Source organism: Cinclus cinclus, chromosome 16 (assembly GCF_963662255.1).
Source record: "Cinclus cinclus chromosome 16, bCinCin1.1, whole genome shotgun sequence".
Taxonomy (NCBI): Eukaryota; Metazoa; Chordata; class Aves; order Passeriformes; family Cinclidae; genus Cinclus; species Cinclus cinclus.
The window spans coordinates 6945591-7015007 of NC_085061.1; the positions used below are offsets into that span (position 1 = coordinate 6945591).

General features: G+C 39.9%; 6 protein-coding genes across 12 annotated transcripts in view; 3 read left to right on the forward strand and 3 right to left on the reverse strand.

Moving 5' to 3' along the window:
• Positions 1-305: 305 nt before the first annotated feature.
• On the forward strand, positions 306-12596 carry CCZ1 (CCZ1 homolog, vacuolar protein trafficking and biogenesis associated). Of its 6 annotated transcripts, none has more exons than XM_062503404.1 (15): positions 306-488; positions 2078-2175; positions 2297-2390; positions 2488-2562; positions 3579-3626; positions 3883-3966; positions 5927-6102; positions 6336-6417; positions 6572-6633; positions 7127-7238; positions 7827-7860; positions 8205-8322; positions 9849-10007; positions 11051-11178; positions 12250-12596. In XM_062503404.1, exons 1-15 carry the CDS (start codon positions 387-389, stop codon positions 12303-12305), a joined length of 1428 nt encoding a protein of 475 aa, XP_062359388.1. In that variant the 5' UTR covers positions 306-386; the 3' UTR covers positions 12306-12596. The 6 variants fall into 6 exon arrangements, with proteins under 6 accessions (XP_062359388.1, XP_062359391.1, XP_062359389.1 ...); XM_062503407.1 differs by having other exon boundaries at positions 6026-6102; XM_062503405.1 differs by having other exon boundaries at positions 3585-3626.
• Positions 12597-12733: 137 nt separating this feature from the next.
• Positions 12734-26198, reverse strand: LOC134050379 (radial spoke head 10 homolog B-like). Its single transcript, XM_062503403.1, has 19 exons — positions 25856-26198; positions 25045-25120; positions 24760-24828; positions 24388-24561; positions 23734-23819; positions 23005-23125; positions 22058-22234; positions 21245-21392; positions 20673-20794; positions 20028-20214; positions 19217-19325; positions 19053-19132; positions 18805-18953; positions 17904-18011; positions 16672-16842; positions 15429-15480; positions 14804-14914; positions 13539-13728; positions 12734-13121 (listed from the first exon to the last, which is right to left on the reverse strand). The coding sequence occupies exons 1-19, from the start codon at positions 26122-26124 to the stop codon at positions 13043-13045; spliced, it is 2478 nt and encodes an 825-aa protein (XP_062359387.1). The 5' UTR covers positions 26125-26198; the 3' UTR covers positions 12734-13042.
• A 1848-nt stretch (positions 26199-28046) lies between these two features.
• On the reverse strand, positions 28047-39559 carry PMS2 (PMS1 homolog 2, mismatch repair system component). The gene is made up of 15 exons (XM_062503330.1): positions 39540-39559; positions 39172-39311; positions 38520-38606; positions 37361-37463; positions 36505-36688; positions 35967-36134; positions 34598-34695; positions 34194-34293; positions 33863-33947; positions 33305-33457; positions 31406-32300; positions 30451-30618; positions 29868-29968; positions 28841-29010; positions 28047-28461 (listed from the first exon to the last, which is right to left on the reverse strand). The coding sequence occupies exons 1-15, from the start codon at positions 39557-39559 to the stop codon at positions 28318-28320; spliced, it is 2616 nt and encodes an 871-aa protein (XP_062359314.1). The 3' UTR covers positions 28047-28317.
• A 271-nt stretch (positions 39560-39830) lies between these two features.
• AIMP2 (aminoacyl tRNA synthetase complex interacting multifunctional protein 2) lies at positions 39831-43410 on the forward strand. Of its 2 annotated transcripts, XM_062503609.1 has the most exons (4): positions 39831-39959; positions 41502-41708; positions 42215-42446; positions 42928-43410. In XM_062503609.1, exons 1-4 carry the CDS (start codon positions 39837-39839, stop codon positions 43311-43313), a joined length of 948 nt encoding a protein of 315 aa, XP_062359593.1. In that variant the 5' UTR covers positions 39831-39836; the 3' UTR covers positions 43314-43410. The 2 variants fall into 2 exon arrangements, with proteins under 2 accessions (XP_062359593.1, XP_062359594.1); XM_062503610.1 differs by lacking the exon at positions 41502-41708 and having other exon boundaries at positions 39837-39959.
• A 240-nt stretch (positions 43411-43650) lies between these two features.
• Positions 43651-57093, reverse strand: EIF2AK1 (eukaryotic translation initiation factor 2 alpha kinase 1). Its single transcript, XM_062503399.1, is given in 16 exon segments — positions 43651-43859; positions 44326-44559; positions 44928-45007; positions 45108-45240; positions 46951-47057; positions 48513-48624; positions 49737-50124; positions 50399-50453; positions 52082-52181; positions 52549-52629; positions 53299-53398; positions 53851-53882; positions 54574-54710; positions 55944-56102; positions 56542-56628; positions 56631-57093. Coding segments are annotated over 16 exon segments (2391 nt in total). The 3' UTR covers positions 43651-43736.
• Positions 57094-60612: 3519 nt separating this feature from the next.
• Positions 60613-69417, forward strand: part of USP42 (ubiquitin specific peptidase 42) — a 13933-nt gene continuing 5128 nt past the window's right edge. The window contains exons 1-13 of the mRNA XM_062503300.1: positions 60613-60988; positions 61767-61967; positions 63137-63247; positions 63396-63498; positions 63657-63724; positions 63888-63958; positions 64495-64577; positions 65905-66016; positions 66385-66525; positions 66729-66829; positions 67276-67414; positions 68095-68820; positions 69190-69275. Of these exons, the coding sequence (XP_062359284.1) occupies positions 60760-60988; positions 61767-61967; positions 63137-63247; positions 63396-63498; positions 63657-63724; positions 63888-63958; positions 64495-64577; positions 65905-66016; positions 66385-66525; positions 66729-66829; positions 67276-67414; positions 68095-68820; positions 69190-69275 (2171 nt within the window). The 5' untranslated portion in view covers positions 60613-60759. The remainder of the gene's footprint in view (positions 60989-61766; positions 61968-63136; positions 63248-63395; positions 63499-63656; positions 63725-63887; positions 63959-64494; positions 64578-65904; positions 66017-66384; positions 66526-66728; positions 66830-67275; positions 67415-68094; positions 68821-69189; positions 69276-69417) is intronic.

Sequence of the window (69417 nt, forward strand, 5' to 3'; positions counted from 1 at the left end):
GGAACGCCGGGCTCGGCTCTGGTTGAGGGAAGGCCGGGCACGGCTCTGGATGAGGGAACGCCGGGCACGGCTCTGGATGAGGGAACGCCGGGCACGACTCTGGATGAGGGAACGCCGGGCTCGGCTCTGGTTGAGGGAAGGCCGGGCACGGCTCTGGATGAGGGAACGCCGGGCTCGGCTCCCCTTCCCGCCGTTCCCGTGCCCGCCGTTGGGGGCGCTGCGGGGCGCCCGGGCCGGGAGCTCTTCCCGGCCGCTGCTGCGCTTCCGGGGCGCGGAGGCGGAACCGCGGTCGGGCCGGGGCCGCTCGAAGCGCGGTGGGGCCGGTGCCGCAGCGGCCTCGGGCCGATCCCCGATGGTGTCTGGCGGCTGCCGGCCCCAGGCTCAGGATGGCGGCGGCGGCGGGGGCGGCCGGCCAGGAGAAGCAGCTCGCTCCGACCCTCCTCAGTTTCTTCATCTACAACCCCAAGCTGGGGCCCAAAGAGGGAGAGGTACCGGGGGAATGTCACGCCCAGGGATGCGGGGAAGGCGCGGCGATCCCTCTGGGCCCGAGGCCGGGCCGCAGCGTGTGCGGGCTCGGCGCTGTCCCTGCGGAGCGGCTCCGCACAAAGGCGGTCGCAGCTGCGGCTTTCCCGGCCCGCGGCCGCCGCATCCCTACCGGGTATTTGGGTACCCGCGGGGCCGGGGACGACTGCCGCTCCCGCTGGGGTCCGTCACCGCTTCTGACCGAAAGAAACACTAACCGGAGGTGTTGTCAGCAGCAGGGCGTATGTTGTAGATGGAGAGACTGAGAGAGAGAGAGCTGGACTGTCAGCAACTGTTTTACTGATGCTTTAACTTTGTCTAAAAATAAGTTTCTCGACGTAGATACAATATGGTAGAAAGATTACTATTTAGCTTAGTTACAGTCACGTTACTGCTAGTGTTTATTCGCCATTTCCTTAGTAAGGAAAGTCAAGAAGCTCTAGTCACTAGCTTTAGTTAACAGCGTATTGTGTGGTTCATGCTCAGCTTTAATAGTTTTTGAACAGAGCAGTGTACTTACATACTGAGCAGTGGCAGGATGGGGAGGATGAGCGTGCCTTCAGCTCGCCCCTGGGTCACTCCAGGCCGGGGGAAGCTGCTGTTCCGCTGTTGGGAGGGACCCTCAGCGAGCTGGGGACTGGGCCGGCACACACCCCGTGGAGCTCAGCAGGGCCCCGTGTGTGGGGTGGAGTAATCTGGCTCACCGCGGAGGGTCGGGGGGACTGGTTGGGAGCAGCTCTGCAGAACAGGACCAGGGAGTCTGTGAACAACAGGTCCTACGTGAATCAGCAGCGAGCGCTTGTGGCTGTGGGAGGGAGGGTGGCTCAGCAGGTCCAGCCAAGCCAGTGCTTCCCCTCTGTCCAGCACATGTGAGGTTGCTGTGATCCTCCAGGGATTCCCAGAGTAGGAAAAGTACTGGCAAACTGAAATCGTCTGGTGGAGAGGCCCTGAGTCAGGCAGGGGGATGCAGTCTGTGGCTTACCATAACTGCATTTGTGTAGCCTGGAAGAGAGACAATGTGCAAAGGGGGCAGAGGGCAGTCTCACCTGCCTGAAGGATAGTGGTAGATGACGGAGTCGGGTTCTTGAAGTGAAAGAATGAGGATGGATGAAGGGAAATTCTGATGAGGTAGAAAAAAATTTCTCCACAGAGAAATGGTCTAACATCAGAGCAGGGCTGGAAAGTTGTGGGATTCCCATCTCTGTAGGTATTGAACACATGACTGGACAAGGCCTGGAGCAATCTGAGCTGCCTTTGAAGCTTGCCATGCTTTGAGCTGGCTTTGAAGCTCGCCTTGCTTTGAACAGGCTGAGAAGTGACTGGGGCCTGTGATTTCAATAGCCTTCAATTTACAAAGTACTTTGACATATCATGGGATGATTGACTGCTTAAGTGTGCTTAATATGCCTTTTATCCATTATTACAGATGCCCTTTTTGGTACAAAATAAAATTTTGCCTAGGTTATTAAGGAATTAAAAAACAAGCAAACCATGAACTCAATCGTCTTTAATTTTGTTAAAATGCATTTGCTTGGATTCTTTTTTTTAATTTTAGGAAGAAAAGAAGATTCTCTTCTATCACCCAAATGAAGTAGAAAAGAATGAAAAAATTAGAAATGTGGGGCTATGTGAAGCTATAGTGCAGTTCACGAGGTAGGAAGTCTGATTGCATGGGTGATTGTTTTGGCACAAGCATTGTATTTTAAATATCTCAGTTATGTGTCTTCATGTTGTGAGTGGGTATAAATATCTACATATATGTTTTCTTTTCCAGGACCTTTAGTCCAACAAAACCTGCAAAATCCCTACATACACAGAAGAATAGACAGTTTTTCCATGAACCTGAAGAAAACTTCTGGATGGTCATGGTACTTATGCATGTGATATGCATATTTCTAAAACACCATCCTGCAATGTTCTCAATGCATTCTGCATTGTCTAATACCAGCCTGTTCCACTTTCTAGGTTGTACGGAATCCCATAATAGAAAAACACAAAGATGGAAAGCCAGTGTATGAATATCAGGAAGAAGAATTGCTGGTAATAATGAACTTTTTTTTTTTTTAAATGAGTTGTATTTTTAAGAGTACTTCCAGAAATATCTTAGTTTAATTCTTCTTAAACTGCTGTAAAATTGTTTATATATATTTCTATACCTGTCTCCATAAATGGAAAAAGGGCAAAGTACTATTCAGTAAATTTTAAAGAAGAGCTCAAGATAGAGAATTATCCAGAGAACAGTTCAAGATCATTCAATAAACACTGGTGAAATATACAGCTGTGAGACTTAGAGTTTGGAATGAGTGGGTAAATATTTCTTAGGATCTGTTTATTTAAGTTCTTAAAGCTATGTATTTTTATTAGTTGCCAGTATACACGTTACTGCTTTCTGAAGACTGCTAGTAATATTTACTAATAATCTGAAAAACCAGAAAAGCTCATAACTATGATGGGATTTCTTGTCCAAGCTGCAGAATCATTAGGTCTGTTCAGTTGTGTACTGGAAGGGTATTTGGCAGGGTGGGATAATAATTAAAAAGCTGGTTGGTTATCCTGCCCCTGTTCATTATAGTGTGCATTACTTTTGTTCCACACTGTGTCCTAAGAAAAGGATTGGAGTCATAGGGACTCTATTTTGCCAGATAAAATATTTTTTAATCTGGGTTCAAGATCTCAGCCCCATAAAACTGCTGTAGTGTCCCACATTCTTCAGCCTTTGATTTGGATGACGAGAGAGCTGTCAGAAATAGGTTCATTTTCATTGACCACTGGCCTCAGGAAAAGGCACTGTTTGTAACTGGAATCCTTGGCATGAGTTCTTATGGTGCTTTTGGTACTAGATGTGAGGGGGGAAGGGACTCCCTTTATTGAAATCATACTTTATAAGTACAGAGACATTTCTAGATGCTGACTGAAAATGCCATTTAACTTTTCAGAGACTGACTTCTCTGATTTGTGTCTTTGCTGGCTCTTTGAAAACACGTGTTATATGTAACAGCCAAAATACTTGTAATTCTGCCTCTCCTCCTACTGATGTGCTGCTCTCTTTCCTGCAGGACAAGGTTTATAGTTCAGTCCTCCAGCAGTGCTACAGCATGTACAAGGTAGGCTTAACACGGGAGGCTCAATGCCTTTTACAAAACAAGAGCATGAGACACTCCAATGACACATAAATACTTGCCTCTGGTCTGGACTCAGCAAATCTAGATGTTTTTTCAATAAAGAAGGGATACATTTGGATTGATGTGGAGTGTGTTAGAGAATAGGAGCTCTGTTGTAATCTACATTCATAGTCAAGTTACAAAAAATTACTGTAAATGATTACCCAACTAACTGATATTTTTCCCCTTAAACTGCTAGCTTTTCAATGGCACATTCCTGAAAGCCATGGAAGATGGGGGTGTCAAAGTGCTAAAGGAGAGACTAGAGAAATTCTTCCATCGGGTAAGACCTTCTTTTCCAGGCACATACAGTGTGATTCTGAACTGGAATAAAATGAAAAAAAAAAACAAAAACAAAAAGTGGAAAGCACAGAGGAGGTGGAAAAGACGTAGAGTCAACACAAAGTATGTGGTTGCTCATTTTGTCAAATACTTCCTGCTTTTTCTGACAGAGTAGGTTCTTCAAGTGGAGTTGAACCACAAGCGTGGTTATGGCTTGATGGAACAACTGACTGTTGGATCTTTTTTCTGATGGAATTGTATTCTTTCTTTCAAAGTTCTCCTTTAATGTTTGAATTGGTTACTGGGATAACAATTTGTACAGACCTACTTGAGTGAGTGTTGTAGATTCATTGAGATTAGAAGGAATTTCGGGGGGTCATCCAGTTCAGCCTCCTACTCAAAGCAGGGTAACTCTGAATTTAAACTCCCCTGCCCAGAGCTTTAGGTGGTTGAGACTTGAAAACATCCACGGTTGGAGATTCCATGACCTGCATGCACAGACCTCACTATGTGAAATAGTGAATAGATGAATTTTTTTATCTTCTCCCCCCTACTCCAGCCCCTATGTGGAATTAGTAGCCAATCCTGAGAAGGTTTCAGGAAATACTGCATGCATTATAAGTAGTCTTCAGAATGTAATTTCATTCATAGCTGATGTTTTAGTGATGAAAGGATGAAAAGCAAAACCTGTTTTTCACATAAAGTAACTGACTTGGTAGTCTCATATGGCAGAATTTTGAGTTCCTAGATGAGAAGTTTCATCACACTTGAAAAGTGCCTGCCTGCCCCCATTTTTCTTGTTTGCAAGCAAGGAAACAGGACTGCTATCAGCAGTTTGTGCTTAGGTGGTTTTAAGATCTCTGATAATGATGGAGTGTAGACATTGCCTAATGGTGTTTAAAATTTTGTTCTTTTAACAGATTTTTAGAATGACATGGTGTTGTGACAGTTGTAAACAAAAGGACAGGCTTTGCTTGTGGATTTGTAGGGGGTCTTGTTTGTTTTTTGTAGGACTCATGGTGGACTCCAAAATAAACACCATTGGTACAAGGAATACCATGATGAGCTGGTGTGTGCTACTGTCCAGACTAAATTAAAGTAGACCTTTGCAAAAAAGACAGTAATATTTTTTTTATTGCTCAAACAGAGAGACTTTAAAGCTGTGACAGAGATCTGTCACCCTGTTGGTCTGTATTACTTGAGAGAATTTGGTAATGAGAAGTGACTGTAGAGGGAGCCATTGGATAAAGCATCTTCCACAGACCACTTGACAGTGTATTTGAAATCTCTGGCTAAAGTTACAGTCCATCAATAAAGTGAATAATGGAAATTATTTATTCCATTATACATTGAAAGCATCTGTTGATATTTCTACAGCTGAATCTGAAATTAAATATCAGCAAAATAAGCTTTGCTTGCTTATACTCTCAAAAGACCTTGAAGTTTCCGTAAAAGCTGTTTTCATAATGATTAAATAAAAGCAAAGTGACACCTGGAATCACGTTCTTGCTCTCGCACATGGAATCACAGAATGGTTTGGGTTGGAAGATACCCTTAAAGATCATCTAGGCCAACCCCCTGCTATGAGCAGAGACATCTTCAACTAGATCAAATTACTCAGAGCTTTGTCCAACCTGGCTGTGAATGTTTCCAGAGATGGGGCACTCACCACCTCTCTGACAAACTCTACCAGTGTGTGAGCACCCTGGTTGAAAAAACTGCTTTCTTGTATCTAACCTAAACTGAGCCTCCTTCAGCCTGAAGCCCTTGTCCTATCACCACAAACCTTTATAAAAAGTCTGTTGCCACATAAAGAAGTGTATCAGACAAGCAGCACTGGAAGGACTTTTTTTCTTTGTTTTTTAGTCCAGATTGTTAAGGATTAGACTCAGATTTGTCATTTAAATCTATACCTTGGCAGTTCTCTGAATTCTAAAAGCCAGCTGTCGTTGTTCTCTCAGTACTTGCAGACACTGCACTTACAGTCTTGTGATCTGCTGGATGTGTTTTGTGGAATCAGCTTCTTTCCACTGGATAAAATGACTTACTTGAAAATTCAGTCATTTATTAATAGGATGGAAGAAAGCCTGAACATAGTCAAGTACACTGCATTTCTCTACAACGACCAGCTTATCTGGTAGGTACTTCAGTAATTCTTTTGTGTGTCTTCAATCTCTAATCCCATGAGTAAGTGTCATAATAGAGAAGCTTTTTTAAATTAGTGACAGAGTTGGATGAAAATGAGAAAACAGAAGTCAGGCTACCATTCATTCAGTAAGAAAGGCCTTGGTCTGAGCTAGTTAGAGGAAAATGTGTGATCTAAACTGCAGCAGAAACATAATTTGTTTCTTTTCCCCCACAATGTTCCAGGAGTGGACTGGAGCAAGATGACATGAGAATTTTGTACAAATATCTCACGACATCTCTGTTTCCAAGGCACATGGAGCCTGAGGTAGTTGGGCTGGGGGTTTTGAGGTGGAAGGTGGTTGGTTGTGTTTGGTTTTGTCTTCCTATTTATTTGGTACTAAAGGCTAAAGTACCAAAGAGAAATCTTTCTTCTCTCTGCCTCTGAGCTGGCTTTTCCTGTATGTTCTTTTCCCCCTCAGTTAGCAGGAAGAGATTCTCCAATACGTGCAGAAATGCCAGGAAATCTCCAACACTATGGAAGGTAGGTCTTGTTTTATTGTCACCATCTACTGCTTCTTCCCCCAGGGCAAAACATCTGGGAGGAGTGTGTATTTTGAGTACATATTCCACACAGAGCTCATTCCAGAGGGTCGCTCAATAGCTGGAGCAATGTAAAACTTGACCCTTGGAAAAAAGAGAAAATGCTTCATTAACATTACTTCATAATTATTTGTCTTCCCAATTGTTCTTAATGCACTGCATGACAAATCTGGGAATTGTTCCAGTAATTTCTTTTCAGTCAAGCACTCCAGACAAAGGTTTAGATTTAATCTAGGATTTACCTATTTGTTCTTCCTCTGTACCCAGCATATCAGTGAGGAATTCTGTACTTAAGCAAGCAGGCAACATTTTTTTTCAATAACTGGGCAATAATGTGGGCTTGGACATCCTTAATCACAAGAACTCCTAATTGCAAGTTTGGAGAACATCTGTTGAATTCAAGAATCCATCTGACCTGTTGAATTATTTTCTAGGTTTCTTACTGGACCTTTAAACCTTAATGATCCAGAGTCAAAATGCCGTTTTCCCAAAATATTTGTTAACACTGATGACACTTACGAAGAGCTTCACTTAATTGTTTATAAGGTATTACAGTTTCCTCTGCAATTACTCCACAGAATTAGGAATCTCTATGCAATGAAGGTGACAGTGATGTGAAGTACTTAGGAATTGTATAGAAAGGTGCAAGAATAAGGCCAGGTTAAAGCAAAGAGACAGAAAACTGGCATTTCTAGTAACAAGGTTTAATGCCTGAATTCTCTTTTCCCCTCTCCTGTGCCCTATCCAAAACAAATAATTGTTTTATTTACACAAAATACTAGCTTTCTGTTGCTTTAAGTGATTTCATGCCTGGCTTTATATGGGGTTAATCAATCAAACAAAAAATATTTTGTTCTTAGGTTAAATGGGAGTTTCTTGCAGATATCTTTCTATAAAGTACATTTTTACCAAGTTTTATCTTCCACCTACATTTTAAACTGTTAACTGGGCTGAATTTTAAAACCATAGCTAACCTGTGTTGTGCAGGACTGCAGAAAGGTTATCCTAATGAAGTGTTACCTCTTTAAAAAAATTTTTAAATCTCTTCTCACCTGTGTCTGACCTCACTGAAGTACTGTCATGAGTTAAAGTAATCTCTTATAAATGGTTTTTTTTGCTTTTGTTTTGTTCCAGGCCATGAGTGCAGCTGTCTGCTTTATGATTGATGGTAAGAACCTATTAGCATCAACTATTCGCCAAGACTTTTATATGTAAAATATGCAGCTTTTTTTACTCTTGAAAAATATGTTAATTTGTTATTGGAGTCACTTTTTCATGAGTGCTTTTATCAGTCTTTTATCTTTGTTCCAGTGGTACAAGCAACTCATTTGACACAATAAAATGGCTAAATACTGCTTCAGTTAGCCACATTCAAAATCACCCCTGAGATTTTAATTATGGGAGAACTTTGTCCTTGGAATCTGGCAGATGTTTAAAGAAAACAACTACAGAAACTTTACCTTCAGCTGTGGGAAGAGAATCTCATGTCTCCCTTTTCTCTGCCTGACACAGCTTCAGTTCCACCCACACTGGAGTTTTGCAGAAAACTGGACAGCATTGTTGGGCCTCAGCTCACGGTGTTGGCATCAGACATATGTGAACAATACAACATCAACAAGAGAATATCAGGGTTTGTACCACGCTTCTTTTCCTGCTGCATTCCCTCATAAGTTGGTGAAAAGCTAGGTTAAATGAACTGCTTAAATAATGGTAGCATGAGCCCAAATTTTGAAAGCGTTAATGATGTACTTAAAATAATACTTACCTACTTTTCTGCATCTTAAGTGTTTATAAAGTGCATGTTATTGCATATTTGGGTCTCCCTGAAGTAACAATAGATGTTACTAATTTAGGAACAGATGTTTGTTGTCTGGCTGAGATGGGAAAGTTATTTGGTTACAGCGGAAGCTTTACGGTTGAGGACTTTGCCAGAATTACTGCTTCTTGAAATGTTGCCATGTATAGTAGGTGAGGAAAAAACACTCTTTTATTTGTCCATTTTGCAGGACTAAGGTAATTACTTGAGGGGCAAAAAACAGTCAAAAGAAAAAGGATGCTAATGATTTGGAAAATACACTTCACTTAGAACTACAGTTTACTTGCAATAAAATTGCATTTATTTTTTGATAGATTTATTAGTTGAGGAAGAAAGAACAGTATCCTATATGGTAAAATAAAAGGAATTCAACCAAAGATAGGTGCGTGAGTAAACTCAGTCAGTGGTACCATCCCAAATCAGCAAAATCACACAGAATAGAATAAGATGTGCTTGAAATTGTGCCAATCTACTAAATCATTAAACTTGGGGTTTTTAAATGTCATCTGGGACTGGCTTTGGCAGCTTTAACTCTTTAAAAGTTTAATGTCGTGGTGTCCTGAAAACATGATACAGTTCCTTGACACTAATGCATGTGGGTGACAGAGCAGGGGTATCTGGTTGTTTGCTAAGGTGAGTGGTGTCATCACAGTATCTTCTGGTTCTAAATAATGCATTGCCTCAAGTACCAATTGCTGCAGCCAGTTTTTGGTCAGTCTGAATGTGTTGTGACTTCTACAAAAAATTACAACTCTAGGTTTTTAAATTAACTTCATAAAAGAGGAAATGGAGGAAAGCTGCCAAGGCAGGAGTTTGAAAATAGTCTCTTGCTTGGCGTACAAATGATGGGGAAGAAATCTAATTGCCTGGATCAAGGAAGACTTTGTTCTCTTGGTTGTAACAAATAACAAAGACATGAATAGAAGACGAATTATTGCTCAAATTAAAGACCCAGGATCCATTCAAATAAGCTTGGACTGGCATAGGGGAGAGCAGCAGGAACAAAATGGGCCAGAAAAAAACCAGCTCATTAGAAAAATGCAAATTAATTACTATTGTGAAGTGGGACAAGGCCTTCAGACTCCCCCGTGTGTGTTTACTGGCAGCCTGAGTGGCAGAAGGGGAAACACTGGCTGGTTCTGCAGGCTTGGTTATCTTTTGTTTGTTTTTTTTTTAAGTGTGTTAAAATGAATTTCAGTCCCACAAGTCTCATCAATGTGAAGTCCAGGCTGTCTAGGTTAGCTTTGCACTGGCTCACTGCCCAGTCTCTGGGAAACCTGTGCTTAAAAAGCATGTTGGTATTACAAATCACTTGTTTTTTTCTTTTTAAATCTTCCTAGGGCTGAGAAGGAACCTCAGTTTAAGTTTATCTATTTCAATCACATGAACCTGGCAGAGAAAAGTACCATTCACATGAGGAAAACACCCAGCGTATCACTTGCGTCTGTTCACCCTGACCTCATGAAGATTCTTGGTGACATCAACAGTGACTTCTCCAGGTAATGCTGAACTATTAAATAGTCTGTAACTCCTACTACCAAGCGGACTCTTTTTAAATTTTTTTTCTTTTTTCTTTTTTCTTTTTTTTTTTTTGCAAAGGAGTGGCACTTTCCAGTCTTTTTTGTTGATGGCCGGTTGTTCGTGTTTGGTATTTTGTGTTGGTTTAGAAGTAGTCAATCTTAAAAAAAACTTCTAGCGTCCTTTTAAACAAAAAATAAAAGAAGGCCAGAGCCTCTGTCAAAGAAAATATCACATCTATTGTAGCCTTCAGAGTAGTCATAGCAAATGGGATGGGAAGCACGAGATTCTGGGGAAGTAGTGTAAAGGACAGGTACACCTGCTTCTGCCTGTGTCACACATGCCCAACACAGCTGGTGGCTTCTAGGGGTGAGACAATGGATGAAATGCAAACCTTGCAGTTACTGCAGTCCTGCTGATAGAGAAGCTAAGAGGCTTCTTGTCAATGGGTATTATGCTACAAGGGGGGAGAGATCCTCTGTCATGACACAAATTAAGACAAAACATTTTTAACTCTAATTAGCAACAAGCTGTTTTCACTCTGCTTAAGGACAAGGTTTCAATTTTTCTATAAATGAAAAAAGTGTGTTTCATCATATTATGGAAGTACTGGGTTAGTTACAGCTTTATAGAATATATTCAGTTGTTGAGCATTGTGTAGGTCTGGGCTTAACAGTCCTGTGAAAGCTTGGTATCACCAACCCATCTCCAGCTTTCAGTATTTGGTCACTGTGTAGTAAATCCTCATTCTGTGAAGTGTATCCTTACCAGAATGGAGGTGTTTTCCTCAGAGCACTGCAGTGTTTGGCTAATGAAAAGATTACAGACTGAACACCTGGGCATGTCCTAAGCAGCCATTTTTGAAGCCTTTGACCTGGACTGAATGATGGGCAAGTTAGGACTGGTGTTTTTTTTGATACTACACAACAACAATTTCTGACATTGAACTGTCCTAATGATTACAGATGAAGTTGTTGAAGATGTACTTGCTGCCACCTTCTTTACTTTTTAAAACTTCTTTCAGAGCTGATGAAGATGAGGAAATTATTGTGAAGGCAATGAGTGATTACTGGGTAGTTGGGAAAAAGTCTGACCAGCGCGAACTATATGTTATTTTGAATCAAAAAAATGTAAATCTGATTGAAGTTAATGGTAAGCATTGTTTCTTATTAACTTTAAATACAAATACTCCTAAAATATGTCCCTAGAGAAGTAATAAAACCCATCTCATGATCAGGTGAGTTTGCCTAAGGTTTTAGTCTGCTTACTACTAGCTGTGAAAGAACAGCATAAATATTCAGCAGGCATTTTTAGTTATTAATCAGTCATTCTTCCTCTTTCAAATAATAGAGGAGAGCATGGTGAGCTTAGTTTAGGAGTAATTTCAAAAGAGTATTACAGATGAGAGATTAATATATTTACATCTGAGTTTTTATTTGTCAGTGATCCAGGGTTAGTTACTTACACATTGTGGCTGTCCTGCCAGTCCCTCATCCATTGCTGTCTTGTTTCTAATGTGGTTTTGAGAATGATTTACTATGACTAAGAGTGAGAATTAACATTAAAATGCAATAAGCTTTCACATTGCTGTTTCTCTGAAAATCTGTTTGAATCTTGCAGCAATTCTAGGGCTCTCTGTTTTAACAGGAGGCAATGTGCTTGCTTACACGATGGGAAAGAATTAATACTTCGCCAGGACCAAAGCCTAGCAACCTACATTTTAACAAGAGGAATGAGTTGTGTAACTTGGCAATCTTTCTGTAACTGTCTTTCAGCATCAAACCTACCATACAGAAACAGTAAATGAATGTTTCTGTGCCTGACAAACTTAGGAAGTGTAGTCTACCAAATAACACAAAGCAAAAGTTTTGCAGGCTTCATTTCTGTCACAGAATATCCTAATTCCTCCTTTCTCTGAAAAAGGGGTTATAATATACTTATATATACAATGTTAAGCCAAGTCTGCTGCCGAGGTGCTTGATGAGAGGCCCATCAATTACACTTAAACCACTTAGACACAACTCACCTTTCAGACACTGGGAGACATCAGACTTGACTTTCTCCCATTGAAGACAGAGTAATAGTAAGTGTATTTCTACATTAGAAACTCTTAAGGCTTTTTCTGTTTGAATTTAATTATATTCTCCATGACAATCTCCAGGGTTTTTCTTTTATTTTCTCTGTAAAATACAATACCGATGTAGCTTTTTTTTTTTTTAACAGAAGAAGTGAAGAAGCTTTGTGCAACACAGTTTAATAATATTTTCTTCTTGGATTGATCTGCAAAGGGCTGATTTATTGAAGATGTCAGTGTCAGGCACTTGTTCAACATGAGAAGTTATTAGTCATATTATTGACTGGAATAATGACAATAGTAAAGCAATACTTGCTTTGTAAGAAATCAAAATTTCTACTAAAATCTGTAAACTCTGACCATAAAATTTTTAAATTTTAAAAATGTTTATGTGCAAGCTAATTAAAAGCCAGTCTGAATTCACCTGTACCATTCCATTCTGATATGTTATGTGAATATTTTGCTGAAAAATAAAACTAATAATTGTTACACTTTAGGAGCATCTGTGTTCATTTGCATAATGTAAATTCCTGCTAGTTTACCCAAAACCCAGTAAAAGACTGTTCCCTCTGAAACCAGCAAGTCTTGTGCATACAGTTGAACCATTCTTACAGCTTCCTAGGAATTTGGGTCTTCTGGGTTTGTTTGGGTTTGGGGTTATTTTTTCTTATTTGAAGGGTACTTGCTTGAAGCTTCGGCAGTTGCCAGCAGAGGAGGTATTTTTTTGAGGTTTGTTTGTTTGGTTTTGTTTGTTTTCTTTTTCATCAGCAGGTGCCTTGCTACCTGTGGGTGCTGCCTCTCTTCTCAGGCTCTGTGCTGAGGGTTCTCTCTTGGGGGCCTCTTTTTTCAGCTACAGACCTCTCCAAGAGAGAACATTCTCCCAAGATGCATCTTTCTTTGACAAGGCTTCTCTCCTGGGCTTGACACTCTTAACACTGCACTCTACAAGGCAAGTGCCTTTTTTGCAGCAGCTGCTTCTTGCCTTTTTGCTTCTTCTTTTACTTCTTTTTCAGCAATAAGTCTGCATGAATAAAATTTGAATTTAGGGTACTGTAAGAGGAGGGAGGCAGATTTCTACTGGCTAAGAAAATCCAGCTCTAGTCATAGTATGAGGAGTATAAACTGCCACAGCATAGAGAAGCAGAAGGTCTCTAATTACCCCCTCAAGTCCAAATATGTCTTAACTGTCTTTACACAGAACAGGACCCAAGTGCCAGGAAATACCAGAGCTAAGAGTCTGTAACCTGAAAGTAGCCTGTATTTGTTACTCCAGCCAGTAGCAGAAAGCACAGGAGTTGCATTCTGTAGGTTACTAATGAAACCTGTAAGAGTTTGTTTTCCAGGTACAGTATGCTGTACAACTTTCTTAAGCACACTTATTTTCAGTAATTTTCTTAGTAGAAGATAACAGTACTGCCAGACAAAATTCAACACTCACCTTTTCAGCTCCTCAGCCTGGATCTTTCTCAGCCCAGCTAATTCAGCATCCTGCTTTTTTATTTCTTTTCTTTTTTCCCTCAGCACTATTTCATGCTCAAAAGCAGGGAAGAGCTTAGTTGTGAAAAAGGTTTCCACTTGACATATCCAGAGACTAAATAGCTCCTTTTGTTCATCTTCTTCTGCTTCATCTGCAACATGTAAATTAAACATTTATTTAGCAGGGCATTTCTATTTCAAATGTGTTTTGGACTACGATATTTCAGCTCTGATATTCTGCAAAGGGAAAGTTTGGCTTCTGCATGGTACAGAAGATGAAAGGTGTGAGACAGTTCAAACTGAAAGGGGGTGGCCCTTTTGTGAGGCTTCAGTGACTTGGGCCTGGGAGTGGCACAAAAAATGAACTCTCCCTTTTAATCCTGTGGTAAGAGTTCTGCAGTAACCTGATGACAGTTCAGTATCTGTGACTCCTGTGCATGGGGGAAGGAAGGAAGGAACAAACTTTACCACCTGAAAGAACACAGGTGTGTGCCAGTGTCCCTTGTCATGTCAGGAAAAAGGCCAGGCCCAGGTGATGGAACAGTTTTTAAGACCTATAACTTTTCAGCCATCAGATTTCAGCCAAGGAGCTGATGCCTGCACAAAGATCCTCATCAACTTATTTCCTTGGATTTGAGTTCTGTAGCAGCAGAAAACACTTAACAAACACAAAATCCAACCCAGATGAGATCTGCTAATCAGCTGGAAGGAAGATGGTACAAAAAACTATGATCCTCAACGTACCAAAGTGCTCTTACTGAGATCCCTTTTGCCTGAATGTTGGCCTGTCCCAACATAAGGCATCTCATCCCAGCTAGTGGTGGCACATCACTAATAGTAATTCTTATTTTAAGTAGAAGAAGCAGGACATGGCAGTAATACATTTTATTTGTCCAAGACATTCCATGGACAGGCTCACAGCTTGAGCTTCTCACAGAGTAAATACAGATTACAGCTTACAGATGTCCTAGAAATAAAATGTAGCTTTTTAAAATTAGGGAAACTATGTAAGTCAGTCCTTAAATGTCTCATTTAATCACAAAGTTTTATTTTCTTTTAAATAATATTTCCAGCTTTAAAAAAAAAATCTTCTTCCAGAATTAATGCTCATTTACTGCCCTCTTGTGACAACCTGAAATCTGCCCACACAATTAAAACTCCACAGTTCAAGAGCTACAAGAGATTTGTATGTGTGTGTTAAGTCCTAAAACAGTGGGACTGTTCTACCTGTCAATTCCTTTTCTGGACAGGAATCCTGTTCTTCTTTTACATCCTCGTTGAGCAATGACACATCATCTTTGCTTTCTCCAGGAGTTATGGGAAACGAAAGAAGAGTTTCTGATATTGCAGAGAAAGAAAATTAAAATTACTCAGCCTTTAATCCTTTTCATGAAATTCCAAGTTTGATCTTCAGCACAAACAAATATAGATTGTCATCTGACCTGAAAGCCAGACCGGTGGTTAAAATACTTCTGAAATGATGAAAAGTTTGTTTCTAATGAAGGCACAATGCAGAGTTCAAGTTCCTGTTTGCATGCCCACATAAGTGGGACAGAACAGGAAGAATTAAGGTTTAAAGAGGGTATAAAGTTATTTTTAAGGAAAAAGTGATAGCTTCCAATTAAAAAGCACAGAAAATTCAGAGGTTCCAACTTGCCCAGCTATCCATGTACAGCATGTATGGAAGGCTAAACTTTGTCATAATTGCCCAGCTGAATGGAACTGCCCTCTGTAACTGCAATACATCACCTGTTTCCATGATCAGCTCCTCTTTAATTGTTTTGAAAGCTGCAAAAAAGTGACTCTGCTCTAGCCACTTCATAGTTTCACAGCCACTTTTTACAGTACTCACCCAGTAGAGAAGGGTGATGAGAAGGCTCTGTGTCTTCATGAGGTCTTGGTGGCTGGCAAGAAGTTTTAAATTCAGTTACTAAATGTCTGGGCTTGTGTTCAAATCACAAAGTGAAATCCCAAGTCCCTTTGAGTCATGCAAATTCCCATCTCCAAAGCATTCTGCCAGCCAAATGCAACCTGCAATCATGACTATCTCAAAATATTTAAATTGCATGAGTGTTTCACCTTTTCAAGTATCACCAGGTAACACTTTACCTTCAATACCAGCCAGGCAAGTAGTATTATCCTATTTCAGAGCTACAGCACTACAGAAAATTAAATCTCCTGTTTTTTGACCTTTTCCTCTGTTCTTACATGTTGCTCTACATATTGTTCATCTATGGATCATCTGCTCCTGAGTATGCAGCTCAGCTGCCTTGGAAATGTCATCATTTATGTCTGTACAAAATACACTTCTACTGCAGGTGCACTAACGAAATGTAACACAAGAAAAATTTTACCCTCAGTACATTTAAATTAAGATTTTTTTTTTTATTTTTTTTTTTAACTGGACCACTTCACTGTGCAACTGTGTCACTGCTTGCAGTGATGCAAGGGAATGGGTGCATAGGGTGTGAACAACTGGCCAAAGAATGGGAAGTGGTGGTGTACAGTGGCACTACTGGCTCACAGAGGCTGTGAAATTGCATTTGTGAATACTCTTTGAATTAACAAAAATACTTTCATCTTGTGCATAATTCCAAATAATTCTAATTCATGTCCTCAACTACTCTGTATATACAAATTGCACCAGTGTCACAGGCAGCATCTCACAACCTACAAAACACTTATTCAGAAGTTTAGCAAAAATAGGAAGAGGACAGCTCAACTGCTGGCAAACAGCAAGGCTTGCTACATACAACAGCTGCAATGCCATTTTTACAGGACAATTTTATACATTCAGCTTAATGCAGAAGAGACATATCTTTCACTAGCCAACCAACCTGTCAGCTCCCTTCAGAAGTACTCTGTGTGTTTTTACAGTTATCTAGGAAAATGTGCATCTATGTTATAACAGTCTACACTGATGTTACAATTTAAGGTATCAGCAAACAGAAAAAGCAGAAGGACCCAATCAAATATTTGTTTATGCAAAAAGAGGAAAGAGATTTTCATGGTCAGGAAACAGAACATCTTCAGGGCCTGACTTTGTTCTCTAAGTGGACACATAACAACGTTGAACAGGTCTGCATCATCTTTACCTGGGGCAGAGAATGTTCTGTGAAAGACGCAGCTGAGGTTTCCTCAGAGAACTTGATTTCAAAGCTACTTCTTTTCTGATTATCTTGAGCTTTTTTCTTCAGGATCATATCCTTGGTAACATACACCAATGCACATTCAAGAAGAGCTTCAAAAAATTCCAGAAAAACCATCTAGAGTAAAACAAATGTAATGGTAAATTAGTTCATTCTTACAATAACTCTTCATTAAAAGGCCTATGCACCTGAGCAAGCAAAGAACTCAGAAGTGGTAGTGAAGTTCCCCTGGCCTCATTTATCTAGTCAAACATCCCTTCTTCTGAAAAAAAAACTGAAAAGAGCCAAAGCTCAAAAAATTCAGGAGAGGATATGATGTGTTACACTTTATACAAGTCATATTGAGCTAAAACACTGCAGTGATTTTTGTATCTGGAGCTATGAGAAATTTCTCTAGCAGGTAACTCACAACTACAGCTATTGCCTCAAATATAGTATTTTAATTGCATGGGATGCTGCTAGAAACCCCAAGAGTGGTTTTATAATGGATTCCTTACTAAGATTTCCACTGTGTGTTCAGTTTATAATATCCTGTTTAAAACAAATTCAGACATGTCATTTACAAGATACTGTTGCTAAGAGTTAATTCTTTAAGGGTGAAAATCCTCTATACTAGGCCAGTTCTCAGGTAGCACAAGAGTCTTCTACAGTCACTACTTGACCTCACTAAGGTGGCAGCACCTCACATGTCACTAAGCATGCTTCTTGGAACACCAGATTTTCAGGATCAGTGGGTTTACATCTTAATTACTGATCCACCTTAACAGCCTCAAGATCTGGAAGTGCAGTGATTAATCCCTCTGTGATCACTGCATATCCATATTGCCAGGCAGCTCCCAGGGACAGAACTAGCACTAGCAGCACTCCACTGGAAATGGGATTTCCCTGCATGGATCACAGCACTCCTAAGGACCTTTCTGAATGGTCAAGTATGCTGAGACTGTGCTAAAATGAGATAATTAAGAAAAACACAGAAGTACCTGACCTAAACTAAAAGATACAGGCAGAACAAAGGAAGACAAAAATAGAGGCTGAAGTTTGGACCCTTTTTTTTTTTTTAATAAATTAGTTCCTTTTCCTTCTGTTCCAGCAGGTAGGACAGCATTTGAAGCAGTTTTTAAAAGCAATTTTAACTGTTCCTGTAGCAGTACACTATATATTTTTTTTTTCATACACACCTCCAGCTCCAGGTTGATACCATGGATGCCAGGTAGAGAGGCACCAATTTTGACAAATATTTCCAGAACTCTTGGAGCAGTTAACTGTTCACTGAGAAGTTTAAGATCCTGGGTAAGAATAAATGTTACATGTTAACTGCACTTAAGGCATTCCCCACATGGACCTAATCTACCCCCCTTTCAAGCCTTTGCCAAAATTTCTAGTGGTTTCAAATGATACTTCCACATATGTAATTAACAGCAGAGTGGAATTCTAGTCCTATTGAAGCCAATGGAAATTCCCCCTGGACTACAAAAGCAGTGTTACAAAAGTACTTGTGAAAGCTCATAAACAAAAATATAAAAAATTGCAGTTTTGCCATCTGATTTTTTGATTAATGAAAAAATTGCTCATATTTATAAAGTGAAGGACCCAAACCCCAGGCATATCAGTGAGAATTGTTCTCTACCTTCATAGTAATCTTAATCTGTCCCTGAATTACTGATTTTAGTAAAGAATCTCATGCTCTTCTTGTAGTAAATAACATTATTGAAATGGTCTACAGTGTTATTTCACTTTTGAGTTCTAACAACAGGACACGTTCATATATACATTTTATAGACAGGACAGAGGGAGACACAGTGGGGACAAACAAAAATATTTATATTCCCTTAAACACATTTGTCTAGGATTTGATAAAATGAAAAAATTAGAACTCAAATCCTGAAAAAGTGCATAAATAACAGCAGATAACAGTAGAACAACTGGTCCTTTAGTGCTCCTTGGAAAGTCTGCACGAATAACCTCTCTCCCACCTTTTCAACTGTGCAGAAGCCATAGGGACTATTTTAGAAGGGTCATATAAACTGAACAAAGAAAGCACATCTAATCACACAAAACAACACAAAATTAGATTATTACATCCAACATCCAGAGGAATTGCCTCAGCTTCATTGTGGGTTCAAATGGAGGTCTGGGACATGGTCTACAAAAATCTACATATATTTCCCAGCATTTTCCAATGTAGCTCCTGGCAAAAGATGTGAATTCTTCACCAGAATATAAGATACCTTGCAAAGTGAATTGGGAAAAAATAACAGTTATAATAAAACTGCAATGCATGAGATGCTAATTTATGAATTCTACACAGAAGAAATAGCATTGGTTACCTTGGACACGACAGGCAGAGGGCAGAAAATTCCTGGACATCATTTCTAAGAAACACTTCTGCAGATGAGGAACTTTGTCTCTACAGTTCAAACAAAAATACTCTTGTCTGGGACGATTTAAACTAACTACACTGAAATAAATTTCACTAAAAGATGAAACTTACTTGAACTCTTCATGATAGATATGAAATGCCAGGTGAACAAGGTCGGATACAAATGTTCTGAACAGTAATGTCTCCACAGGATGATGTATATCCTTAAGTGGTTTATCACCTAAAAAATTTTTAAAACCCCAAATTTCTACTATTCTCATGTAGATTAAAATGCTTATAGGCATATTGACTTGTCAGCCTTTCTTATCCTCTGCACCTATCACAGTGTAAAAACACTCCTGGAAGACTCAGACAATGCAGCACTTCCAAACAAAGGTCAAGGGAGAACTGTCCACCTGTAGCTGGATCTTGAACAACTCTCTTTCTAGAAATGCATCCACTCAGCATATATAGAAATAAAAAGGTATTCAAAGTGGGAATTAAACCCTTCACATATTAAGGACACTGCAGGTCTAAAGGGAATTGATTGATTAACTGACTCCATGGAAGAAAACAAACTACTACATGCAAACCAAAGTTAAGAGCACTGAAAATAAAATACTTATTTCTCCTGCTTCTCTCTCAAAACTCTCTCTCTCTCTCTTAAATAGTAATGGCAAGACCAGGGGTGAATATGTATTTTGAACAGATGGCTCTTCAGTGCAATTTTCAATGTATTTTAATTTCCTAATTTCTCACCTAAGGACCAGAAGTGCTCAGAGAAGTGTAAACTGATCCACTGAGAACTCACAGGCACAGAGGTACTGACTCAGGGCCACTTAACTCCCAGAGCTGAGCTGCCAGGAGAACTTGTTCTTCCAACTCTCCACAGCTTACAATTACAGTTCCTCCATTCTAGACCCTGCTCACCAGGAATACAAACCTCTCAGCAGCCGATCCATTTCAGCGAGAGTTTTGGAGAGATGAAACTCGCAGTCCTTCAGAAACCTCCAAAACTGCAGCTTAGTCAGGACAAAAGTGCCATCAGGAGAAGGACTGCAGCCTAAGGTACTGTAGAAGTAGTAGGCTTCTCTCAATCTTGAAATATGCTTCAACACAGCCAATTGTACCTAAACAAAGCAGGGTATGTTTCCAGCATCATCTCAAAGCAAGAAGAGACCATTTGTATTGATCCTGTAACTGTGCAGATTATTATTTGACTTTGCAACTTAGAAAAGCATATCCTGGCTAGGAGTTCATAAAAGCATTACTCAAAACTAGTTTTAATACATGGGTTTTGGTGACCGATAAAAATAAATCATCCTCTGTCAGTGGACAAACCTCAGAGTAGCTAAAGCTGGTTGCTCAATGCCTTTCCAGATATGTTAACCCATTTTTAACTGGCCTTTTTTAGTGGAAGCTCAGAAGAGCTTCTATTAATTCTTTTTGCTTTTCTGTTTCCATGGCCTTCAGATTTTCAAATAATTGTTTAATGGAAAGAGTTACTTTAACACAAATAAATCAGAAATAAAATAGTATGAAACACAATACAGGGGAAAACTGGAAGTACCAAACAGTAGACTCTCACTTGTTTCACTTCTTCCTCTCTGTCTTCCCTTGGCAACAAGTCAAGCAGGAAAGATAAATCAAAATCAGTATCTGATCCCAGAATAGAAATCTCTCCCAAGTCAATAATGGCTGTGGTCTTTTCTACCAAGCAAATAAAATAAGTTAGAACAAACTAAAACAAAGCTTAATATATACTCACACAGAAAAACCAAATGTGTATTATTCCTTCTTATATTACTGCCTTGGAACAATAGATTGCTTCACAATAAGTAGTACAGATTTCACAACCAACAGCAGAACAACTGAAGAGCAATTTTGTCAAATCAACCTCTAACCAAAAGGAAATGCAGAGATTAATAAAGCTGTGAAATTTTCAGATAACAGTTCCATTCATTTCAAAATGTGGTGCAGATGTGTCATTTCAAGTGTCATTCACAGGAAACACAGCATGGAAGCAAAAGCCATGACTCCCATTTTTATTCTTTGAAGAAATGTATCTGGTCTTTGAGTATGTACAAACAATTTAATATTATAGTAACATGGAACAACAAAATGTGAACTGGGTAGAATTTGTTTTGTTAAGCTGCTCACCTAATTTTGTGCCAGAATGCCTTCTTGTGCTAGTGGCTCTCAGCTTTTTGTCTTTCACACCAGACCTTTGATGAGCAGGAAATTTCACTGGAAGATCATTTACAAACTCTCCTTGAAAAGCATGACCATTCTTGAAGACAAAGATGCCCTACAGACAGATAAATTATAATATAAATACAAAACAAAGATAAAAAACCCAAAACCACTAATTCTCTCAGTCAAATTTCCTTTTCAGAATATTGGCTAAAATGCAATATATGAAATAAAATACAGCAAAATAATTCTTCCTACCCTCTTTTATAATGCATTTTGTCACATATTAAATAGGTACATTGTTGGGATCAAGGACCGACTATATATCTGTTTGATTTTGAAACCTATCTTCCCCTCATATAGAAAGACTTTTTTGCACTCCTTAGGTTGCATATGTGGCACTCCACTCAGAGTTTTTCAAAAGTCTGTTTTATTAGAGGTTTTATGAACCTCTCTGTGAAAGGGTAGTTTGAAATCTATTAGCTCACACTGAAAGTGTGAAATTCTGACCAACCACTGCAAAACTCAAGTTGCACGTACTGCACTGAAAACCTCCACAGTGAAATGTATGTTTTTGTATACCCAAAACATATCTAACCACAGAGGCAGCCTGTGTCCTTGGAAGGACTCCTACTGCTTTCAGTGGACTCTCTGCCATTTGTTTGGAGATTCCACCCACACTGCAAACTGAATACAGTTTGCTGTACAGAAATATAGAGATCCACTATACAGAGCAGAACAGTTTGCTCTGCTGTTGTCTATAGTTCTGACAATACTCACCTTGCCATGCCTCTTATTATGCACCCATTCTCCACTATACATTGATCCATCAGCATAAATAAACATCCCATGTCCATGGCGCTCCCCTTTCACAAAATCACCCACATATTCATTCCATAGAGAATACTGAGACATTTCCATTCTTTTCAAAAACCATCTGTGAGTGCCAGAACCATGCTGGGGGGAAAAAAAAAAAAGTGTGTTCAAAAAACAGGTCCAGATTTTGTCAATTCTCTGCAATAAAAGCCCCAGGCAGATGGCTGCAGCACCTCAAAGCATGGACAGAGCTACATCTACAAAGGTGCATGGGCAAAGCACACAGAGGATGCACTGCATCAACACATCCTTGAGCAAGCTCTACCACAGGACCCCTAAAAATACCCACCCTTCCTCCCTGAATCCCTCACCTGTAGTGCTGAACAACCAGGTGATGATCACCATGCCACAGAGCCAGGGTGGTCCACAAGCTGGACTCCTTGACAATTTTAAGCAGAGTGAAAAGATAGAGCAAGTAACTTACCTTCTTTTTGAAACAGAATAATAAATGGAAGGAACTGAAAATGCCACAGAATTGTCTATCATTATAAAACTTTTCCAAGAGGGGACAGTGTGGTCTAGTATTTTACAGGCAACACAGAAATAAACTGCCACATATACCTACTGCTGAAGTCATAGCTCAAGCTAAGCCACAAACACTTCTTTAACTTTTTAAAAAAATGTTTATATTTTCCACTAGGGAATTTATAGGACTAAATCAAAATCCTTTAACAACTTGAACATTGCTAACATAAGAATCAATTTACAAAAAAGTTATCTCAACTGGCAAACTCAACAGACAAAAATCCTACAAAGCTCCTTGGATATCGCACAAAACTCCCTATTTAGCTTTCCTAGAGTAGTGCACAGATGCTGAATTAAAGAAAGGTTTCTGAGAAAGAAATTAATACCTGTATGCCACACTCCCACTGTCCTGCATACTCTTGATTATCTGTCAGCCATTTCATTTTTCCATATCCATGTCGTAGATTTTTCTTCCACTGACCTTCATAGGTATTTCCAGATCTGTAGCTGCAAAAAAATATATAAATTAATTAATACTAAATTCTATGCTGTTCTTATGAAAGGCTTATGCAAAACCTCACTGCTAATACATTTATAATTTATTAAGATTAAATATAAGCATTAAATTGAAAATTCACTCACTATGACATGGATGCAAAGATATTTTTGTAGCAACTGTTTACCTCCTATTTTTAATTTAGAAATCACTAAAAATATTAACCAGCTCTTTTTCTCAAAAAGTCTTTGCCATAGCTATTAACAGTATTTTTTTACATATAATTCTATAGATAAGTTATTTATTTATAAGGCAGCTTCATCTGCTCAAATCAATCACATGTGTTTGTTTTTCAATACTGAATTGTGGTTTACCAAAGCTGATTTGGGATTTTGTCTTTAGCTCTTCTTTTGTGTGAATGGTTAGTAAAAATACTGCACATAAAAATAAACTTCTAAAGGTCTGTTTTGTTATCATAAAGCACTTCATACATTTTTTATTCCACTGCAGAAGGTGCACACTACTATGGAATGACAACATTTGTACCCACTCTAAACAATACAAGAAACTGTAAAAAATAAAAAATGTTGAGGGGAAGAACAAGTGTTATCATATTTACCATCTCAATCCCCATCCTTCTCTGACATTATTTACCCAATCACCAAGATACCAGGAGGTCTGTTCCTGATCATAATAAATCAAACCCTGAAACAAAGAGCACAGTCAGTTTAAATACCTAAATATTCATCTACAGGAATAAAACACCACATAGAAATGATATGACATTTGTAATCACATTCTAATACTTAGGGTCACTTTGATTCACTGTACTGAAAGCAACGAAAGGGATACAATTAAATAAAAAAAGCAACCTCTTTTGATTAATATGAGGTAAGACTTTAGAAAACACCAAGTCTTCAAAAGAAAAATCCCATCACATTACATCAGTCTACCATGTAGACTCATGTAGAGTCATGTAGACTCTCATTTCCCCTTGGAAATACTTTAAGAGAGCTAACCTCGGCATCTTAATTACAGTACTCAGTCTGAGGTAGATCAGTTTCCTGACCCACTCAGACTTTTACTTCCAACAGCAGTTCTACACTGTTAGCTGTATTCACAACCTCAGAAGAACTCCTCAGGAAAAACAAATCTCTACACGGCATAAGACCACGCAACAGAACAAAACCCTTTTGTAAAACCTTAGCACAGCAACACTTGCTGTTTCTGAAGATACCACCCAAGCCCATGCTCTCATTTAGTTCTTACTGACCTTTCCATGTCTTTTGCCATTGCACCAATAACCAGTGTAAGAAATTGGATGAGCATAGCTCCTGAAAACTCCATATCCATGCCTGAGTCCATCTTGGATTGATCCTTCATAAACACTGCAATCATTCCAGGTATAACGGCCCTTAGGCATCAGCACATTCTTAGTAAATATTCCCTGAAAGATTAAATGACAACATTAAAATCTAAGACTCCCAACCTTCTGGGACAAGTCAGGTTTGTAATTGAAATCACTGCCACAGCTCTGCAGCTGCCACCTGTATTGTACCAATTACTGCAACTCATCTACTTTCCTTCAACTTGCACATCTAACTGGGTGCAACTGTGTTCAGCTATAACTTAAATTGTACTTTACCTCATACTTGACTCCATCAGCCCATGTGTAAGTTCCTTCTCCATTCATACGCCCTTCAGAAAACAGACCCTTCAAAATGAAGAGAATAGCATCATTTGCAGATTTATTCTTACCCCAGCTGAAGCCTACAGTGACTAAGATTTTGAAAGAATGACAAGTTAATTCCACTCAAACTACTAGGTCAAATCAAGAGTTTTAATGCCAGAAACTAACAGAGCTTTCAACGCTTCTCAGTGCTTGAGAGAGAACTTAGTCTGCTACTTTTTAAAAAATTTATACACTCACCTTGTACGTATTTCCTCCCTCAAAACATATAAATCCTTCACCCTCATAGAATTCATCAACTTGTTCACCTTCATAGCTACAAAGAAAGCAAACTAAAGATGAAGATTTCAAGTCACTTGCAGTACATCTAAATCACATAAATGACCATATATTCACATAAATGATCACATAAATGATCTTTGATTCACCGTGGTCTACACACAGGTCAGCTGCTGCATGTTGTGTAGCATAATGAACAACAAGAAAATTTCAAATTCTTTGAACCTCCCTTGTAATATTCCACATAATTTTTGAGTTGCCTTAGACACATATTTCCTTCAATCAAGAAAAAAACCCACATTGGTAGCATTTTCTACCTTAAAGTCAGGCATGCTCCTATATGAAACATTACATATAAAAATCATATTGAAATACAAAAGGATTTTGTTAACATTTCCATTCACCTGCTTCCTCAGTTCAGGATATTCTGTAGAGATATGAGCAGCCTTAAGCATTAACAGGCAGCAACAACTAAAAATTACATGACATATTTTCTTCACCAACTGTCTGTAAACTTTAACAAAATTTCACAGAAAGTGAACAAGCTAAAAGAATGAGAGTTTTGGCAGGTAGAGGCCACCAGCAGCATCCTAGGATATAAGAAGGCAGAATTCCACTTGTACATCTCCTAAGGTGCCACTGTTACTAGGTCTAAATAACCTGATTCTCTGCTTCAAATCAAGAGTCAAATCTCTGCTGGTATGACACTGGCTACAGCAGAGATACTTCAATGAGAGTTCTGACTTCACTACTGTATTTGTAACAAGTATACCTTTTTATGATCACTTGAGCAAGAAGAGGCTCCTCGTGGATGGTGGGAACAGGCTGGACTGGTGGTTCCTCTGCCCTTGGCTCTTTATCTGGTGCCTCTGGAATTGCCTGAGTTTCTTCACTCACTGACTCATTCTGCAAATCTGGCAGTGTTGTTAAGCTACTCTCAACTGTAGTATCTAGAGACCCTTCTGACTTGTCACTAGCTGCCTTCTTCCCATCCTTCTTGGCATCTTTCCTCTTGACATCTTTCTTCTTGCCTTTTATCATAGCTGTTGAATTGTCTCAATGTGTACTTTTCCTTCTGAAAAATGAAAATTTATTTCTGTCCTATGTACATATTTTTACCCTATAAGCTAGTTAAAGAACCCAAAACACTGACAACTACAAAAAAAAAAAATAGCCAAGCCAACAGTATTTCTTTGATTATTACACATGCATGCATTAAGTAATTTCTGTAACAGCAATTCCTCAAGCCAGTGGTGTCAGCTTGTGGCAGGCAGGCCACAAGGTTAACAGGGAGCAGTGTCTGTGAATTACCTCCAAGTCTTCCAGGAAAACCACTGTGATGGAAGTGTTGTCAGTAGACTTACTTTTGCCACCCCGATCTCCACCTTTACCCGATTTTTAGCTATTAGATTTAATTACGTGGAAAAGTTGAAAGCCATTTCTCAAAGATACGTGCTCGGCAAATTCTGGGAAGTTACACCTGCACTAATATTATTGATTCAAGTTGCTTTCCAAGTTATGAGCTGCAGACTGAGCCACAGCACAACGCAAACATCAAATGTTGCAGTTATTTTTCCATTTCAGAGCTACAGGACTGCCTGCACAGATGCAATCCTATCACAGCCGGGTACGGCCGCTTGGTAGTAGTGCAAGAACCCAACCCGCGAGTGCCGCAGCGACGAGGGCTGCCAAGGACAGCCTCGACTGTCAGCGGCACCCGAGCTGAGATCGAAGGGGAAAGGCCGGGGCCGAACCCTTCCCGAGGAACGGCGGGGCCGGGCCGGGGCCGAGCCCCGGCTGAGGGGCGGGGGTCGGTGCCGGAGCCGGTGCAGAGCCCTCACCGAGCCCCGGCTGAGGGGGCCGGAGCCGGTACCGGTGCCGAGCCCTCACCGGGCCCCGGCTGAGGGGGCCGGAGCCGGTACCGGTGCCGGGCCCGGTACCGAGCCCTTTTTGAGCCCCGGCTGGTGTAGAGCCCTCACCGAGCCCCGGCTGAGGGGGCCGGAGCCGGTACCGGTGCCGAGCCCTCACCGAGCCCCGGCTGAGGGGGCCGGAGCCGGTACCGGTGCCGACCCCTCACCGAGCCCTTACCCGAGGGCGGCGGGCCCGGGCCGATCCCCTCTGCCCCGCGCACGCGCAGTGCGGCGGCGCTGCCGTGGCCATGACGACGGAGCCGGGCCCGGCCGGGCCGCTGTCCAAGCCCGCAGAGCAGCGGGGCGAAACCGCGGCTCCACTCGAGCACGGACGATTTGCTGAAGGTTCTCGGCCACAGCCGCGCCGGGTACCACGGGCACGCTTTATTTAGCTGCTCGGAGAAGCGGCGCGGGCGGCTTTGAGCACTGGAGGAACAGCAGCATCACGGCCGCGGCTCTATCGGCGGGAAATGGAGCGTGAACGGAACGTAACCCATAAACACGGATTGCTTGGGTCAAATCTTGGTCCTACAGAACTGCAAGTGCGTAGCTACCTGTTTTAATAGTTTCTGATTAAAAAAGACAATTCTCTACCTGTTTTGACTGTACTGAGATACAATTTGGGCTGATCTGACTGGCAGTGACTGGTGAGACAGCTCATTTCTTCCCCATTCACTATCAGAAAAAGAATCCCTGTTCTTGAAAAATAAGTTGGGAATGTGGAAGGGAACAATGCTAATTACAAGTAATGATGCCAGACTAAGTATTCTATTCAAGCCTTACACACAGGGTAACAGGAAATTAACAATTAAATGCAATATTAAAGTTCTGAGTCATTACCTGATGAAACCCAGCTTTGGTATAAGAAAAAAAAATTAATTTGTGCATAATTTTCATTTTCTTTAAAAATATCATATCAATGATGTATAAACATAGAAAACTAATATTTGTTTTATGGCGTTGCTAGTGACTTAAATTCACATTCCATTTCATTTTAAGCAGCAGTGTATTTGCTATAAATGAGGTGCACCTACTCCTGATCTTTATATATAAACGTATTTATTTTATAAAAAAGTTTTGATTGCTGCTCAGGGAAGTACAACACGCAGTAAATTGCAATAGGAGACACATTACTACATGAATTCCAGGATGTTGGTATTGATGATTCAACAGGAATAACAAGGAAACCCTGTTGAATGCCTTCAAGTGCTCTTTTTTCCAACTTTGAAGACTGCCTAAAATTTTTTTTACTCGAAATAAGAGTCACAATAAAAGCTCAAAATATTGCCAAGAATTAAAATTTTAAATGTTAGTAAACAGACACTTATTCTGGTGAAATCAGGTCTAAACTGACTATGTGTCTCATAGTAGGCCTTCCATGGGGGCAGTTCCAGGGATGCTCAATCTCACCCATATGATTGATCAGTTTTCTCATTTCCTGCACATTCAGTGCAGTTCCAATCATCACCTGCAAGCAAAGGAAAAAAACTAATTATTTCCTTTTTCCATATGCCAGCTGACGCAGAGCAATATTTCAGCTACTATAGGAAATTAATTCTGGCCAAGGCATTAAAAGTAAAAAACACCTCCCAGACAATGAGAAGACAAAACCCAGCTAAGACAGTGTTCATGAGCACGTTAGTTTGGAACAAAATAAAAAACTTGCAGAAATATTTCCCAGGTTACACTAGATAAAGACATGAGGAACAGAAGGAAGGATATAAGCTGTTGACACTCAGCAGAAAATCAACTTGCCCTGCAATACACATACAGCTACAGCCACCTGTACTGCATGAGGAAATGTGGTATTTATTTAACTGAACACAAGCATCAAGTGCAGTACTTACAGACTTCCTGCAAGCTTGGGAAGCAAACATTTGTCTGACCCTCGAGGGCCTGCACATCACTCCAGGGTAGTCACTCAACATGAAGATCAGCTCATCTATGTCTTGTGGACCAAAAGTCCAGTTTTTGCTTGTTGGCAACGATACCAATTTAACTCTTTGAGTTACAGGAGCTGGAAGGTTTGCAACAATAATAAAGAAACAGAGAAATATAAGAAATTACTTGAGAGAAAAACTGAGAAACTACTTTAAGAAGTTAGTATAATGTGCTGTGTGTATATACTAATGTTTAACTATAATCTTTTGATTGACATAATTAACTAACCAAAGTGGTAACTATGGCAGATGTCCTTTTAACATCAACCAAAAAGTTGTTTGCAAACTTAAAGGGCAGAAGATCTACTTTCTAACAAACCCTTCAATTCCAAAGAACAAATGGGTTATGAAACTTTTTTGAGTTTATGTGACTACAAAATCACTCAGGATTAACGATGGTTAGAGATTGATAATTAATAGCATTTTAGACCAAAGAAACCCTGGGATATTCTGGACTGAATACCATGGGAAAAAATGTATACTGACTTCCCAAACAGCAAAGTGGCACCACACTGCATTTTCATAATCCTCACTGTATAAGGGAAACTATAAGGAGGTTACAGAATTTGTTTGAAAGAACAAAGCAAGTCACCACTAAAGCCATAAGGAAAACCAAAGAAAATCAGTACTAATAAAACAAAAAGATTTTAATGCAGCATATCCAGAAAATGCACATCCAGTCATGTAGCCAAAGAGTAACTCCAAACAGTCTTCAAAAACTTCTGTAAAAAGCTGGCGAGGTAAATAATTTATAATGCTCTGTTAAATCATGCAGAGAGACCACAGAACCATAAGTCTGAACAAACAAACATCCCATATACAACAATGCATCTTATTTCAAAGCTTCTGATAACACTCAAGGGAATTTTTGCATAATTAATAAAATTAGACCTTTGAACTCTAATAACTTCCAACAATTCTGGTCCAAACTCACCATTTTCATTTATGACAAAATCAAAGCCATTTTTTCTGAATATTTCCAGGTTTTCAATCAATACAGTTTCATTTACTGCTGTTAAATTGAGATTTTGAGGCCTGAAAGAGAGAGAAAAATATGGTATTGCATAGGTACACAGTGCAGAACACTTAAAACAGACTTCAGAAACAACCTAGAAATACTTAATACAAAGCTCTGTAGTAAAACTTTTCATTCTGCTTTGTTTAAAAAAAAAATCTCACTACTGAACTGTTACTTCCAAGTGTTACTCAGCAGAATGAAGTCAGTTGGGCAGCATTCCTTGTTGCAGGAACAGTTTCCAATATCCTACCAAACTGTGGGCTGCTATGAAAGCAGGGAAATCTGTTTGACCACTGACTTGCTGCACAGCTACAACTGCATCCATGGAATTTATGTTTCATGTGAGTATTCACTCTTTGAAACACAAAATATAAAGAACACTTTAGTATTAAGTGTTCTGAATGTGTGAAATGCTACATAAATATAAATCCTAGATATCCTTCTGAAATGCTGAATTCAACTTAAAACATGTTATTGTTAAAACACTGAAAATACTTACACTATCAGCTTCTGAGCTTGGAGAACAGTGTGTTGTTGCAACATCTCAAAGTTGTATTTCTCATCAGTAGCATGTTGGTCAATTATGAATAGATCAGAATTCAACTTTACTATTATAAACCCTAAATTGAACTGGCCAATGATTTCCATTTTTGCGAACATTTCTTTGCTGTATACAAAAAATACAAAGAGATTATAAATTATGCCCATATCAGTTAGCATATAAAACTTGAAAACCTGCTTCTCCCCTGCAGAACACACTTTATATTAAAAAAAAAGTCTAATTTAAGCAGAATATGTTGAAAATCTGCCACTGACTGATGAGGCCATTTCTGGCAGAACAAAATCCATCATTAAGACAGGAACCCCCCCACCTTTGAGATAATAAAATTAGAAGTAGACAATATGGCAATAGCCCAAGTAAGTAACACTGAAGATGGCATCATGGTTTGGAAGGCAGGTGACATCATTTGCCTTCTTTTCACAATTAGAAGACTTTCCTAACATGTTTTTTAAATCCAAATATTAACAAATCAGACTTTTACTGTCCCCTGACCACCTGAATGTAACTTATTTTTCCAGGGGGTCTCACCAAATTTCATTCACACAAGGGAGGAACATGAGCTATGCAGTCTTTTCAGTGTGCTATGTGTCATTAAATTAAGTCTCTGACTTAACTGCAATTCACAAGGCTGATCTAAGCCAAACCTATGATGTTTGTGGTCTTTTTATAGTGTCTTTTTCCACATTCTGATTACACTTAGCTCTAGTAGCTGCTCTGCCAGTAAACTAACTCATCAAATGGACTTTTTTTTGTGACATTAAATAAAAAATAGACCCAAACCTAGCAGGTACATGCAAGCCTCTTGCCCACCCAAGACAGGTCTTATATTTTTGCTTAACTAATTTTATTAACTAATGAACAAAATATATTAAGCAAATGAAAGCAGAAATACCTGATCTCTTTTCTTAATTCATCTTCTGCTACTTTATTCTCCCCAGGACTAATTTTTGCTTTAAATCTTCTGTAATTTTCAGTGTCTGTATTTTTCTGTTGTTGCTGTATTACCTTTTTTACCTTTTCTGCCAAAACCTTCATAGAGAATTCAAGAGGCACAATTTTCTTTTTAACTTCCACCAGTACATCAACACTAGTGTTCTCCACTTCAGGATATTTACATGCCTTGGAATCATCTGCTTCACTTTTAAAGTTTCTGATTTTAAAACGTTTTACTCTTGGGCAACAGCTATTGGCTTCTTGAGAGAACTTGTTTTGATCAGTCCAGTCATTCACTTGATCTAGCTTGGGTTCAGTGCCCAAGACCTGAACATCACTGTCCAATGACTTCTTACTACATCCAGCAGTTTTAAGACTTTCCTTCTGCATCTGTTCTTCTGTGCTACAGAATTCTTCTTCAGAATTAATTGCACTTTCACTATTGATGCAGCTTACAGTTTCCAGTGTACTACATCCAGCATCTGACTCAGAAATGCTAAAGGATCCAGAATCTGCAGTATCTTCTAATTTTCTCAAGTGTCTCCTTGGAATTGACACCTTTGAGTCAAACTTAGGATAACTCTCAGCCTCCTTAGGCAAGACAGCCTTTTGAATCTTTACAGTACTCCCAGTGGTATCGAGTAACCTTTGTCTAGGGGAATGGTGCTGCTGTTTTACCTTTTTAGAGCTTTTAAAATTACTTTCTGTTGCTTGATGGAGAGAGAATGACTCCCTTAATCTGGCAAGAGTCATTATTCTTTTGCCTTCACTACCTGGATTTTCAGTCTTAGAGTCAAACAGCATTTCTGCCTGAGGCTCTTCTGTCTCTTCAGGAAGTGTCTTCTTCAAGTTACCTAATGAAATCAGAATACAGAGTATTTCAAGATTCTAAGTTAGCTGGAAACATGAATTAAATGATGTGCTATAGGAAAGGGAATGAAAAGAGGCAGAAAAATAGCAAACTGCTCAAAGGAGCCCTGAAGCTTCAGACAATGTGTATGGCACTGAAATGCATTAATATCAAACATCTTGAAGACATTTAATGGTACTATTAAGAATGAATTTGTAGTCTCTTTTTAAACTGGAACAGTAATCAGTCCAATCAGCACATTTATTTATACCAAAAGAGTTTAGTCACAGAGCCACAACAAAAAGTGAATTGCTCTAACAGTTTAATGTGTTAAAAAAAAAAAATAAAAATAAAATTCAATTGGCAAAGTGTTCAGGAGCTGGCACAATAGGCATTTAGAGTATATGGGATTTGCAGGTCATTAGAGGACTTCAATCTTGTCAACTGCCAGTTCAACAAGGTTTTTACAGAAGGTTAATTTAAAGTAACAGTGAGAATCAGGTTACAACTGATTCTACATGTCAGCAAAAAGGAAAATTAGAAAGGGCTCTGTTGATGAAGATGATGAGATGATCTTAACTTGGGAAAGTGATCTTGAAAGACTACAGTCACAAGAGAATCCACAATTTCTGTAGATAATATAAAAGAATTCAAGTTTAAAATCCAATAAACTCATACTTCATTTTCATATTGTATTTATGACCCCTTAACCATACTTTCTCAAAGACATTTCTTTAAAAAAAACCATAGATCTCTTTCAGTGTCTTGGGAGAAATCTTTTAAAAGCATTAGCAATTAATTCTGTGTTAATTTTTTCTTCACAAAGTTGACTGTAAATCCTGCTGTGCTGGCATGTGTCATTTCCATAGCAATCACTTAATAACTTAGGGTCCTTCTTTATTTTTATTTATTTTTTTAATTTCTTCTTTGGGTTTTTAAAACAATGTTTTTCCATCTTTAATTCTCTGCCATACATCATACTGAAAACTTCCACATTTGTTGTCCTACCTGCAATGTCCAGAAGTTTCTGATTGACATTCAGTTTGTTAACGTCACTACCAAACATCTCCATCAGAGAAGTCTTTAGAATTGCTAATAAAAACTTCTCCTCCTGAAGTAAAATTTGCCTTTTGTCAGGAGTTACATTGATATCAACACATCCTGGAAAAAAAAAAAAAAGAGAAAAAAATAACTGCTTTGCAAATAAAATGCAATGTTATTGCACAGAATTAGTTCTGGTTTGTTTGCCATTTTGTCTGCATATCATATTTAACTGTCTCAACATTCCAGCAAACAAAAACATGACACAAGTTTTCTTGAATTAAGATGACCTCTTCCTCATCACTTAAGACAAGAAGTTATTTTTGAGTACAGAAAAGGTAGAGGGGAAAAATAGTGGAACTGCAGCTAGATTCCACTTCTCCCTCACTAACTGAGCATGAAAAAATGCCCAGAGTGCAGGAAGTCATACAGATGAAAATGACAATATTCTCTCAATACAAACATCATTGAAGAATAAATTATAATAGCCTTTACTGAAGTTACTCAAAAATATTCAGAACATACCAGAATCTACCCCAATGTTAAGGACAACAAATGGATACTGGTGTTTATTGTGTAAGTGATAAACTTCATTCACAATCTTGACAACCTGCAAAAAGAGTGAAAAAACAATAAACTTCAAAAATACTATCTTCTATTTTGCACCAGTATATATTAACTAATGTACTAAAACATATATTGTATGACTGAGATGTTGTTCACTTAAATAGACACAACCAAGACAGAAACTTAGTTGAAACTACTGAGAAACAAACATACACAGGAGCTACTAATCCTGAGGTTTTCAGAGAATATGGAGTTAGTGGGGCTGAAGACAGAAAAGCAAGGCCCTGACCTTTGCTGGATCACAGGGACGTTGGTTGATAAAGAAGAACTGTCTGTCTGTCGTACTCCTTCCAACACCGTGATCACAACGAGAAATGAAGCCACTAATACTGTTGGATAAATAATGTAAGAGTAAGGAAAAATGAATGAGAAAAACATGCTTAAGGGGAAACTATTTTATAAGAGGCTTAAGGAAACATTATTATACAGCATCAGGGAATATGGTTCTGCACATCTCCTTTCCTAATTCCTTGTCTGACAAAGGCTACTACAGAACTGCATCCAAATATTTACTATGCTGTTCTTGGGTCTTTTTTGGTACTACAAATCACACTTTTTTAGGTCTTTTTATTTTGAATTTTGGCTTAACGGTAAAGTGCTACAGGCAGCAGTGGTTTGTACTTTTCTAATTACCTATAAAGATTTTGTGGCAGGTCAGCAGGTTTGAGTCCATATTCTTCACAAACAGCTTCACTAGGAGGAAGCTGAACAAAAGGAATAAGGCTCTGCAACTGAAAAAAGAAAAAGGGAAGGAAGTGAAACATCAAACCTATATAGATTTTCCCTTTTATTTTATTGTCATTTATTAGCCTTAAAATTTATTTGAGAAAATTGTAGATTTTGGCTGGCCAAAACAAACACTTAAAATATCCAAACCTACTAGAAAATAATAGCACTGTTCACTATGAAACAGAAAAATGCCTTTAAGAAATGCCTTTTCTCTACCTCTGATATCAGGACATGTTATTTCACAGACTCTTACATTAAATGTACACAGACAGAACAACAGAATGATTGACAGTTTGACATACATATGACCTGAACAAGTTTTATGCTACAATAAAAGGCAAAAGGAGTAAAAGCAGTTTCTTTTGAGAAAGACAATAAAAGGACAATAAAACTTCAAAAATGTGCTGTTTGAATCACAAGCTCTCTAAGAACAGTTATGTCTACCACAAACATTTTCTCAGTCATGCCACTATTATTTTTCTGCCATTAGAGCAGCTTCTATCAATTTAAGTACTTAATATTAAAAAATATAAGCTATAAAAGGCTATAAGCTAAACATTCTATTCAGATAACACTCAATTTTCAACTATGCTTGGTGCCACAGGGCAACACAAAGTTAAAAATCTTCATCTTTCAGCCACAGCATGAACAGGTTTTGAGATTTCTGTATGGGTCCTGTGGAAGGAAAAAATGTTTATCAACAGCCAGCAGCTATCAACCACTCAATATTTTTGATGATTGTAATACACAGTTGTAAGAAGGATGTTTTTGAGCTTTTTTTTAATTTCTGCTCTCATCTAGAGGATAACAACTGTTTTTATAGCTATTCCTGAGAAAGGATCACTTTCTACATCTTTACAGAGGCTGACTGCAATCCCATTTAAAGGTTATCCAGAATAAAACTTAGTTTAAGAGGAAGAGTTTGCAAAAGTGAACACACCACAGATTTCTGTTCTCCAGTTAAGACTTTCACATCACACCATTTAAAGGATTTTTTTAGAATTGCTTATTGTGACACACAGCACAAGAGCTCTTAAACTGGTTTCATAGAGATATTAAGCCATACCCCATCTGCTAAATCACTTCTCTTCCATAAAACATCTCTGAGCAGACCCAGGACTTTGAGAGGAAGCCATGGAGGCTGCAGTGTCTCTCCTCTGTCAGCCTGTAGAGTGTGCTGTGGGCCAACACTCCATCTTCTCACACCTTCACAGATATTAAAAATCCCTCTATAGAGCTACATTATCTCTCTTTTCAATAATGAAAGTAATACCTGTTTTTGTCCAAATACTGCTCCAATGTTCTCCTTTAAACTGGGACTTCCAGCAGTGGATATCACACAGCTTTTTTTCCCTTGACCAACTTGATTAGTGCAGTTAATCCTCACTCCTTTTGAAACAATACAGTAGGCCTGTAACAGCTGGACCATTTTTCCATATTCCTGTCAAAGGAAAAAGAAAGTTCGTATTTATATGAAATTTCTCTTTTAAAAACAAAAAAGTATGAACAAAGCATTCAATATCTGTAGGTAACAAAGGGGAGGAGTTTTATTCTTAGAAGTTAAATAAAAAAAAAAAAAATCACGATACAGATTCTTTTCAAAATTGGAAAATCCAGAATGTACCTTTAAACCCAAATATAACAAAGCAGAAGAGAAAAGCATACAAGAAGATTTTTGTTATTTGAATAAGATGTAAGACTGGCATGAAATAGTCTGTAATCAATGCATTCTACAGAGAACAGAATTTCATTCGGCAGTGAATAAATTCTGGGGGACAACACTCCTTTGAATTGAGAATTTCTGACCTGACCTTTTTGATATTCCTTTGGAACTCTTTATGCCTCACTGGTAAGGTATAAAACAGCTGCTGGATGCTGACAGTTGTTCCTTGTTGTCGTGGGAAAGGAGTCTTCTGAGTAATTTTGCCATTGTGATCAAACACCAAACGAGTCCCAACCTTTGCTGACTTATGACAAGTGAAAATGGTAACATCACTAATGGGAGGAAAGAGGCAACAGAATTATTCACTGAGCCCCATATTATCTTATCTATTCCTTATGACAAGCAGAGTAGAAACTGCAGCAATACTATTAATTTAATTAAAACAACTATTCCCTGTAAACAACTAAGAACCTGTTTTTCAGAGTAGTGTAACATTTTCCTAGATACACATTATTTGTGTCCCTTTCATTCCTCTCTTATAAAACTCAATGTTAAAGTCTAGTTTTGCTGAACATTACATTCCTCATTCTAATAGATACCAGCAGCACTTTGTACAAAAGCTGATTTAAAATGTATAGTTGGTCTGAAAGAAATTTAAGTACAGTTGTAATGATTTACAGCCTAACAACTGGCACTTAAATATTACAGTGCTTTTCATCAGATGATCAAATATTCATGCAAATACACAATCCCACCCTGTACATCTGTACACTTAAGTAACTCTAAATTTTGCACATAAAATGACCAATCAGGTGCTTAGAATCATAGAATAATATTGGTTGGAAACAACTCAGGATGTCATGCAACCTGTTGCTCAAAACTGACCCAACAGTAAGGAACTGAAAGTTTCCAAAGCGTCATTTTATCAATAATGGTAAACTGAAAGGGTGTAGTGTTTTTGTGCATATAGCAACTTTCTACTACAAATAAATAATATTAATTACCTTAATGCACACAGTGAACTCAAAGCTTCACCTCGAAACCCAAATGTTTCAACACGTATTAGATCAGAAAAATCTTGTATCTTTGATGTGTAATGTTTCAGAGCTGGAAAAAGATATTTAGAATACATATTTCACTTCAAAGTGGTCTATGCAAGTAGATTTTGAATGCACGTCAAGAAGCAAAAAACCTTCTGTATTATTAATTGTATTTTACATAACAATTAAAGACAAAATACTGCTTGTTTTCCCTTCTTCCTATAAACAAGATCTCTCTAAAATCTTTTGATGCACCTGTTATTTCACACTTACATCACAGATTTGTTCAGCATTATTGGTATAAGCACTACAAGATGCCTCAGAGCAGGACACAGTACCTGCCTCTGCTGCTGCTGGACTTGTCAGAGATTTTGCCGTGCCAGAAAAGAGCTGCAGCCTGTGCTGTGCATGGTGGATAGAGGACAGGCATAAGCCCAGTCCACCCCAACAGCTGAGCTGGACTCAATCCACACCATTTAGTGCAGCACCAGTCACCAGGTAACAGACTGACCTTGCAGCAGCACCCCTGAACTTTCACTGTGCTGGAACAGCAGCAGATTGAGTTTCTGATGTACCAAAAATGTACAGTGAACAGCAAAGTTCCCGAGAAATAACCTATGGGGAAAAGATTCCTAGCTGTTTTATCAAGAAAGAAATGCCAATATTTCTGTTAATTGCCTAGTTAGATTCAGCAGACAGTAGTATTGTTTCTGCTCCCATTCTGTCCAATTCAAAATTAGCAAATGAGAAGTTCGATAGTCAGTGCAATGTCAGTTCCCTTCCAGCAGTTACTCAAATTTATAATTCACCTTCCCAAAGCAGACACTTCCACACAGCTCAACTCCTTCAACAATAATCAATGATTAAACATAAATTATTCCACACGAACAGTTATAAGATTTTCTCCTCTGTGATTATTTGTGTTGCTTGTGCCATTTAAATAAACAAAGAAACCAAAGACTATTTCTGAGTTACAAGAACTATAACCACAAGAGCACTACAGATCAGTCTAGTGTTGCTCAAGTCTTGCAGGTAACACATACATTATGTAAAAGCCAAGTGCCCGTTAAATATGATTAAGCTAAATGCCCACATCAAAATTATGAAAAAAATTTCAACTTACTCAAGCCTTCAAAGTTTTCCTCTTCCACTCCACCTCCATTATCTGAAACTTCTATCAGTTCTGCCCCATGATCTTTAAGTTTTATATCTACAAAATTGAGTTATAAAGTATTTTAATTCCTTACGTTGACACATGGTGTTTGGTATCAATTTTGCACTTGAAGGCAATTTTTCAAATAACAGCTTTCTATGTCAAAACTGAACAATAACAGAAAAAAATATCCTGGTGGCTGTCTAAAGTTAGATCAATCTAATGCAAACCAGTCTGTAGTTCCAGGTAAATCAGCTTCACTGAACTACTGTCTGAACAGAAGTTTTCCCAATTATCCCAGACACCATCCTGGGAGCTCTGGAAACCAGCCCTGCCTTTACCTGTGCTAGTCCAAGGCCATAGCCTGATCACCACTGCTTAGGCCACAAGCTTTTTTAGTGGCCAAAGGGGCTAGAAATTAAGTAACATCATTTCACATGCTACTAGGAGAGCATCTGGAGCCTGGGAATCAAAATGCTTTATTAACCCGAGGTGTAAAATCACTGCAAACATGCTTGGTCCGAACAGTATTCGCTCAGATTTGTAAACATGCGCTCGGTTTTGAGGAAAATGACGTGCTTTAGAAGCCTATGGAAAGACATGAAATTCGAGGAAGAGTTACCGATGTTGGTAGCTCCGGCATCCAGGCTGTTTTCCACCAGCTCCTTGACGGCAGTGCCGAGGTTCAGCACGACCTGCCCCGAGCAGATGCGATGGACAGACCCGCGGTCGATGGGCCGGATGGCCCCGGCGGGCTGCGGGCTGGGGAGAGAGGGACAGCAAACCACGGCGGTGAGAGCCGGCAGCAAACCACACTCAGCCCTCCCCAAGCGAGCCGGGAGGGGAGTCGGGAACCGAGGGGAAGCCGGAACCGCGCCGCGGGGGGGGTTACGGCCCGTGCGAGGATCCGCGGTTCCCGCGAAGGGAGGAAAGCGGCCTGGCGGGGGGTGCGAAGGCGGGGGCCGGTGCCGGGCCGGTGCACGCACTCACCAGGGCGCAGCCTCCTCCATCGGGGCCCCGCCGAGGCGGGACGCGCCGCGCTTCCCTCAGGCTCCCGCCCCGCCCGGTGAGCGCCGGGAGCGGCCGGAGCGCGCCCGCCCCACACCGAGACCCGACTCCCCGGCCCGGCGGCCTGCGGGGACGCACGCGGCGACTCAACGCCAGCCAATGGCAGGAGGGCGACCGCGAAAAGCCGTAGCCCATTGGGTCCCACGAGTGTCAGTAACGCGCCGCTCCGCCAATGGGCGCGGGGGTGGGCGGGCCGGCGGCGGCGGAGCGGGAGCCGCCATGCCCGCGATGTACAAGGTGCGGCCGGTGCACAGCGCGGGGGTGCTGGCGGAGCACCTGCCCACCTGCATGTACCCCCTGCCCAACCTGCACCGCGCCCCCGGCACCGCCGCGCCGCCGCAGGTAGGAGCGAGGGGTGGGTGGAAGGACCGACTTGGGCTGCGGCCCGCGGTGCTCGCCCTGGCGGGATCAGGCATGCGGCCTCTGGGCCGGTATTCCCTCTGGTGGAAGCCTCGGCCCCTGCGAGGGACCGGGAGGAGCCTTCGTTGCCGGAGAGCTCAGGGGGCCGAGTCCCACCGCCTCAGCCCGCAGGAGGGCCCCTGGCTCCGCCTCGCCGTAAGCGGCGAGGGTTAAATAAAACCAGGGTTTTCAGGAATTTCTCTGTAATGTTTTTAAAGCCTTTAGTAGTTCTCATGTTTGCTTTTCTGGGCTCTCGCGTGTGTCCTCGCGGTCTTTGCGTTTGAATGGCCGTGCCGAGCTCCCCGCCGGCCCTGTGATAGTGTGACCAGGCCTCGTTCCGTCCTGCTGCATCATCGCTCTGCTGGCTCAGCCCGGGTTTTAGCCGGCTACACGCCCTCTATTTCCAGTCTCAGTTCCTTTTGCCTTAAATAAGACAAAAATGCCAAATACTGTGTTACATAAGTCGCGTTGAGAAGCCTCTTTCCAGTGCCAGGAATTAATAGAATTCTCACAGGCCGCTTGTGGCCAGTTATAGCTTGATGCCCTCACGGATTTGCTGTGCCCTCACCCAGGCTGATGGTGGAGATGCTTTGTAGGAGTAACTTTGGGGCAGAACTTAGCAGGAATGTTAACGAAATGTCTTCCCGTTGCAAAGTATGGAATTGTGTGCTACCTAAATAATGGGGAGACCACTTAAGAGGTCTTCCCTTGTAATGTCTTTGAAAATATGATGTTAATTGGATATAAAAATTTTACTTGGATACCTTGTTTATCTCTTCATTCATGATAGCTTGGGTTTTGTTAATCCTTATTCAGGATGTTTAGAAATAGGCTACTTTTATTTAAGATTTTCCTTAACATTATTTTAAGCTCGTAGACTTAAAACCTCCCACAGGAATATATTTTTCATCTTTTATAAGATGAAAGATGTAAGGTGAGATGCTTGTGAGGTAATTAAGATAAAAAGCTACATTGGTATAAACATGTGACAAAGTGCGTGGTCTTTTTTTATGCTATAATTTATATTCTCTGAAACAAATACTAAATCCACACAATATACTACCCATCTGCATCTGCAGAGCTTTTTACTTTTATTAGCTACCTGATCTGTCAAAAAGTTTCTTTCTTTGGCTGCTGTAGCAGAAGCTTAACTAACTTTGCCCTTCTGGGCTGAAAAGAACCCAACAAGCTGCCTTTGAATTTTCAGTCATTGTTCAGCACTTCACTGCCAAGTCTTTGTCTGATTTTGACTGTTACAAAGTCTGCTGTAACTAACAGTTTAAAAAGTCTATTAAGCAGGAAGATTTCAGGAATTGATTAAGTACGCCCATCATATGGCCACAATATTTACAATGAATTTGTAAATTTGAATATTTGAAGGTGTTTAGTCTTTCAAAACTTAATGCTAAGTAAGCTGTGGACTATTTTGATATTGAGCTGAGTGAACGTTTATGTGTTTTTTCCTTGTTTTTTCCTCTCCTTTAGGAAGAGGTTGACCCATCACTTCAAGCACTTGAATCCCGCCAGGAAGAGATTCTGAAGCGTTTGTATGAACTGAAGAGTGCTGTGGATGGGCTCTCCAAGATGATACAAACCCCAGATGCTGACTTTGATGTAACAAATATCATTCAAACTGATGAATTTTCTCCTCTGACAAAAAATGGAGCAGATTTAGATCTGATGCTTGGAAAGGTGAGTTTAGTTGAGTAGTTACATTGGTAGGTGCTTTCTGAACATTCAGTTTGCAGGGTTGGAAGGGGGGCATTAAAACCTGGGACGCTCAGAACTCAACATACAACCTCTACCATTTCATTTTGGCCATCCAGATTATAGATACAAACATTTATAAATACTAGTTCTATATATCCTAATTTGGATGTAATTTCAAGCAAGAATAGTTACATTTTAAAATTTTAACAGTTGGTTTCTTGTTTGGTACTAAACTGGAAACTTTAACATGGGCTTTATCTTGGAGTAGAATTTGCCCGAGTCATGTCCTTGAATTACATGTCAAGGAAGGAAGATGCTTAAAGGTCTACACAGGTTTTAAATGTCCAAGCTTGAACTTACTTACTTGAATATCATTAGAATTTCACATATACACATGCATGACTATGTACATTTTGGTGTCAAGCAAAAGTAATAGTTACGAGTGTGATCTGGAATGTGACTTACTGAATGTTTTACTTTCCATTCAGGATTATGGTGCCCTGAAAGATGTTGTCATCAATGCAAATCCTTCTCTACCTCCACTGTCTCTGTTAGTGATACACAGTCTGCTTTGTGAACGGTACAAAATACTATCAGCTGTTCACACACATTCATCAGTAAAAGGTGTGCCAGAAAAACTCTTGAAATGCTTTGGAGTGCAGACTAAGAAGCAGCCACGTCATGAGTATCAGTTGGGCTTTACTCTGATTTGGAAAGATGGTAAGAATGAAATTTGCAGATCAGTATTTTACAATAGATGAGAAAATGAAACTTGTGCTATAAACCCTTGCACACAGATGCTTTGGTGTCCCTGTGCTGACATATGGTGGATATGAAGAAGCAGGAAACATTTTTGTCCTTTCATAGCTGTGAACCATGCTGGGCCAGAAGAGGAAGATTTTCATTTATAGTTACTGCTGTTAAAATATGTGTGGCATTGACAGGCTTGTTTGCACTCTCGGGATTTTTTTAAAAATAAAAATAAATTTCAGTTTCTACAAATAAGGTAGCTAGAAGAGAAATTAGGGGGGAGATTTGGCTGAATTTTTCCAAAAGTGATCTCTTTATCCCAAAAGAGTGAAAACTCTTTATCAGGCTAATATTATCAGTGGTGCTGGCATCACAAATGTACACTATGGAATTACCATTCTAGTTCTTTACTATGTTGTGTTCACTTTTTTTTTCCTTCTGTTAATTTCAGTTCCCAAACCCCAGATGAAGTTTAGCGTTCAAACTATGTGTCCTATAGAAGGAGAGGGGAACATCGCTCGATTTCTTTTTTCCCTGTTTGGGCAGAAGTACACTGCAGTCACCTCAACTCTGATCGATAGCTGGGTGGACACAGCCATCTTCCAGCTGAAAGAAGGCAGCAGCAAGGAGAGAGGAGCAGTGCTGCGCTCCATGAACGCTGCCCTGGGCAAGAGCTCGTGGCTGGTGGGCAATGAACTGACGGTGGCCGATGTGGTGGCATGGTGCGCGCTGCAGCAGACGGGCACTGCCAACACCGTCCCGGCCAACGTGCACAAGTGGATGAAGTCCTGTGAGAATCTGGCACCTTTCAGCTCTGTCATGAAGCTACTCAAGTGAGCCTGTTCCCTTCATGGTGATGTTGTTTTAATCTTCCTCCACCTCATGCCTGCTGTAATGTTTCAGTCCTTTCTGAGATGTATTTTAGGTATTACAGTTGGACAGAATCTAAAATAATAAAAGCGTTACAGCTGCCTTTTGGGTGTGACTTTCCTTTTTTATAACTCTTGCGTAACACGTTTGTTCAATGGCTAAGGTATGTAAATTAATCCTATGTAAATACAAGCTGCGCTTTTAATTTTTCCACTGCAACATAATTCCTTTCTTAGTAGCCTTTGATCAAGGCAAAAGGATAAGCACCTTTTAAAAAGAACAGACAGCCAAATGAAAATGCATTCAAATATTTTATGTAAAAAAAGAAACATTTTATACAATTTAACACACAATCTTAGTAAGAACTAACAAGGTTAGTTCTTCCTGTACTTAAACAGGAGAGCCTACTCTTGTTTGTTCATCTTGCTCTTCAGAAAGCAGTCTTATTGTCTCCCTCAGCTTCTCTATTTCTTCTTCTTGCTGTCGCACCTTCTGTTGGAGGTTAGAAATAACCTGAAAATGAGAGCCAGTTTACTTCATTTATAGCTAAGCAAGGATAAAGCCTTACTGACCTACTCTAATTGTGTTTGCAGTCTACTACAGACAATGCAGCAGCACTCAGCTATTCTACATTCTTGATACTACAACTTAATCCACAAAGCAGTGGGGCATGGGAAGGAAAAATGATTAGAAGAATCTGCAGCTGTGCTGAAAAGCTTTGAAAGCTTTTCTGACCTATGAAAATACCTCTCAACTGTAGAGTCTTCAGAAAGTTGCCTAAAGTTAATGACCAGCAATCTCATTGCAAGGACACCAGAAATAATAGAGTGGCCTAAATACTGTAATCAGAAAAAGTCTTAAGAGGAACGTGTGATGAAGCTGAAAGCCAAACAAATGTAATGCAGGCAGGGAGACAAGAGGGCATTTTGTTTCTGTGTTCCTTTAGGCTGTAAGGGCTGGGGTTACTGGCACATCTTACCTGGTCTGTGGTATGGAAGAGTTCACTGTCCCGAAGCTGAGCCGCTGTTGGACGTTCTGCAGCTCTTGGACTGCTGAGGAGTTTCACATACTTGGCCTGAACAGGCCATTTCTTGGAGAAAGTGTGAGGAATTTGGCCAGTCCTTAAATGTGTAAGAACTTTTGTTCTTTCCATTTCTGTTCCAAATGGTTGGAAGAGTTCTAGCAGGATAACACCCAGGCTGTACATGTCTGACTGTTAATGGGGCGAAGAGAAAGTTCTGGGATAACTGCTGTTTTAACTTAGTGGGCTTCTTTTTCTCATCATTATATGAAGAAGTTTCACAATGAAGTTTCATGATGATATGAAGAGTATCATAACGCTACTAATAACACAAATTCAAATCTATATATGTTTCCAATGTATTAAAAAATAAGTTTTGCTTTAATAGCAAACAAGAAGGCAAAGTTGAAATCCACATTTTAACAAAAACACTAGGAGTGACAGTAGGAGGAATATTTGTCTTTACCAAATATGTAACTGCCTACTGAACCAATAGGCCTGATTTATTTCTACTATCTATCATGTTAATAGAGAAGAGAAGAAACAAAACAGTTCTTTACCTTGAAATCATAGTTAGATCCCTGCAATTGTTCTGGTGAGGCATAGAGGCAGGTCCCCACTCCTGAAGTATGTGTCAGTCCTTTGAAAGGCAATTGAGAATTAGCAAGTGTTGTTAACCCTTACAAGTAACATTTTAATGCTTTTAGTACCATAGAAACTTAAACACTGAAACCCATTACACTTTCTTCTCTTACCATTTTTCCGTTCTGTCTGAAGCTGGTCTGCATCATCCCAAAGAAGGTCTCTGCAGGCTAATCCAAAGTCACCTATTTTTACCTGATGATCTGACCCATGTAGAAAGATATTTCTAGGCTGAAAATGAGAATACAATTTTAAAATATGTCTATATAAAGAAGGCCTTTCAGATGTTTTGAAGTCTATAAAATCCAGTGTTTCACAGGTATGATTATTTAACATTTTTTAGTAGTGGGAGTGAAAAAAGTCATTGCTGATACCAAAGTATGTGTTAGCAAAACGATTTGGACTAAAAGATCACATACCTAAAAGAAGGATCTAAAAAAAAAGATAGAAAAGCAAAACAGAAAAACCCCAATATTTGGTGAAAAGATGAAGTACTTTTGTATTTCTCCAACAAAGTGGGAAATTTGCAGAACAGTAAACAGGAACAGGCAAGAGTGGACAGTAGAGTTGGCCAACTGATGCAGCAGGAAGGATAACTAAATATCATTGGGCTAGACATAATACCAACCAAAATACACTTTTCTGTATGATAAGCAGCTTCAATATGCTACTTGGTTCTGGGAAGCTGCTATGAAGAAAAAAAAAAAAAACAACAAATTATGACAGATTTGAGAGCTCTGACTCAGAAAACTGAAACAGTTTTTATCCCTAGACTTTGGTTTTAGGATTACTAAGAGGGAGAAATGCAAGCATTATGTATCTAGAAAAATCCCCCAACTTGCTCAGCTGGCACAAAGGAAATAGTTGGTCTTTTATTAGTGAATAAAGGAGATCTGAATAGTTTAACAAGAAATGGGCAATCTCCATTCTTTGCCTTTATTCAATGCAGATCAAACTAAAAGGTGCAGCACTGTGGAACAAGTTGCTAGGCTTCTCATATTCACTGAAGTAAAAACATATCCAGGACACCCACACACTGGGCTTCTGTTCTCAGAAATTCACATGCTGAAAGACTTTCTTAGAATATTATCCCAGAAATTACAGTCTCTGCTAGGTATCAGCAAAATCACCATTAGAAGAATATATGGTGAAAGCCATGAGAACTGGCTCAAAACCAGGTTTGCAGTAACTCTGTGGAATTCTGGAATTCTTTATATAACTACCAGAATTTGGACAATAAGGCCATGATGATGCTAAATGGGAAGGCAAACTGAAAAACTGTTCACCCTGAAACGGTTGACAGAAAAATTAAAATTAATCCAAAGTGAAGACTGTGAGATTTCAAGTAGTTCCAAGCTTCCACATGTGAAGTTTTAATAATCATGAGTTCTTCATATAGCTGCTGTATCAGATGCAGAAAACCTGAATAGGAAGCAAAGTAGGAAAACACACATTCACTTCCTTGCTATTCAGGTCTATCAGTAAGCAAACAACTAAAACATATTTTCAAAAGCTAACTGTATGCAGTTAGCAAAGTGAAGTGTAGTCAAAGGACTTTGCTTATTTTTGTAATTACCTAAAATAATAATTTTTTAGGTAATTAAGTTCCTACCCTGGTAAAGGAAAGACTGAGACAAAAGAAAACCAATTTGACCATGGCTGTTTCCTGACTGAAAAATGGTTTCAAAGGAGAAAACACCTCCAGAGCTTAAAATCCACTTGTAAGTCGGTGTAACTGAATACTATGCTGATAGAAAGAAAGTATGGCACTGCTATAGAGGAGATTATGAGTTTTTCATATGTAACAACTCACAGCTATTCATATAGAAATTCTTAAGAGTCCAGGTCATCTCTAATGCAACTGTGAAGTTGCTTTCATTCTCTCATAATGTAAATTGTCTTTGTTTTCTTCAACCTCAAGTAATAATTTGATGAACTTACTTTAATGTCTCGATGCATCACTCCCATGCTGTGGATATAGCAAACGCCTTCTACTACCTCCTGGAAAATCTTCATTGTCCAGCGAACATCCACGAGATGGTATGGACCTTAAAACAATTTCAATTATTTCAGCTAGTTTTACTGAGCTATGTAAGATTATGGTGGTATGTCTTGTTGAATTCTGTTTATTTATGCTGTGGAACAAATTTTTAACAGAATGAGCATATTTTAACTATGGATTTTGCCATGCTTCTCTCAAGATACTATTTCTGAATCAGCAAAAAGTCACTAACATCAAAATTCCAAAAAGGAACGTTCAGGGAACATGAACATATGTCCTTCTGAAAAGATTCTTCCAAACCCCATCAGATAGTTATTTTGATTATGAATTTAACAAACTCTTTCATTTAAGTCCTGACCTAGCACGAAAAATACATTTCCAGATAAAATCATACTAATTTATGTAGTGACATGCTGTCTGTATTGCTTTGCACTCTTCTTGTTTTGTTCCTAATCCTTCTGCTGCTCTGCTACCCTCTGAAGTTCCTCACTCTCCTCTGGCTGTAGCTGTCCTAAATAAACTTAGCACCTCTTTGTTTTTGACCATTTTTTACATTACTATTTGATTAAACTACATAGTCTCCCTGCTCTAATGACCCATATTTAATGTGGCTTTTTGAACACTCATCATTTACTCACATTTGGATTTCTATTTCTTCATGTCTAATCTATAACAACATTCACCTTTTCCATAAAAATGTGTGAAACCAGCATTTAGCAAGCTCAAATGCCATTGTAATTCTGTCATTTCCTCACCAGGAACATCATCTTTTAGCTCATGAAAGCTAAAAGATTATGACTACAGAAGAGATTAGTGGAAGTCAGCTGACAGTTTGCTGGTAAACCTGTCTCTGTGAATGAAGAGAACAGGTTTACCTTAACAGTGATTAAAACCAAGATAAAACATTAATCACACATTTTATTTTACAACCTGATGTGCATATGCTGTTTTTATACAACCACCCCAGAGAATGGAACGTGTCTCTACTGCTTTAAGAGCATTGGATTTGTTCTTCTAAATGTCAGCAGTTACTGATGACTGCTTGGTAGGAGGGCATGAGAACCCCCTGATCACTCAGAAAAAGTCAATGTTACATTCTTTAATCTATTACAAATTAACCCGTCTGGATCAAATTATACACTTGTATTTTCTGCAGCAGATAAATTAGTCTTTAACCAGCTTTCTGAGAAGGAGCAGATTCTGTCAATAAAAAACTCTGTTCCAAGTAAGGAGTATTGCCCAGACACTGATCTCCCCTGGTAACAACTATGCCTCAGGTATTCAGTCATTCTTTTTTGAAGAGCCTTCTAAAACTCAGGGATTTCAATTCTTTTACCAGCATCTGTCATACAAAAATTCAATACAAGCTGCTATTTGATGAAGTTAATAAAGATTTTAATGAAGATCTGTATAAGCTGCTGAAGTAAAACAAAATTAGATAACTGCACTTCAAATTATATATTAAAAAAAATTGCTTGAATAAGACAGTGATAAATCTTACTAGAAGTGTCCTCTGATCTCTTGTTGCATCTTCTGTTACGGTCAGCAATCCAATCCCACAAGGATGTTTCACACAACTGCATTTGTATATGAAGCATCAAATGATACTCCACCTAACAGAAAAATAATGGTCCATAATTTTGCCATTGTAACATGAAAACAGTATTTCCTTAGTTATTTTCTTTAAAGCAAATAAACCCAAAATTTATTGAACAAAAAATCCCTCCAAAAACAGGTACCAAAAGGACATCAAGTATAGTATTAGTAATCTACAGCACTCAAAAAGCAGATGCAACAATGCAATCTAATTTTGGAGAGTCTTTTGCTTGTTTCTCAAATTTTAACAATTGTTATATGATAAATGCTAACAAAACTGCCAAATGAGTCTTTAATATTCAAATTAGAGTTTGAAACCTTCTAGAAATACTGAACAGAGGTTTATTCCATCTTAATCAATATAAAATAGCAGAAAAAAAAATCAACTTCTTGATATGGAATTTTATGCAATCACAGAATTGTTTATGTTGGAAAAGACCTTTGAGTCCAACTGTTTGATTTATAACAATATAACCCATGTTACATATGAATATGTATCTCAGTTTCTGGTAATGGACCAGTTCATCTGATAACCTGGACAACTCAGACCTTTAAAACTGGCTTTTTTGCAAGAGGGAACTCCAAGTGATAGCAAAAGCTTGAAGCATTCCAGAGCTGGCTGTGTTATACAAAACATATCAGTGGTATTGTATAAGTGACAACAACATGTTAGAAGCACAAGTGATTCCCTGCCTGAATCTGCTTTTATCTCTTTCCCATGTACTCCTACACTGCATGGGCACCAAATGACATACCAAGATACTTTCATCATTAACAGCTGCTTTAGCTTTCATTAATGAAGCTAAAGATTTTCAGTTTTGATGGGGCTGTTTAATGCAGCAGTAGCATTTTTTTATTCATGCAGGTACTTTGAAAGGACTCAAAATGCCTAACACATGGAAAGTTCCTCATAGATGCTGAGCTTCGCCAGCTCCTCTGATCAGCTTCCTCATAATGATGTTACCCACTTAAGTAAAAATTGTCTGAACTTTTTTGGCTCTACTTGCAATCATTCCATTCTTTTAAATTTATTGTTATAAATAATTCATTTTCACTGTCTACTGAACTACTTTAAAAACATCACAAAATTAGACAGCAGATAAGGATACTTAAAGAGAACTGTATTTACCTCAAACTCTCCACAGAGTGCTACCTCATTTTTGGAGCATCCTTCAGAGCAGGACTTGCTTTCAGAGCCGGACTCGCTTTCAGTCCTAGCATCTTGATCCAGACTGGAATGAAGTCCCTGGGTTGAATGATTGTCCACACCAGTTGATAAACTGTTAACATTATTTACAAAGCCTTCTTGTAGTTCTGTGGATAATTCACATTTATCTGGTTTCACAGACTCTTTGCTATTGCTGTTTGTAAAGTCATTCCTTACATCCATATTCTGCACTGATTCTCTACGCACATTTTTAAGACTGGTACTGTCACAGGACTTCTCTTCTTGTGAGGTAAGGTCAGCAAAGATAATTGAACTACCACTTCCCACACTCTGGATGTGACAGTGATCACTGAAAATAACAAAGGGAGAGAAATCCAAATAAGTATGCAGTTTTATACCATCTATTTGTGATGCACCATACTGATTTTTTTCTCCCCAGCTGCAAACAGCACTCCCAAGAGAGTTCAGCTGCTTCCCCACATAAAACTCCAGGATTACATAACTGTCAGTGCAGGCTCCAGTTGATTTAATACTTTCTACCAGCAGGGATTTTGGACAGCTGTCCCAAACAGCAATGTCTCAGATACACAGCTGAAGGTAAAGTTGAGATTAGTAATACTTACTTGCTACTTTCTTGCTCCAAAAATAATGGCTGCAACTCCATTATTGTTTTACCTGTTGGATGCAAAGACAAATATGGTATTTCGTAAAACAAATAATGTATCCGTGTATTTATTAAAAAATACTATTTAAGCTAGAGCACCTCACTGAATTTAACTTTGTTACCTGTGAATAGCTCTAGATCACCTCTGTTTCTGCTGCTGCAAATGGGACTTATTAAGTCTACTAAGAAGCTACCCTAATATGCATTTCATTTCTCTTTGAATGAAAAAAATGTATATAACATATATAATTGTACAAAGACACTAGAAGGGTTGTACTGGGCTTTCTTAGATATTTACTTAGACTTCATCTAAGAAATCAGCCTGTTCAAATCAAGGGTTTACAATGCATAGAATGACACACAGTTAAAGAAGCAGCTCCACAAGGCACCACCCCCTTCACATCACACTGTTTTGAAGACACTCGATATCTTGGAAATAATTGTTATTAAAATTGCATTTTTACATGAAAAAGCTGTTTTAGAACACACAAGCAAATTTAAAACATCAACCTTGTAAGACAAGAGAAACCATTAAGTGTCACAGAAGCTATCTATAGATTTCATTATGCACTTCCATTACCACCATTAAATACTTTGAAGGACCCCCAGCATTAAACAACTGCTTCCCTCGAGATTCTCTGGATCACTGGTTAAAAAGTTTTGCCTGTTTTACACTACTGTCAACTTCCTATGCATTTATGTATTTTCTTTTGTGCTTATGGCTAGCTGGGCATCAAGTCAGTGACTTGGAAAGCAATAAAGTTATACAGAGCATAACCAAACCTCCCACTAAGAGAGGATCAAAAGATTTAATTGCTAAAGGCATTTCAGGAAAGGACTAGAAAGGGACCAATAGATAGGGTTACAAAGGGACTAAAGGACAGAGTGTGCCAAGAGATAAGAACAAAGAACCTGAAGAGAAAAACCAAGAAAAAGGTGTAAAATGAACACAAAAGTAGATAAATTCCCAACATTACAGACAGTAGCTGATACACAAAAAAACCCAATTGCTCTGTCAGTGCAGGACTCTGAAACACAATTAATCCAATTTTAGTAGTCTAACTTGGAAAGCAAAATAAAGAGGTTTGGGGGGGGGAAACAAGGATTATCACTAAATGTATTTCCAGGTTCTTTCAGTTTTTCTTAGATCTTTCCCAGATCCCAAGAGAAGCATACTAGGATGCTTATTCTAGTGTTGCTACATCTCTGAGACTCAGAGATAAACATACAAACATGGTTGCAGATTTGTGGGGTTTTTGTCCTATTTATCACCTTCCCCCAGTATCAGAGGCAGCTCATTCCTCAGCATTCATCCTTCTCCTCATCAACTCACTACATCTTGCATTAAAAAGGTTTTCACTGTATTTCACCGACCTTCACACAACTTTAAAACCCTCCTTATGTCTTACCACAAGTAAAGCTAATATTTCCACAGTTCCAAATTAATGACTAAGTAAGAGATATAAATTATTTGGTAAGGAGGGATTGAGTGCACAGAACGACTTGGTGATCACCTGTAATTTCCCTTTCTTTTAGTTCTTTTAAGGAGAGAAAAAAAAATAGGCATTTTGTCAGAGAAGTAATATTCTCTTGAAAATAACAGTTCAGTAAGATGCAAGCAAGAATTATGAACTGTACTTTCCTTTTGGATGTACTGTTTGAACTTGTTCCATCCAAGCAGTGTGATAGCCTACAATACTGGGATGCTGCAGACCTGCCAGCACTTTGACTTCTCGGAGCACCTAAAAAGACCAAAAAACCCACAGTGTAATACTCCTTTATTCTGAGTGCTTATTAAACATGAAAGGTAACAAAAAGTAAGTTTCTTTGAGAGAAAGAACAGATGAAATTTTTAGAGTAACAGAAAAAACATTGAAAGCTTTAAAACAAATTGATTTTCATGACTACAGAGATGATCAAATTCAAGTAATTGATATGGTTCTTTTAATGGACTTCAATGTGTCTCATTTACTTTTTTCTGCTATGTATTGGTAGGCTCGAACCTTTGGAAATTCAGAATGCATAAAAATTATATTAGCTACATTAATAAATTAGAACAGAATAAGCTGCAGAGGAGTTAAAACAGGGACAAAACACAGGAAAGAATACCTTCATGCAATCTCTTCTTGTAGCCTTCTTAATTTTAATTTTTTTAATGGCATAGAACTGACCATCTAACTTGTTTCTGACCTGAAAACAATTGCAATAAAAGATAATTAGATGTTAATAAACTTGGATTAATTAAATCCTTTCAAACACACTATTTTCTAAAATTTTATTTCTACACCCCATTTCTATGGATTGTCACCTGTATCAGGGAACAAAACTACGATCAGGCCCCTGCTGTCATACAGGGATACTGAGAGGTCCTGGTAACTGCTTAAAAAAATCAATAGATATGTGAGACCACACTTGCCATTTCCACATGGAACCTTGGTCTGGCCATACACTACAAGTACTTAACACAATTCAACATTGGCTTGGACAGCTGATATTCATACTGACACTCATTTTTTTAAAAGCAGCCACAGCTAAAGCATTGGGACGTGCAGACCAATCGGTTTGATGCTGTTTAGAGTCAATATATCATAATACTTCACATGTCCAGTAAGGAGTTTTCATTCACTTTAAAAGAGTTAAAATATGCAAAGTAAAACATCTGATATATCCTGCTTCTGACAAACAAAACTAATTACAACTGAGCAGCTTTTGAAACGAAACACCAACTATCTTCTAAGGTACAGATTTGCACCTCTTCTATTCAAAAAACATTTGGCAGGACAGCTAAAACAGTAACTCCAAATTCCAACGAAAAGCTAGATATAAACAGAGTAGTTTTATATGGGAGGTAGAGAATACCTTGTATACTTTGCCATATCCTCCTCTTCCTAGCCTTGCAATCTCTTCAAATTCATTCAAGTATCGTGAAGTCTGTGCTTCAAAGAGAACTTCTTTTTCCCTAATCAAGAAAAGTTAGGCTGCATTGAATTAAATTACAACTTACAATTCAGATACAGCTGTACAAATTCTAAAAATATTATTCATGTTACGAAAAGAAGAAAGTACTTTGATATTACCATACTGTACCAGCCTGAGTTTCAGTGAATACTGAAAACCAGCAGACTGCAAGATCATGAATATGTGCTACAAACCACACTGTGTTTTAACAGGGGTGTTCAGATTATTTATTTTACATTGATGCCTGATAAATCTTGTTTTCTTGAACAGTGGCACTGACTGTGAGAGTTGTATTGAAGAACAAATTATCACATAATTTTGAGAATTTGGATCCTTTATTTTTTTCCTTTGTTTCAGAGCCAAAATATGAAATGCAATATTAATTAAATTTAGAGTGGAACTGAACTTTAGGGAGGAGTTAATTTAGTATTACCACATTCTTTGAATACATACCCAATTGCAAGAGACTCTCCGTTATCAAGTTCCTATGAAAGAACAAAATCCAACATAAAAACATGCCATATAAAAAGAATAACCTGTCTGCTGTGCCACTGGCACAGACAGCTTCATCAAAACAGAAAGTGCAACTTCCTTCTTGGAAGAACATGAAATTACTGACAGCCATTCACATGCTGCAGAGAGCTTCACCAAATCAAAGTATTATTATCCCACTGGTAATCTGTTAACAGCTCTCTGCTGGAGAGATTACTGCCCTTTTACAGTTCTTCTGGCATACAGGATAAAATGAGGGCTCTAAAAAGTGCTTAAAACAAAACTAACTAACTTAGTTCAAGCAGTGAGATAAGCAAACAGGTCTGATTCAGCCTGAAGTAGAAGTACACAAACTGTTCCCTCCACTAACATAAATGAGTGTTAGCATAACCAAGAGTTTAAAGTTGAAAATGGATGTCTGTCAAAAAAAGCTGTAGCAATACTTGCAACACCTTGCCTTTGTTTATAAACATGTTAACTTGTTTTAATATTACTATTTAATAAAGTACAAAATATTGATGGCTTCAAAAACTGAATTGCAACTATAGAACCAGAGCATGCCATCCCAAACAGCTAAGGAGCTTTTTTGTATAATTATTAAAAATACCCAATCCAATATTAAAAGAACCCCTAAACAAAAGCTCCTTACTGCAGAGATTGCCAAAGACATGTAACAAAGCTTACCCCGTTAAGTATTTGTTGATTTGCTGCTTTCATCAGTTCAGTAATGGCTCTGTTGTGCTGCAGTCTTAAAGTACTAAATTCATCACAAAAGATAAAAGGGGAGAGTAACCCTGTTCTTGTGAAAGTCTGACGAAGAACTGCACAAAGGAACAGAGAAAGGTCAGAAAAGCATTAAATAAAGCCAGCCAATAAGAACACATAATTTTTTTAAAACAAGAAATCTTATTTGAAAGATGTCTGAAAAACTGAACAATCCATCCTACTCTAATTCTGTTCCCATCTGTACTCTTAGCAATTAAAACTAATTCAGTCCAAACTAGAGCTGCTCTATGGGAATCCCTTGACATAATCCAACTATTTGCCATGCCTTCCAGGGTCACAGCTGCACGTCCTCTTCTTCCCCACCTCAGCAAATGGGTTGTACAAACATTTACCCATTCACTTACATTTTACTTTTGGACTAATTTTGTTCACTGAAGAGAAAAATTCAAAGCAGGTTCACATCTATGAGGATGCATTTCTAATCAAAAGCGGTAATGCCAAGATTTTCTAATTCCTATCCAAACCCACACACTTGTGCATATACTCATAACAGAGAATGAAGTTGCTCCCTTCCATCATCTAATCTTTCTCATATGGAGTAAAACAACTGTGGCAAACAAAACCTCATAAATGCTGAAGATGGGTGCAACTGCGATGCTATAAATGGCATAAATTTTAACTATGAAAAGCACCTTAGATTTTATTGTCTACAGTCATGTAAAGTAAGGACAAAACCCTTGCATATGCTTTCTTAAATGTGCTAAGTATACACCTAAATGAACAAAATACCCATGGTAAGCCATAGAGCAAGAAGATATTTTAAAAGTAACACTTCACACTTAAAAAGTGTGAATTCCCTGAATGATATCAAGACACTTCATGGCAAAATAAAGAACATGTAAAGATATTTACTCAGATTGTCACGGACTATAATTTTGAAATATTACGTGAAGATGCTACTGCAATTATTTCTTGATAAGTATTTTATTAAATTCTTCTTTTACCACCATTTTTAGATCACATTTAACAGTAATATAATTTACCCTGCTACCCTTCTCATGATGCAACTCACACGATCTAGCTGGAACAGAACTGTCTGATCCTCACATCTACAGCAATATTCTCTTACTGTTTTCAAAAATAAGACAAGTTGTCATTGCCAATTTAGTTGATACAAGGTATTCATTCTCTTCACAGAATCATTCTTATCCCAGCGGAATGAAACCTACAGCTCTGTATTGATATTGCAATGTAACTCTGCACAGAAGGGTCTGGTACATAATGCAGTAAGGCTGCTTGAGAGACAGGAATGAACTCTTCTTACTAACTTCGGAACAAACCCCTGGAGTGAACGGGGTTGTGCGTGTACATGTGGCAGAGATGCTCCAGCAGTGACACAAGCAGCAGCTGGTTCTGGATTGTCGAAGTGAACTTCACAAATTTTTGAGACCTGTTTGCAACTCGCAGCTCCGCCGGCACATCTGAGTCTGAAAGAGAACAGTCAGACGAATAAACTTAGGTCACAGTACACACCTATTTACCTAAACATCAAAACAATGTACAGCCACAGAGCTTCAACACAACGCCGGCCCACAGAGGCAGCACCGGGGCTTCCCCTGAGCAAGCATCTTAAGAGGCGAATTAGGAACCTAATTAACTTTTTTAAGTACACACGGAAAGCAGCTAGCCGGGCATGCCGAGGTGCCCCGTGCCAGAGGCAGGGGGAGCTCGCACGGCGGCCCCAGGGCAGGGCGCTGCTGAGGGCCTGCCCGCTCTTGCATCACCCCCACGGCCGCCGCTGCCTCAGAGCGCTGGGGAAGGACGGGAAGAGGAAGGCGACGGTTCTACCCTCCTTCCCTCCCTGCCAGTCCGGAGAAAGGGGCGATTTATCCGCTCGCCCACAGAGCTGCCCCCGGCCCCGCTTACCGTCAAAGCGCGGTTCCGGGCTCTCCTCAGGGAACTCGATGGCGGGCACCGGCGCCCGCCGGGCCGCAGCCCTCCCGCCCCTCATCTGCCGGGCGGCCGGGCGCCCTCCGCCACGGCCGGCGGGGCTCGCCCGGCCCTCCGTGGGCGGCTCCGGGGGCCGGGCCAGCGTTTATGGCCGCTCTTTGAGCGCGGAGCGATAAAACATGAACCGGAGGGATAAACCCGAGAGAGGAACCTTCGGCCCGGGAGGCGGGGACGGGCGGGCGGGAGTTCGTACCGAAGGTCTGCGGCGGGGAGCGTGGCGTCCCCTCCCCTGCGCACGGGGACCGGCACCGCCCGCAGCCCGCGTGAGCCCCGCGCCCGGGCCGGGGGTCGCCGAGCCCCCTCTAGCGGCTCCCGGCCGCGGCACAGGGGCGGTGCCGGTCCCCGTGTGACCCGGAGGCGCTCGCTGCTCCCCCCGCCGCCGCCGCCGCCTCCTCTCCTCCCCCCGCCCGCCCGCCTGCCCGGCCGGCGCCGGGCCCCGGATGCAAGAGGCCGGCGGAGGGACGTCATTGTTCCCCGACGGACTGTAACAGTAGGCGGAGCGGGCCGGGCTGAGGCGGGGGCTGCGGCGAGGGGGACCCGGCAGCGCCGAGTCAAGCGGGGCCGAGCCAGGTAATGGGGCTGGGGGTGCAGCGCCGGGCCCGGCGGCGGCCCCGGTACAGCCCAGCGGCACCGCGTGCGCCTCCCGCCTGGAAATCAATGGGCCGGGGGGAGGGGCCGGCCCGGGAAAGGGAAGGGAAAGCGACCGGCGGGAGCAGCCGGCTCAGCCCAGCCCAGCCCACCGCGCCGGGGCGCGGGCCGGGCGCTCGGCCGCTGCCCTCCCGGCTGGCGGGCAGCCGGAGGGGGTGGGACCCCCGGGTGGGGCGGGGCGCCGTCCCCAGCACGCGGCGGAGGGACCCAGCCCCGCCACCGCCGCCACCCCCTGGGCCGGCGGGACCGGCCCCCTCCCGGCGCGGCGGTGCCTCCGCTCCCGCCCTCTCGGTTACGTGCCGGGGTCCCGCCGGCGCCCGCATCTCCTTCCTCCTACTTCTGCTGCTATCGGCGTGGGGGACTCGGCGTGGCTTCCCCGCGTCCCGGCGCAGGCGGGAGGGCGGCCGGGACGCCCCAGCCCCACGTCCCGGGGCGGGATCGGTGCCGTGCCCCGCCTGGCCCCGCGTTGTTCCCGCTCGGCGCGGCGGTGGCGGCTCCCGTGGCCCTTCCGCCCCGCGCCCGGAGGTCTCCGCGCTCGCCTCGCCGCCCTCCCCTCCCGCGTTGCCATGGGCACGGAGTCGCCGTTGGGCGCCGCCGCCGCGGTCCTGCCCCCGGGCCGGGATGGGACGCGGGCCCGGACAGGTCAGCACGGGGCCGGGCGGCGGAGGCGGCACGGCACGGGCGGGGAGCCGGGGGGCTGAGGGCCGGGCGGTGTGCGGGTTAGAGGAAGAAGGGCGAGGCAGGAGCTCCTTTAGGGCCGCTTCCCAGTACCCCTCGCCTGCATGTCGGGGTGGGTTTTGTTTTGTGTGTGTTTGGGCTCTTGCCGCGCTGAGCGCGGACATGTTTGCGTGCGGTGCCCGTCCCTGCCCCTGCCAGCGGCCTATTACTCCCGGTGTCAGAACGCTTTCGGGAAGCGGGCTCCTCAGAAAGGCAGAGCGAGGAAAAAACCGGGTCAGTGCTGCGGGCTTGGCGCTGGCGGTACCGGGGCGGGCGTTCGGTTGTGAGCGGGGTCGGGGACACGGGGCCGCCCGGAGCGAGGCGCTCGCGGCGCTGGGCTCGGTCCCGCCACGGCCAACGGCCCCGGGACGCGGAGCTCGGAGCTGCCCCGCGCCGAGCGCTCCCCGCCGCCTGCTCGCCAAGGGTAAACTCATTAATCGCTTTCTCCTCTGCTGCCTTTCATTTTGTAACGAAAAGTAAAACCAGCGCGGGGCGTGTGTTTGTGTTCCGCGCTGCCCCGGGTTGTTTTTGCTGCTGGCGGCGTGTGCGGTGCGGTCGGTGATGCAGCGAGGTGACTCTGCCTGGGCTGCTGCCGGAGTAGTTTCCTCCTGCTGCTTGTTTCTGACTCGGTGTTGCCGTGTGCCGCGCTTGTTTTTTTACACTCGCTGCTGGAAGTGTTTGGTTTGTATTGAGATGAAGGCTCATATTCCCTGGCTGAACGCGGTTCTGTGAACGCGATCCTGTATAGAACCCTCCTGAGCCGTGATTTATTGTACGCAAAGCGGAGGCCAAACATAAATATTTAGATCCGAGTATTAAACTGATGCGTGTTGTGATGAGACTGCGAAAAAAGAATCTAAGCAACGGTGATGTAACACTCCAAATGGGAGGAAAACAACTATTTGTTCTGTTTTTGCTTGTCAGTATCACACTGGGAGAAGTCTGTTATGAGAATAGCAGAGGGGAAAAGCACTCAGTACACATAGTAACGTGAGTTTATGTTCAGCAGTGGTATAGGAACAGAACCTGTATTTACAGTGAATAGTGAGAGCAAAAATACCTGTGTAATGTTTGTGCTACTTCACCGAAGAGATGTTACATCCAAATTAATTACATTGACAGATTTTGAAAAACTGGTGGATCTGAGTTATTCTTAACACCCGTTGATATTTACAGGTGTCTGGTGTTTGATATCTGGTAATCAGTTGTCAGAACTAAATTAGCAAACTAATTAGTGCTATTCAGTTGTCAAAAATAAATTTAAAAATATGTGAGGCTCCCCTCATTGGTTGGTATAAGGCCAAAGCTCTTTTTGTGATATTCTACTATTTGCTTTTTACTGCAGTATTGATTCTGGTTTTTGTCCTGTGCATAAGTTCCTAGTATATTGTTGAAACCCCTTCCCTTTCCATCAGGAAAAGGAGATGTCACTGATATCTGCAATTCGGAGTCTGGATCTTACCTATAAATCACCAAGAACTGTCATCCTAGTCTTTGAAATGGACAAGGATGTTCTCATTTTTCAGTAAAATGAGTGAATTTTTCATTTTTTTTCTGTAATCATCTCTAAAATGGAAAGTGTATACAGAGTAGATTTTAAATTGAAAATTTAGAGGGGGAAAAATGTAATTAAAGGTTCCACACATAATTTGTCTTTTGTGGGACTAGAAGTTTGGTGATTTACTGTGCTTTCTTTAATCTACCTGAAGTTTTATCATTAGCAATCAAGTTGTGCCATGAATCTGAAACTGCTTCATGCTTTGTTCTCTCAGTTATTTTAGTATTACAAAGCTGGTTATACTTTAAACCCTCAGTTAAGTTTTCCCTAAACTTAAAAAGCCCTACATTGTATAGTACCATAGTATGAAAAATTTACATCTAGGAGTTGATAAATGATCATGTAATTATTCAGCAGCTTACTGTGCACACAAAATTACACATATTTAAAGAGGTACCATCTTGAAACACAGTCAGCATTTTATAAAGGACTTCGGATCAGTTATTGCCTTTATTCTTGAGGGCCGAGGATTTGTTTTGCTTTCTTTTGCAGTCATCATTTTCTTTTTATAGTTTACATTCCTCTTTTGTTTTTCCCTGGCAAAACAACTTTATATAAGTAGAACTAAATAAGATGCTTTTTTAATTCAACTTCTTGGTTTATAAGTAAGCCTTGTAAATGATGGGTGCAAAATACCACAAGGAGTGCTGCCAAAATTGTATCCAAACAAATACTTCTTGGAAGGGCAGAAGAAATCCAGGTGGAAATAAATTTGCAAGTGTTTTCTTGCTCTTCTTTCCCAGGATTTCTCAGAGCTGTATCCCATGCTCTGTGTCATCAGGGGCGTGTGGTTCCCAGGAGCAGGAAAATGTTGGCCAGACAATTCCTCCTGGATCTCAACAGGCCAGCACTTGATTGTGCCACTGCTCAGCTTCTTTTTACAAAAAGATCTTGGTAACTATAGTGGTTTAAAATCCTGTGAAAGTGTAACAAATGCCACCAGTCCTTAGCTCAGCAGAAGTTAAAAACAATATTGACACAGTTTTGATGGAAAAAAATCTACTTTGTGCATTTAGTTGTGCATTGGGTGGATTTTTATTTTTTTTTTTGAGTTTTGAGGGTTTGTTCCCTTGTTTGTAATCATTCTGAGCTATTTAGTTCTTCAAGTTCTTTGGGGCTAAGTGACAGGATTTCTCTAAGTCTTTCATTTCTGGAATACTTTGGACGTTCTTATGTCAGATGGAACTTTTGCCTTGTTACAGATATGAACAATGACCATAGTTAACAAGCCAAAATCTTCAAAGTCTAAAAAATCTTCCTCAAGACGGTCTGAGAAATCTATGAAACCCCGTACTAAAAAAATGACATCACGCACTGCAAGTTTGGGCCGGGTACCTCCTACAGAAGATCCAAACAAAGTCTCTGTGGACAAAGGTCCTGGGGGGCATATTTATTGTAGATCATCTCAAAAATCAAAGCCTTTTGCCCAAAGAGATCTAGGTAAGTGTTTTCTGTTCTCCCTCCTTTTTGTTAAAAGCAAAACCAAAGTAGAAGCAGATTTTAGCTGTTGCATTGCTGTAAAATGAGATTAGTGACTCAAGAGTTCAGCCACAGATTTCAATTTTGTGCATCCCCTAAGGCAGCTGCAGGGATAGGTGATGCAGAACTTGGGTTTATCTATTTACAATTGATTTGTAAAGTATTTTTTATTTATGTAAAATCACATATGGGGAGCTTTTCATAGTCCACAGATGTACCTAAGTCTCTTCTGTTCTGGAGAGAAAAGTGCATTTTACTACATCTATTCATGACCTCCATTATTCACAACTCTTTGAATAATAACACTGCCTAGGAAGAGATCTGATATCTATGGGGTTATTTTCTGTGCTGCTTACTTGTTTGTCTGTCTGAGTTCTTCTTACTGCATAACCACAAGTGTAAGTTTGTGGTTTAAATTACAATAAGGAAAAAACCCAATAATTTAATTAAGAGATTAAAGGATATAGAGATAAAGAAAATGAGTACTAAAATCAGAGTGGTAGTTTGTGTCTTTTATTAGAAGAATTAAAACAGATTAGTAAACTATTGTCCAAAATAGAGTGTTGACCAGCAAATTCATGTGGCACAGTAATGCACAGTGTTTAAGCTGTGCATCATGTGTTGCTGTGTTTTGGAGTAGAGCTGGTTCTTCAGGCTGCTCCTGCAGAATCCTACTTTTTAAATACCTTCTTTAAAACGAAACCAGTACAACTCTTTTTAAAATACACATTTCTTGCAGTTGTTAATGATGGGATTGCTCCGCCACAAAGAATTCTTTTTCCGCCTGAGAAAATCTGTATGGATTGGCAACAAACACAAAGTGTTGGAGTTGGGCTGCAGAACCTCGGCAACACATGTTTCCTTAATTCTACTCTCCAGTGTTTGACCTACACGCCTCCTCTTGCCAATTACATGCTTTCACTTGAGCACACCAAGTCATGTGAGTATTTTCTAACACTATAAATCTGTTGGACAGCTCCAAAAGTGAAAGAAAAACTGGTTCTGTGAAGAAAATTCTCAGGTTCCTATTTTGCCCCCTAGAAGTAGTTTTTGAACGAGATCTTAAAGGTCTTTTTCAGCCCAAATGGTTCTATGATTCTGCTAACAGGACGCTCAGAATTATAGGAGGCATATAAAGTGAATTTGTTAATTTAATGTGCAACAGTAAAACTTAAAGAAAAGATAATTTCTTGCTTCATGTGAATAATAAAGTACATTGTAAAGTGAGGCATTTGATGAACATTTGGCATTTGGGTTTCCTGCTGGTAGAAAGGTGATAAAATTTAGGATGTTGGTGTTGAAGATGCTTAGTCTTCACAGCTGATATACTGCAGTGCACTAATGCTGTGATAAATTATATGTTCAGTGTTGCCCCATTAAAAAACCCTAACATTCCAGGAAGCACTACAAACTCATCTCCTATGAACCCAAATAGAAATGTGGGGGAGACTGTATGGAAATTTAGGCTGATTTTGTTCTAAATAATTAAGTTTGTATTTTTAAAGCCTGGAATTTGTGTTCTTTGAATTTTGTTTTTATACTTGACTTTATTTAAGCCTAGAGGAGCTTCTTTTTATATCCATAAAAGTGGGTTTTTTTCATGGGGCACCTGTATGCTTTCTAGTCTGGTATTTTAATGTGTAATCCTAGAAGTTTGATTGTGTTTTATTCCCGTACATAAAAATTATTTCAGTTAAGAATCATGGAATTGTTGGAAGGAACCTTCAAAATTATTTAGTTCCCTTCCTCTGCCATGGGCAGGGACACCTTCTAGTGGGAGTGTTCCAGGCCAGGTTGGATGGGGCTCTGAGTAGCCTGGTCTGTGATTTAATGAGTTTTATTCTGTGCAGTTTGGCATAATAAAATGCCAACAAATTTTAATATTTTTTGTGGGTTTCTGCCACAAAAGTTGGGATATTGATACCCTAGGAGAAGAGAATGTACCACAGAGAGTGGACGTTGCACCCACAATGATGATGATGATGATGATGATGATTATTATTATCATTATTATTTTGAGGTTGATTATTATTATCATTATTATTTTGGGGTGGAGTCTTTTAAGGAATATGTATTTGACTAGAATGGGATGCTTTCTTCTTTCACTAGGTCATGTGGAGGGATTCTGTATGATGTGCACAATGGAAAGTCACATCAACCAGGTCCTGTGTTGCTCTAATAATGCCATCAAACCTACATCTGTTATCAATGGCCTTAAAAGTAAGTAGTTTGATATAGGTTTGTTTTTTAATTTTACAGTGAGCTATTTGATGCATATAAATAATTTCATTACTTTAAAGAAGAAATAGTTTTTAAATGTGTGTCTTTCTATAAGAAATAAATATATGATAACCTTTTCATTTATTAGGAATAGGAAAACATTTCCATTTTGGCAGTCAAGAGGATGCACATGAATTCTTATGCTTCACTGTTGATGCTCTACAGAAAGCTTGCTTGAATGGAAGCACCAAGTAAGGATAAAATAATTTTTTTCCCTAGCCCCTCTTACTACTTTATTTATTATAATGAATTAAAATCTATATCATTGGTTTTCATAAAACAAAAAATTGTTTAAGGAATTAATTCTGTGCTTTCAGTCTTCTGAGGTCTGACTCTAATTTATTTCCAGATTAGACAGATCTTCTCAAGCCACCACACTTATTTATCAGATATTTGGAGGATATCTAAGATCTCGAGGTACTTTTCAAAAAAATTTACTGTCTTTTGAACTGATGTGTGTCTTTTTGTCTGTCTATAGCAAAGGAGTTTGTAGTTTGACTAAAATGATGTGTATTAATAATTTAAATTCATGCAGTTAGTCTCATTCACATGATGTTAAGCATTTGTATTTTGATTCCAGTAAAGTGCTTGAACTGCAAAGCAGTGTCGGATACCTACGAGCCATTTCTCGACGTTACTTTGGATATAAAGGTAAGATGTTTGTGAGCATGGGCTGAAATGTGTAAAGGCTTGTAGAGCTTCATAAAATAAAGTCATTTTGCTTAGAAACTTATCTTGTTGAAACAAAACAACTTGGTGGTGGATGGTGGTGGATGGGACTTTGTTGTTCTGTGGAAGCCATGGAAATGTTCTCCATGTTTGGATTGGATTTAAGCTGGAAAAATAATAATTATGGCTACACAAACAATGATATTCAATTATTCTCTTTTCTTCTCAATTATTCTACTTCAATATACATCTATTATTAGACTGATGGGTTTGATTGTTCTCATTATTGATGCCAGGGCATACCATAGATACTGTCTGGCACTGAAAAGTTTATGTATTTTACAGTGGGGTCATTTTGAAACAAGGTAAATACTCAATGAATTCTGTTTCTGTCTCCTCCTTCATGGTGTTTGCTGGCTCACTTAGTATAAATTAGCAAGGTTCTCTTGGAAAATGTTTTAAGTGCTTGAAATACTGCATTTCTTGTGACTTATTGTTCTGCTTTCTTACTCATCCAGGCAGTTACATCTGTCACCAGAGCTCTAGAACAATTTGTGAAACCGGAACAGCTGGACGGTGAAAACAGCTATAAGTGTAGCAAGTAAGATTATTATTAATTACACCTTAGTACAAGACACATGTTCAGTGCAGTGCATGACTTGGAGGATAAGTTATCTCTTGACTTTGTGTAGCAATAAGACAGACATGGCTTGCTGTTTCATTTAGTTTTCTTTACGTAACTAATACACTGAAATAATTCAAAGCTTGGAAAATAATGCACTTGTTTCAAAATGAGTAATTTTTATATTTCTATTTTGAGTAATTTTTTTTTTAATATTTGGAAATACATTATAAGAATTGTATTGCTCACATTAGACTTTTATTCCTCATACTGTCTGTGCTGGGGCTTGTCAGTCTTCCTGAATGTGAAGTTGCACACTGAAATACTTCCGGCCAGAGGTTAAAAGCATGTCAGATAAGAAGTGGTGAGCTGGAGCACAGGGATATGGACAAGGATTTGGGGTGGGAGGCAGCACTTAGTCACACACAAAACCAGAAGTTTAGTCTTTTTCACGAAAAGTTTGAAAAGAAGGATTTGGTGTATGTACAGTGTCATTTCCATTGCTATAGAACTATTATATTACTTTTCAGTTTCCTTTTGTTTTCCTATCATTATTTTTTTCTAATAAGGAAACTCCCTGAAACCTTCATCTCTAAATAAAAGTTTCAGAATTTTATAAACCACTCCTTTTTTATTTTTTCCTTATTCTGGGTGGCTCTTCTTTTGTTCCTTGGCTTTCTCTGTCAGTTTGGAATTCTGTGCCTTGTATTTTAACTTCAGTTTGAAAGAGGCTATTAACTTATTTCTGCTTGTTAGCTCTCAGCAGTATTTTCTTGGCAATGTAAAGTGACATGTTTCAGTCTTTGTGCTGATGGTTGCATTTCAGGACTTAGTCTGTACCTCCTCTGAGTGTGCAGTGAAACAAACAAAATTAACAATTTTGTTTTGAAGGACTGCAAAGGGTTTCAATCTTTCCAGGAAACCTCAGTACAAAAAAAACTTAATATTGCCCCATGTCTGCCTCTTGCAAAAGGGCTGTTTGCTTCCAGTTATTTTTTTTCACATTTTTTACTGCCTTACCTTTTTGACATAAGAAAGATACATGTTCAGGCATTTATCTGGCTATCAAGAGATAATGTCTGAAGTCCTTTATTCTTTGTTCTGTAGAGCTGTCACTAATATCCTGCTGTGCTTTCTCTCTTAACAAAGCTGAAATGCAGTTTATGGATTTAAGAAAAGATCTATCATATTATACAAGCAAAATATCATTCAAATAGCATAAGCATGTGTGAGAGATGAAAACTTGTTTGACTTCTGGATGAGAAAAGAATATACTGTTAAAAATATGTCTGTGTTTGTTTTTAAGGTGTAAAAAGATGGTTCCAGCGTCAAAGAGATACACGATACATCGCTCTTCCAATGTTCTCACAATATCACTGAAAAGATTTGCAAATTTTACAGGTGGAAAGATCAACAAGGTATGTTTGCAGCTGGAATGCTGCTTTATCTTCTCAGAATGGACATTTCCCAAAGAGGAATACTCATTTTGTTCACATTTCAGGCAGTAACTACAGTGTAAGAAAAGTCAGTATAACAACTTAGAATCTGTGGCTGTTACTTTCTTTTTTAATACGGATAGAGTTCCTGTGTGACCATAAGAACATACCTTGCCCTTAAAGAGCTAATTCTGTAGAAAATAGCTCCCTGCTTCTTAAGTTGTTAAGTGTTGTTTCTGAGAATACGCATTTCAAGTGAATTGAAAAATAGTCCTAGTCTGTGTCTTTCTCAGGCTGTTCCATGAGGTATTTCAGGATAACTTTGGAATCTTTTTTTTGTCTTTGTTTAGGATGTAAAATACCCTGAATATTTGGATCTTCGAGCATATATGTCCCAATCTATTGGAGAACCCCTCATCTATGCTTTATATGCAGTTCTTGTACATAGTGGCTTCAACTGTAATGCTGGACACTATCTCTGCTTCATTAAGGTAGGGATCAGCTCAACTTTTAGCAGGATAAAATCTGTGCTGGCAAAGAAATTAAAATGTTACTGGTAACCACTGGTTTTAGGGGAAAACATTGCGTCATGTGCTTTGTTTGCTTTGTTTTGGTATGCTTTGTTCTGCAGTGCTCTATCTGTGATGTTCTTTGGAACACATGCAATTCATCTGAAGATATTCTTTGTTTGCAGGCTGGTAATGGACTTTGGTACCGAATGAATGATGCCTCAGTAGAGCTTTCTGATATCAAAACAGTTCTCAATCAGCAAGCTTATGTACTTTTTTATATCAGGTAATAACACACAGATGTGCTCAGAACATTTTTACTGTCAAGTTGCTAATACTTTCCTTGTTTTCAAACCTTTTTCCTATCACCCTAGGAAAATAATACTATTCATATATTTCTGTCTAAGTGGAAATTCCCCGTGTCATTTAGTGCCTTTCATTGCTTGACCTTAAACTTCTGCACTTGGGTACACTGCTTTCTATCTGCTCTCTGTAGCTAAGCAGTTCAGAAAAGAGGAGAAATCATGGCCGTAGATGGTGTGAGGCTGAATCATTGCTCTGAAAAGGACAGTCATTGGAGGGAGACCATTATCTAATCTTCAGTTTGTGGTCTTGCCTGAATCTTCCCGATGTGTCGTTCGTGCCATGTACACTGTTGCTGTGAGATGGTGGGATGGGGTTTAGGCTGAAAGAAGAGCTCAGAGCTGAGCTGTCCCTCCCTTGTCTCCCCAGGCGTTACGATCTGACGCTGGGGGAGAGAGCCTTTTACCTGCCTGCGCCCTCCTACCCCCGCTCCTTCCTCGGCCAGCGCGGGGCCAACAGCAAGCAGGCTGCCTTCATGGGACCACGGCTTCCTCCTCACATGATGAAGGTGATCGGAGGGGCGCAGAAAATAGCACCAAATTATAGTGGGTTTTGATGTGGGGTGGGGTTTTGTGAGTTTTATTTTCCCTTCCGCATTGCAGGTTTCTTCACAGCCCTGGTGCTACAGCCCGAGTTATTCAAACAGTGGCTAATCCTTAATTGTGCAGCCATGCCACTTTGTTACCTTAGCCTTTCAGCTCAGCTTCCTAAAGCCTGAGACCTCTGCTCTTGGGACAAATTAAGTAGCCTATTAATGCCTAAATAATTTAAATTATAAAAGTAGTCTATTAATGCCTAAGTAATTTAAATTTAAAAAGTAAATATCTGCCCCGTCCCTATCGGTGTCACTTTAGTTGAGACAGTGATAGAATACAAATTTTTTCTCTGAGCACTAGCAAAATTATCCCAGTGTTGTCAGAGAGTGTTTAAAAAGGAAAATAAATATTTTTTTGAATAGTTTTAGTCGATGTTAAGTTGCTTGGGTGGGTGTCAAATCGATGCTGATTTGATACCAAAGGCAGGATTTACACACACTTGTTGGACATGCATTTATATCGGAAGGGAGGTGATTTTTCTTCTTAGGTGTTGTGGCAATCTGTAGAACTATATAGTATGAGAATTTCACATTGTAAAACTTCCAATGATGTGTGTTTGAACATGTCCATCTCACAATCTCTTCAAATCCAGAGTTCAAGCCGTTTAAATGGGAATGCACCCTTAAAAGAGGATCCCAGTACTGTTGGTGTTGCCGTAAAAAGGCCATCTTCAGCTCCACCTACAGCTTGTGTTCAAAACTGGGCCATTTCCAGGCCTTCAATGACAGACCCTTCCAAGCCCCAGAAGATCACCATCAGTATTCACAACAAGCTGCCCGCACGGCAGGCACTGCCGCACGAGTGTCCGAGCAGCGCTGTGGAGGAGGAGGATCTGAAGCCCCTTCCTTCAGCCACAGTTACAAACTCTTCCACAGCAGAGCCTACCTCAAACCTCTCCACGGTGTCAGTTGCTACTAATGTCTCCAAGCAGGAGGTTCCTGATGAAATCTTTGTTGAGCCAGCAGTGAATGGAAACCCTAAGCTCTGTTCTGATAGCGTGGTCCCTTACGGTGCAGAACCTTCAGGAAAATCCGAGGAGTCAAAGGGCTTGTTCAAAAGGAATTGCAACGTCATATCTTCCAATGGAATTCTGATTGGGAAGGTGGTCCGTACATTGCATAATTCCCATTCATCCTGTCAGAATGTTGAAGAAAGATCCCAGCATGAGCTGCCAAAACTTGATTCCTTAAATGGTGCTATTAGTTTAGATAATGAATATAAAGAAAATGGACTGAAACTTGATGATTCCACTTGCCAAGTCCAACCCATTAAACCTTCTGAGATTTTCTTCTCTAAAGCAAATGGAGTGCTTGAAACGGTGAGTTACATTTGTTCATCTGGACTTTCTCACCTATGATATATTCAACATTTATGATCACTACAGTGAGGAATACCAAGAAAACAGCACAGATTTTGTTCTAACCCTTTGTGCTGTTATCCCGCTGAATTTGCAGAGCTGAGCTGATATGTGGCATATGTCAACATAAGAGAAGTTCAGGGAGATAATACTTCATAAGTTTCATAAAATACATTTTTGGGAAGAGGGGGATGATGTGTGAAGTGGGAATAGTGCAGGTAACTCAGTGTGATCTTGTTAAACATCGAATGTTGGAAGTTTGTTAGCAGTAGTTTTCTACTAAAAATAGCTTTTTCTTTCTGTTTGTTAACTTATATGTTTTATTTGTAGATGCCTAAAGCTTTGTCACCAGATCCTCAAGGTATCTTAGAATCTCTTACATACAGCCAGTTGAACAGCTTGTCAGAGGAAAAAAGGTAAAATTACTATACTCTGATTAAAACAATATTTCATACGAGTTTATTACTATTTTACCCATCTGCTAATACTACTTAAGAGACTTAAATCAGTAATTCCATATTCCACATCTGGCGTTGCAGACATTGGCATTGGGCACAC

What these genes read in the sequence shown, in the direction of transcription:
- CCZ1 (XM_062503404.1), top strand. Translation starts at nt 387, where the DNA reads ATGGCGGCGGCGGCGGGGGCGGCCGGCCAGGAGAAGCAGCTCGCTCCG. An exon ending in ATCAGGAAGAAGAATTGCTG is followed by an intron (nt 2,563 to 3,578) that starts GTAATAATGAAC and finishes TCTTTCCTGCAG; the next exon opens with GACAAGGTTTATAGTTCAGT. An exon ending in ATCAACAGTGACTTCTCCAG is followed by an intron (nt 10,008 to 11,050) that starts GTAATGCTGAAC and finishes AACTTCTTTCAG; the next exon opens with AGCTGATGAAGATGAGGAAA.
- LOC134050379 (XM_062503403.1), bottom strand. Translation starts at nt 26,124, where the DNA reads ATGATAAAAGGCAAGAAGAAAGATGTCAAGAGGAAAGATGCCAAGAAG. An exon ending in ATAATAAGAGGCATGGCAAG is followed by an intron (nt 21,393 to 22,057) that starts GTGAGTATTGTC and finishes ATCTGTCTGTAG; the next exon opens with GGCATCTTTGTCTTCAAGAA. An exon ending in AATTCCTCTGGATGTTGGAT is followed by an intron (nt 18,012 to 18,804) that starts GTAATAATCTAA and finishes ATTCTTACCCAG; the next exon opens with GATCTTAAACTTCTCAGTGA.
- PMS2 (XM_062503330.1), bottom strand. Translation starts at nt 39,559, where the DNA reads ATGGAGGAGGCTGCGCCCTG. An exon ending in CAGTATTTGGACAAAAACAG is followed by an intron (nt 34,696 to 35,966) that starts GTATTACTTTCA and finishes TTCTTTTTTCAG; the next exon opens with TTGCAGAGCCTTATTCCTTT. An exon ending in CTGCCACAAAATCTTTATAG is followed by an intron (nt 34,294 to 34,597) that starts GTAATTAGAAAA and finishes TTTATCCAACAG; the next exon opens with TATTAGTGGCTTCATTTCTC.
- AIMP2 (XM_062503609.1), top strand. Translation starts at nt 39,837, where the DNA reads ATGCCCGCGATGTACAAGGTGCGGCCGGTGCACAGCGCGGGGGTGCTG. An exon ending in GCACCGCCGCGCCGCCGCAG is followed by an intron (nt 39,960 to 41,501) that starts GTAGGAGCGAGG and finishes CCTCTCCTTTAG; the next exon opens with GAAGAGGTTGACCCATCACT. An exon ending in TACTCTGATTTGGAAAGATG is followed by an intron (nt 42,447 to 42,927) that starts GTAAGAATGAAA and finishes TGTTAATTTCAG; the next exon opens with TTCCCAAACCCCAGATGAAG.